This window comes from Dryas octopetala, chromosome 9 (assembly GCF_963921425.1).
Source record: "Dryas octopetala chromosome 9, drDryOcto1.1, whole genome shotgun sequence".
NCBI classification, from domain to species: domain Eukaryota; kingdom Viridiplantae; phylum Streptophyta; class Magnoliopsida; order Rosales; family Rosaceae; genus Dryas; species Dryas octopetala.
In genome coordinates, this window is record NC_141374.1 from 13,658,590 (window position 1) to 13,720,754 (window position 62,165).

A 62,165-nucleotide genomic window follows, 5' to 3' on the forward strand; every position below is an offset into this window, starting at 1 on the left:
ATTTATTGAAGAGTAGGAAATAAGAAAATAAAAAAAATAAAAATCCATGCCTAACTTGAGAAGGTTCCAGGGAGGCAGCTCCTCCTAGTTGTAAGAAAGAAAAATCACACACACACTCATAAACACACAAAGTGGTCACATTATAAAGCTAGCTAGCCCTTAATTTCTCTTTCTTTTCTTTGTTAATATTTTTCTCTCTCTCAAAGCCCAAGGTCAACAATAAGAGGAACTTTGCACTCTTTTGAAACGTCCATGGGGTGGTGGTGTTTGAGTCTGAGTCGTCTGAGTCGTTCGAGTGAGTCATCTTCCTGGTCAAATAAGAATGCACCCACCGTCATTGTATTGAGAGCTACCCTTCTGCCTTGTGCTTCTTAATTTTCAGCTGCTTCCTCACACTCACAGAATTCATTCCCATCACAAAATCTCAACCCTAGAAAAACCCAAAAAGAAAATTTTGCAAAATAATAATAAAAAAAAAAAAAAAAAGAGGAAAGAAGAAGGAAACAAAAGATAGCTAGCACTGCCGTGTTGCTTTTACACCCCAAAGCCACAATTTTTCCACAATTTTTTTTGTTTCCTCAGATCTTGAAGATCCAGCAATCAAGGGTTGCAGCAGGTGAGTTTTGGAGTTTGGATCATGAATTTGGGATCAGCATCTAGAGATATGGGTGGGTTTTCTTCGACTGAGGATGAACAACAGCAACAACAGCAACAACAACAGCAACAACAACAGCAACAACAACAACAACAACAACAACAACAACAACACATGGTGATGATGAGAGGTAAGCATCCTTTCTCCTCTTATTCTTCATCCCCGTCGTCGTCTTCTTCTTCTCCTCAGTACACCAACAGTACGACGGCCTCTCTGGTCCCAAGCGTCGCCGCCACCACAAGCCCCAGCTGGTACCACGACGGCGGCGGCCCAGACACAAGGCTGGAGCTGATGGACTCGTCCCCGCGAAACGCAATCGAAGAAGAGCCGGAGAGTGCTCCGATAGAGAGGGAGCACATGTTCGACAAAGTGGTGACTCCCAGCGACGTGGGGAAGCTGAACCGCCTTGTAATTCCCAAGCAGCACGCCGAGAAGTTCTTCCCGCTCGACTCCTCCGCCAACGAGAAGGGCCTCCTCCTCAATTTCGAGGACCGCAGCGGCAAGCCCTGGCGCTTCCGCTACTCCTACTGGAACAGCAGCCAGAGCTACGTCATGACCAAGGGCTGGAGCCGCTTCGTCAAGGAGAAAAAGCTCGACGCCGGCGACATCGTCTCCTTCCAGCGTGGCCTTGGCGACCTCGGCAAGGACCACCTCTACATTGACTGGCGCCGCCGCCCCGACGCCCCCGAACCCGCAACCCATCACCACCACCCATTTCATCACCACCACCCGAATTTCCCGATTCCTCCGCCGCCGCCGCCGCACCATCATTTGTCATTCCACCCGGCCACCCGGCCTATCAATCCGTGGAGCCCGTTGCTAATGAGGCCGACCGGACTGCCCGGGCGGGACCACTTGCACTTGTCGCAGCACCAGCAGATGAATTACAGCCTGAACATTCACCACCCCTATCGAAATAGCGGTGGTGGAGAGGTTGGGGGCGGTTCTTATGGCTACGGTAATGTGGTGAACCCGGTCTGCTCCGGACCGGTTTATTATCTGAGATCGGGTAGTGGTGCAAGCCCACAATTCCAACACGAACATCCTCAACAAGTACAGGCGGGTCGGGTGGAGCCGATGGTGTTGGAGTCGGTGCCAGTGGTTCAAGGGAAGGCGGCAGCGAAGAGGCTGAGGCTGTTCGGGGTGAACATGGAGTGCCCGATTTCGGAGTCGGACGAGGAGTGTGACATATTGTCGTCAACCACAATAGCTGCAGCCCAACCAGCACTGCAATTAAGGCTCTACGACGGCACGCCACTGCAGCATCAGCAGCAGCAGCAACCCATGAGCAGCAGTAGCAGTAGCACACTCATCACCACCGACTTTCTCAACAGAGGCAAGGCTTCCGCACCCTCCATGTCCTTGGATTTTGACATGTGACAAATTCCATCCATCCATCACATTGCAAATAAAGATCCGCATTAACAAGTGATCGAGCTAGCTAGCAAGACTGCTAAATCAATTACTATTACTATTCGCAATGGCGCCAAAGTTGATTTTCGCCAGTTGGGTCGGTCCATCGATCTTCGGTACACAAGGAGTACACACAAGGAGTACAAGGTTTGGGGTTTTTGAACAACATGATCGATCAAGTAGCTAAAGCTACGCTAAGAGAAAATATTGGCATTTAGCACCATATATTATCCAACTGTCTTCTTCTTCTTCTTCTTCTTCTTCTTCTTGGTCTTCGATCTTTATATTAATAGTTTAACTTTTAATTTGATCATGTGTATAAATTATATTTTAAATTTATATAGAGCTAGATAGAGAGAGATAGATAGTCAAGTGAAGTGAAGTCAGTACTCAGTTATATTCTATGATGAAGAAGAGACATACAGATCCATCATATCATTACCGAAGATTTCATGCTTTCTTTTTGTAGGCTCGCTCTCTGCTTATTAATTTGTATCCAAGCCATGCCTCTGGCTAATTCTCACTGAATTTCTTAATTTCCAATTATCTTTTTATATATTTTTTTTTCTTTGGCCACCGACCTATATATATCTCTCTTCTTCTTCTTCTTCTTCTGATCTCTCTCTCTCTCTCTCTCTCCCCAATATTGTTGTTATTAAGTAATTAATGGCATGGAAACAACAGCTTTGCTGACGGCTCAGGGGCTCTGATGAGTATATGTGAAGTGTGCTATATATATATATATATATATATATATAGCTATCTGATGTAATTGCATTTTTGTATTTTACCTTTGGTACGTTGTTGTTCTTATCGCTGCTAATCCTTGGGCACACCTTCCCTCGCAGGTTTTCCAAGACAGACCTCCAGAGCTGTTTAAATACAAGGTAGGAGGAATATGTACGTATATTATTCCTTAATTTCAACTTAAAATCAATTCATTCCTCTTCATTCTTATTGTTTTCCTCATTAATTCTTGCCACCTTCTTTTGCTTCAATAGTATTTTTTTTCATTCAACTCTATTAAATCCTACAACAAACTACTTGCAGAAATTATTCCCTTTAATTTGTTGGATTAATCACCCTTGTACGTGCACTAGACTGTTGATCTCTTAATTTGTCTATCCAATTGCATCTTCCTTTGCTATTGATTACTTACCCAGATTTAATTTAATGAACAAATTAAATGTATATGTGCATAGTACAAATGTAGTGCATGTCCTATATTCTTTGAATTTATCACTTTCACAACCATATTTTTTTCTTGTAACATCAACAACGTACAATAAGACTAGGAAAGTACTAGCTAAGAGTGTAATGCATGTATTTATGATTGTAAAGTTTTAATGACTGTTATGCATGCTCTAGTTTTCGAGCTTATCATGCATTTAAGATTTGAACAAAACATTATTTCATCGAACTGATCGATCTCTCAAATTTTCCAATTAATTAATCTTTTACATCTAGCTAGCTATATATCGATCATATACAATATATCTTTCATTATGATCATAATGATATTTAAAATATAAATGCATTATGCATATATATATATATATATATTAACCTTGCAAATCCATAATCATGATTAATTGATGATCGAGGTTCTTTCAATTTGCCACCAAAGTTATAATTATGATCACCTCATCTACTGTTGTAATGTGGATGACGATTTTTCCATAGAATCTCATTTTCCATATATATATATATATATATATATGTTAGTAAACCTAATACCTTTTATTTGCTACAACCTGAAGTTATCTAGATCTGCCATTCATGCATCTTAGCATATTTCCCACTAGCTTTGACTGAATTTATGAGTTGAATTTTGCCTTGCATGATTTGTTTCACTATTCTCATCATAACCTATAGGGTTGCACTTGCTTTGGAAAATGCCACTACTTCGTATTAATTTATCTGTTGATCGAAAAACAAAAATCTATTGTACATTGTCCCTATTATGTAGTTTATATAAATGATTTTTTGTTGTTGTTTTGTTTTCGATCAGCTAGAAAAGAGAACCAACCTAGCTACTTCCAAAATGGGGCTCATCCGCTCATATATGTTTGAGACATGCATAACTTCCTTAAAATTTAAGAGGCACAAACATATTCCATAAAGGTGGTAATTTTCCCCTATCTGTCTAGTCTTAATTTTGGGTTGGCTACTTCAAATTAATGTTATGCGCGCGTTTCAAAGCTGTTCTTGTTAATGTCTGACTTATTTCCTTTAATACATCTGGATCAGTACACGTACTATATATTTGTTGTTCTTCTCATCTAATTGCTTCAAGGGATCATATATACGTAATACGTATATAGTGTGTTGATGAATTGTCATATAAGTTTTAGACCTGTCCAAAAGTTTTGTAATTAGTTAAATTTTCTTGTGGTTTTTGGGCCTAACGGCCCCCATTACACAAAATTATCATATAATTTTCAAAATATGATTAAATTGAAGAATGCAACTTCAGGAAAGTAACAAGCCATGTTTGTATGCATACATCAATAATATTAAACCATCGAACAGATTCCACAAGAGTAGATATATTAATTAAAAACTTGGTACATCATATATGTATGCTAATTTTCCATTGCCCAAGATCACAAGATCGAGTTGTGCTCTTACTCTTACAACCAATTATGAGAGCTAGCAGTGACTATGAATTGTGCTCTTACTCTTACCTATTAGCTACATTATAATTTATCGAAAAGAACAAGTGCAGTTAGTGACATATAGTTCAGTCTAGAAAGGGAAACAATTTGACAAAACCCTTAATTTCACTATTTTTTTTTTCCTGAAAAAAGCCTAGAGATTCTTGGTAAGTTGCAGGCTACTATATATATACACAAGTCACAAGTTGTAGTGAAACAAAAGGCATATATATGTAACTCTGAAAATTGAGTTAGTAGGTTTAACATGTCCTTATATAAATTTCAGTGATAACTAATTTGCTCACATGCATATTCTTAATTAATCTTATTTTTCTAGGCTAATAGGCCCTATATCTTCTACCAAATAAGAATGCCCCTTTATATAATTTCGGACCATTGGAATCTGTAGTTAGCACTTGAGCACACATGCAGTAGTATATAGCTAGATTCCTCATTAGGGAAATATAGTTCATTGATCTTAATTATTTCATTCAAAATGTTGATCATCATGACATCCCTTTACAAACAGCCAAAAGCCATTCGTAAACCATGCATGTAATTTTTATGTCATGGATTACTAATAATCTTTAACTTAAATCTATATATGCAAGTCCTTGAAGTTTAATTAAGTGAGTATTAATTAAATATATGGGAATTTTTAATAATTTACTTCTATTAGTTGTCACAATTCCAGCAATAATTCTAGCTACAAAAGGAGTAATGGTAGCTAGAAAGAAACCAGGGTTATTTAAGTTGCAAAAGGAGTAAAGCCAGGGTTGTTGAAGTTGCAAAGGTAGTTGAAAGTGTAATTGAATTTCCTACAAAAGGAATGTGCATATATATTATTCTAGCTAGCTAGAGAGAAAGCAGCACCATTCATTAGATACACTAATTACTGGCCTGAAACATTAATTGGATACAGCTACTAGCTATATATGATATATCATGCATACATATATAGTTAATTAGCTTTATACATGAAATATCATATATATTAACATTCTGTTTTGGATATTCTTGCAATTAAGTATATATAGAAGCTGATCGATATGCATATATATATATATATATATATGTTCCTTCAGTAATTAATGCATGCAGGTGTGTAATTATTAGTGGTTGCTTTTAATTGTTTTGAATGAGTTTTTCCAATAGAAATCCCCTATATTTTGGGAAGTCCGCATGAATTTTGATTTTTGAGTCACCTATATATTGACAAGGAGGTTGGATCTCCTTAATATTCATTTATTTTTATCTGAAACCACGTCGCTTTATCTTTCTATTTAATAATCTTTTTAACATAAGCTCCGTATGTAACAATACCTAATATTAATCCAGAATGCTGAGCTCTAAATTTTAAAATGGTGTTGTTTTGGATGCACACAATATATTACAATATAATGAGAGAATCCTCTTTCGTTCACAAATGCACTTAAAGTTTGCCTAACTAAATATTCTAAGCTAGGTTTTCTAGGATATTTTTGATTACTCAATAATATGCGATTAAGATTGGGATACAGTGGTTCATCCGTCAGAAATAAAAAACAAAAAGGGAGAGAGAGTGCATGCTTGCATGAATCAAGTTCATGGATACTTTTGCACATGATTTTGATAAAATATCGAAAATCTTCGATGAGATTCCATGCTTAATTGCACATATTTAAAGTTTTCGATGAAACTCCATACTTAATTATTGCACATATCCAACTTCACCTCAAGCCACTCCAAAAATATTCTTTGGTGCTTGACACGCACGAGGCCTTCTTAATTTCTTTTTTCAACCCTCTTTTGATTCTTTTTTTCTTTTGGTCCAACTCTTTTGATTCTTGTAATATATTGGAAATTAAATATATAGTTGGTACGTACGTGGCTATAGTTCAATTATGAATATTTTTTTTTTTCTGTTGTGGGGGAATAAATGAATGTACGTTGAATGTGTATACATACCACTATATCAAAACTCTTGATGAGAAGATAAAGAAAGGTTTAAAGGATGACAATCTGATCAGAGAATTTGGAAGTCTCTTTAAAGAAACTAATTAAAGAATATTAGACCGGCCTGTCAACAGTGAAGGTCACAAGGATATTGCTACTCTCTACGTAGATCATGCTGACTTTAACTAAAAGACGACACATATACAACATGGCAATTAGCTACTATTCAATGGAAACGACTTATGGATCGAGAATAAAAAAACAACTCGTGTAAAATTTCTCATATTGAACAAGATTTGAAATAGAAAAAGGGTTTTGTCTATGGTGCCGATGCATACACTCATCTAACTCTTAAATCTTTATAAAAGTACATTTCTCTTTATTAAAATATAATTTTTTATTTTTAGATGATATATGTATTTGGTGCAGTGTCGGTATAGTAGAAAGTCTCTATATATAAAAAGAACCCAATATTGATGAATCCATGAAGTCAATAAGTAGAGATGGGTGTGGGTGTCCTTTTAGGCAATTTTACTAGAGTACTAAGCATATATAACTTATAGGCTCATAGCCGTTGTGTTTTGGGGGTGTGTCATCCTTTACAAGGACACAGGGCCACTGCCAAAGCTTAATTTATATATAATAAGTTGCTAATTAATTAACCTCAATGTCTCAATTAAGTGTGTTATATTCACAGTCATATGTTACGACTCATACATATATAAGTATATATATATTCATACATGTGGATGCATTAAATGGGGCCCCTACCCTGCAAACTTTGGCGTCGAAATATGTAGATCGATATAGGGAGGCAGGCAGGCTTCTTAGGGCACAGACATAATATTGATGATGATGAGTACTACACTGGGATGATCAGATTACTATATATATATATATATATATATATAGCTAGCTAGGCTAGGGCTGCGTAAGTAGGAGGCATGCAGTGCAGCTGCTGCAGCAGACCGGACAAGCATAACGAAATGTTGGACATGTCCCAATTGCATTCTCACATCACCTTAATACACACCACCATCATTTTTTTTTTGTCCATTTGACAATGCACGTACGAATACAATGGGAAATGCCATTATCCTACTAGCTAGGGAGAGCCTATATATATATGGCCCTGTCGAAGTCCAAACCCAGTTGGTGCAATTGGGTCATTCACTATCATCACATTATCATATATGAACCAAACCCCAATAATACTATCCTTTTTTTTAGGCACAATTATTTTGGTAGCTAGGAACCCCAAGCCTAAACCCATTTGGCTTCTACCAAATTGCACATGTATACACCAAAAACAATCTAAATTACATACTTAATTATATCCTTTGTATTAATATCAGAATATATATAATATTATTAATTAAGTAAGGTGGAGATGAGTTTTGAGGATGAGGAAAAAGGAGTGAACCAAAGATGCGCTGAAGTGTGTGAAGTACGTGTAAAATGGAGAAGAGGTGTGTGTATAGACTATACTCTATAGAGCAGTCCCCACACTAGGAAAGAGAGGCATAGTAGGTATTTAGGGTTAATAGGCGTAATCAATGACGCCAATAAAAGAAAAGTAGCAACTAGTACTACTACTCCTCAGCCCTCGATCGTTTTGAATTTCATTTGCCAACAACAAATTCAAGGACGTACGCGTGCATTCTACTACATCTGCATGGCCCACGTTGATTTTTCTTTCTTTCTTCTTTTCTTTATGTTTAATGCACCACATTCCCGTGATATCATATGTTAAATGTATGTGAATGGACTCAAAATGTGAATGTGATACACGATCTCTCTCCATTCTCTCTCTCTCTCTCTCTCTCTCTCTCTCTCTCTCTCTCTCTCTCTCTCTCTCTCTCAAAGACTCAAGACAATGTGTTTGTGTCCATCTAATGGTTTGGCTCGATCTATTGTGGTAGATATTATTTGTCATGGTAAAAATGAGAGAATGCCAAAACAAGAAAATCAAATAATTCCTAGAAAGAGAGTGAGCTAGTGTGAGGTGGCATGGCATGACATGTTTGTCATATGGCATGCTAGCTTTTCTGGCTTTTCTGGCTTTCTTTTAATTCTTTGTTTAATTCCTGATTTCCCCCACTCAACAAGACAACATTCCATGTTCCCAAAGGTTCAATGGACAACATACCCATCTGGGTTCTGCTGATCCTTCTGACTAGTACCCATCAACGATGTCAAAAAATGAACGGCTGTGATGCACTGGCCTGGCTGTTTTCACTTTTGGTTTCGTTATTATCTGGTACTGTCATGCAGCAGAAACTAGAAAGCAAGAGAAAAAGAAAGTATCTTGAAGAAGAAGCACAAGGAAATAAGGATATAGAGAGAGAGAGAGAGAGAGAGAGAGAGAGAGAGAGAGAGAGAGAGAGAGAACAAAAAAGGTTGTGGGGCTGAGTGTCCAGTGTGCAGTATACAGCTGCTGCTACTACTGCTAATAGTGCATACGGTGGCTTTCAAAATGTAGTGAGTTGTGACAGAGGAGCATTAACAGTGACACTGCAAAGGGGTTTGCAGCCGATCCCATAAAACAACCACAACTGCAATTAATTATGGTCTCTGTGTAAATAGAGGAAGAGGAATACAAGGATGGATAGTAATGGGTCATGGGCTAGAGCTCCAAAGCAGCCGTAAACAAGTGCATCAAAACCTTACTATTTTTGTATAATATAGCCTGCTAGCCAATGGGTCATCAGACTCATCAGACTCATCAGACTCATCACTCATGAGAGAGAAACACTGAAACAGGAACAGAAACAGGGTCAGCTAGGGGTGTGGGTGGGCCTGCACTGGACTGCCAATATGTTCTGACCCACCTGGATAGCATGGGATGGGATTGGATTGGATTGGATTGGATTTGTGCTGAGATCTATAGCCCTCTTTTAATGCTGAGTAGCCAGTTTCATGCTAATAAGGTATCCAAACTACACCAAATGCCTGTTGGCCACCCCTATCTCCCAACCTCTCTAAATCCTTTCCCTTTTCATCTCTTCCTTCCTTCCCCTACCTCCTTTTCAACCTTTTCCCACTCTGCTAGCTACCCAGTAACTAGAAACCTTTATAACCAACCCACTCCTTTCACTTTCTAATTTAGGGTTTTTTTTTTTTTTAATAGAAAACAAACCAATTGGATTTTGAAACATCTATTTTATAGACAATCCTGTTTTCATTTAAAACCAGTACATTGTTGAGTCTGTTGAGAAACGAACGGTACAATTTTAATTTGGTAATTAAATAAAGATAAATTGAGAGTGCTAATAGCAGTTTTCGTTATTTTGCAAATAAATAAATGTTTTCCAGTTTTTATCTCAACTTCATCTCAACTTTTGACCAATCAAATCTTCACCAAAATCAACAATCTTATATTCATTTTGAAGCTATGAATCTTCTCTTTATAACCATATAGAAATAATTTAAAAAAGAGATATGCAACACGAGATAAGTAGTCACAAATTAGGTTATCCGAAATTGCCAATTATCTCGGGTTTCATAACTCATTTTTGCATGATTTTTATATGGTTGTAAAGAGGAGATTCATAGCTTCAAAATGAGTATAAGATTGATAATTTTGGTGGAGATTTGATAGTTCTAAAGCTGAGGTAAAGTTGAGATAAAAACTGAAAAACATTTATTTATTTGCAAGTTTTTGAACTTAAGGTATGAACTTGAAAAACATGGTAAAGTTGAGGTACTAAATTGAAATGAAGTATTTTAGTGGTGTGTCACGTCATCAGATAATGGTCTTTTTGACGGCCAGACTAACGGAGGTACCTAACTGACACAGTTTCGTAGTTGGAGTACCTTAATGCAACTTTTTAAACTTGAGATACCAAGTTGAAAAGTGGTGTATAGTTGAGGTATATAATTATAATTAACTCAATTTCTTATACGGTTAATTATATGCTATGTTAAGCTTAAATAATATACATATATAAAATGTCGAGAGCCTCATTTTTATACTTCGCTTCAAGCCTAGAATTTCAGGACCGGTTCTCAATCAATTAGTCAATGTTTTTTTACAAGGTACATTGATTTTAACTACTAAATTTTAATAACTTTTTGGTTTAGGTACCAAAATTAAATAGCATTTTAGATTAGGTACTAGTTGAAAAGTCAAACAAATTAATAAAATAAAAAGTATTAGAATTTACAAATATTATATCACATGCCACTACAATAAAAAAAAATAAAAATAATATTACATCACAAATATTTACATTAATTTATACTATATTGTATTATAAAAAATAAAAAAATCAATCCAGTCACAATTTAATTGTGACTGTCTTGGTAAATTGAAAAAGACAACTCACACCATTATACCATATATTATTTTGAGTAAAAGTATTGTTTTGACCTCTATTTATACTATATTGTAGTATAATTTCTCTAAAAAAATTCAATTAAGTCACAACTTAACTGTGATTGTCTCACAACTTAGATGTGACTGTCGTTTAGTCACAACTAAATTTGAAGTTGTGAGTGTCGTACAGTCACAACTAAATGTGAAGTTGAGATTACATTAGCAAATTTTCAAAATAATATAAAAGCCTCAAGGGCAATTTTGTCAAAACCTTATAAATTTTAACTAACACTCTTCATATGTGGGTCAAAGGATAAAAATGTCAAATGGAAAAGGCTCAAATCAAAGAAGCTAACATATTTGTGACCTAATCTAAAAACTACATTTAAATTTAGTAGTTCAATTAAAATATTATATAGTCTTCATGCTATATCAAAAAATTATTGAGATTTGATATTTAATCTTAATTTTTTATTTTTTACACACAATGTATTGGCTCGAGATTTAAAACAGTCGACGGAAAGGAATCTCAGAAAACAAGACCCTTGAAGGGCTTCCAGAAATGTGAAGAGACACATCACACAAGTCTACCACTTCCATTATTAAATTTTTAACCTGACCCGCATACTTTTGTCCCCTTTTACCATGCTTGCCTGCTTGGATCAGTTTGTTCGTTATTTATGTACCATCACAATTTTGGCTTCACAAAATTATGAAGAGGTGGACCATATGGACCATGTGAAGTTGTGAACCATATGGCGCCAGAGAGTGAAAGAGAGAGCTTGGAGTTAAATCCTGTCTGATTAAAACAATGCTCAAAAATGACAAAACACATACATAATGTTTTGTTTTTCTTTTCATCAATATAAAAAGAAAAAAAAAAAAAAGGTTATATACGATGCAATTCAAACAAATAATATTAATTCATTAATTATTTTAGGGGTTAATATATGTAAATAAATGCATACAAAAGAATTATAGCAAGTAAAAATAGAGGTCCCCACTGGCATGACCTGTCACTTTTGTCTTGGTGGGTGAATGGAAGGGTACAAGGGTTGTCCAATTCCAATGTCCATGTACTCCCCACTTCCCACCGGGTATTCAGCACCAAAAGCCTTAAAGCCTAAGCCAATGTAACTTAATGTTTTCATCATTCCATGTGGTGACCACATGTATCAACAGTAATTCTAAAATACTCAATCATTTAATGATCTTTGTTCATTTTTAAATCTTTTTTTTTTCAGGTGGGACCCTTTTTTTGGCCCATAGGGGATTTGGTTTTCCTATATGATAATGTACCAAGTATTGAAAAATGTATTTGATTTGCCAATGGTGAAGCTAAATCAACTAACTAGCCATTTAAGAGAGAGAGAGAGAGAGAGAGGTCGCCAGTAGTGGGGCTGGCCGCGAGGTGGGTGGCTGTAAAGGGTAGGGCGGTGCGTGGGACGGGGCTCAGGTGCTTTGCCATGGCTTTTCTTTTTTACAACTGATGGTAAAAATGGAAGAAGAAAGGGAAAGATTTTGAGGGGGGGGAGGGGGAATGGGGGATGAAGAAAGGAATTGGGGGTATATTTAGAAGCCCCAACGTATACAGGCTAGTAAAAATGGTCCAGGTCCCACGGGCCAGCCTGATGTAAGGCCTAGACAAATATATGATATATCCATCACTTCTTTGCTGGATGTTAATTTTCAAAAACAAATTGAGAGAAAAGGAATCATCTTACATTAAATGATTTGTCATAATTTAAAACGTTTTACATCAACCATAGTACACCTAATATTACAAGGGACTTGGCCACAATTTCAGTCTAATTTGTTCATGTATATTTTACATGTGACCAAATAGTTAACAAAGTACCTGGACGCACCACTTCATTTCAAGGACATTCCCAAGCAATCAAAATCTATAATTGTAATAATAGAGCAAAACTATGTAGGACAAGGATCATAGGTTAACAAACACCTCGTAGAGTTGCTCCAACTGCAAACAAAAATTAAGCAATGACAAACTTATTTGATAAAAAACATCAGGAAAGCCCGTCACTGAGGTCTCTCTCCCCTATTTAAGTCATACAGCATTTCATGCACCACTGCCATGTCCTAATTACAGTCTCTGATCTTGTCTCTCTCACGAACTTGTCCAGGGGCTTTCACATCTCTATGATCCCGAAGAAACAGATTTTCTCCACCATCCAAGCAAAAGCTGCTTCCACTCATTCAAACACTTGGGATCATCAACCTTACATTTTAAGGACTTGTGTCCTTAGAGTAAGTCACTGTATCAAACAAATATTACTATTCTAAACTGCATATTGAGGACAGTTATACATACACGTAGGTGAAGAGTTTCTACCTTCCAACTCCAGCAGTCCCTTCTAGTAGTATCAGGACAAACATTTACAGCTAGCGTGGTTCTCTATGTTAAAAGCTCAGTTTATTTGACACCTAACAGAGCAGAAAATAGACAAGGTCAAATAAAGGAATAGATAAACTTAGAAATGGAAGGGAAGTAGTTGACCTTATTTTTGTCTAAATTGAGGCCATCCATCTCCAATTTCATGTTTAAGACAGCAGTTTCATACTTCATGGAACATAATGCTGCTTCAGCCTGAAGCCATAATCTTTTATACAATAAAGCTTGCGGGTCTATCTGTTCTTTGGTTGGATGTTTGTCTCTGAAAGCATTCCCCATAACCTGCATCTTATCATTACAAATGTGAAGTTTCAGTTTCCAAGTAGATGACAACAGTAACCACTGATATAAAAATTTCCAGCATCAGATCCACGAATTATACCTGAATGATGTTGTTGCTCTTCTCAGTGCCTACATTACTACATGAAGGAAAGGAATCCAACATTCTCTCAGTGAAAGCATGACTATTAACAATGCGCCCCTCATGGCCATTCTGATCATCAAGCTCGTGTGGAACAGCCAAAGGCCCTGTCCTTGTTACTTGAAACCCCACATTTGAGCACTGCGAGACATTATTCAAGCTCTCAGATCAACATAACATATACAGATGTGCATGTCAGTGTCCATGTACAAGACAGACAAAAGTGCAAAATAACCATTAGCAACCAAAAAACCTTAGTTACAATAAGAAATGATAATGAAATTATTTCTGCCATCTAGCTCCCTGGTGGACACAGATCAAAGCATGGTCATTATTATTAATATCATCGTTATTATGATTATGATTATGATTTACATGCATTTAGAATATATCTAGAAATTAATAATGATAAAGAGGATAAAATTTATTTTAGAAAATGAGTAAATTGCAGAAGTATCCAATAACATGCCCAGAAATTTTAGAATGTGGAGTACCCAAGTGCTTTTTGATTCAAAATTTCAAACATGACAGTAAAGTTGAGTATTATCTTTAAACCAGATTCTCAACATTTAAAAATACATACACATACCCCTACCTTGTGGAGCTCTGTTGACTTATTAGGACAGTATGGAGTGCCAGTAAGAGTTATGTCAGGCATTGGAGTCCTTTGTCCAGCCCTATGTGGGATGCACACACAAAGATTATTGATTATGTGCTGAACCAAGTCATACTTATGTTCATTCAATGAATCTAAATCATTTGAACAGTTTTGTACAAGCCATTCTGACAGATCATGCATCACATTAAGTATTGTGGGAACATCTATTTTTGAATGTGTAGACAACAACTTGGATACACTCTCAGGAAAATTCAGCACAGAGCCACTTTCTGAGTTATTAAGCAGGGCATATTCTCTTTTTGGTTCATGGATGTCATTGGAAGATTGAGTCCCAGTTCCATTAATTGATAAAAAAGACTTTGATCCTGCTTTATCAACAGACCTGTGCCCTCTGGAGAATGAAATAACAGCTGAAGATTCACTCTCTTGGAACGATGAGAAATCATCAACAACATAATTCGCATGGTAATTTACAATTTTTTTAGCATGACGAGGAAAAAATTGAGGCGCCAATGGGTTCAAACTATTATGTGCTTCTTGTTCATTTTCAACAAAGTGTGAACTCAAAGACTTTGAAACTTCAAATGGAGATTGTCTAGAAACTAGCGTTCCTTTCCAACAAGGTGAGTCCAAATCAGAGTCATTCTCGTCCGACTTTGCCGAAAGTGAAGCAGCTGTTTTGGAACCAAGATGTTCCAAACTGAGATCATCAGGAATGTTGGTCAAGGTAATTGCTGGCACAGATTTTTCCATTAGTAATGGATCTAAACCCTCACTAGAGACAGGTTTCCCATCTTTCCTTTCCTTTCGTTTATTGACAGGGTTATCATGGTGAATCTCCTTGCCTTCACCAGATAGCAGATGATGTAGATCCTTCACGCCAGAAGGACTGTATTTAGAAGAATCATCATAATCATTTACTGCACAATTGCTGGTAAAATCCACATTCTGTGACAAAACAGGATTCGAGGGTGCAAAAGTTGTTATGGTATCTGATGATCCAAGTACCACAGCTGGAAAAGCATTATATTTGGGTGAAGGGAAAGCCAAAGGTTTAGCTGTATAAGGGTCAATTTCTGTTAAGCTACTCTTGCACAAAGCAATTTTGGAATTACAATGGCTCCAAGTCACTACTGGTGCAGTACACGGTAGCTCAGTTTGAGAGTAATTTTGAAGCACTGATGAAGAGCACATAACTGACTTCGAAAACTCATTTGGTGTGGCCATAGAATTAACCGCTGAAAAAGAGAAACATCCAGCATCTACTTGGTCTGTAGATCTCGAAATGAATTGATTTTCACTTCCTATGATCAAATCATCACATTTTTCACGAAGACTTTCATAATTTTCACTGCAGGGTTTCAATCCTTTAACACCAGGCTTTCCTGCGCAGAAGCATGTTTATGGATGCAGAGCTTACTGTATTGATGTCACAATAAGTAAAAGCAGTCTGAGAAAATAATTTAAATTTCTTCACACTTTACTGATCATTTTTCCTTCCACACACAGGCACAGGTCCATTCAACTTAATGAAAAAGTAAAGTAGCAATATGAGAGAATTTCTTTTTCCTAAAAAGTTAAATAGTTCTCCAAGCACACAGTAAGAGTTATTTGCCTGAAAAGATAAAATCGTTCTCCATTCACACAGTATGAGGCATATGCAATGCCTTCAATAAGCATGGTTCATAAACAATTTCTTTTGTAGTCTTTAAATTCTCTATAAGGCACATTCTTTATATAGCTATAGAGTACTAGAAGTTACTCGAGCCTAAAAAACAAAAGATTGTGCTAAAATTTTACATTTGTTATCTTTAGTTGATCATAAACATTATACAATAAAAGATTAAAAGAGAAACATCACCATTAGAATTATACCTCCATAAAGTGGGCAAGTACTTTGTGAAAACTATTTGGGAAAATTGTTTACTAATCTATCTTAAGAAGATGCATAACAACGGTGGTTGCTTATTGTCAATAGGAGAAACTGGCTCATTGAATTAAAACAAAGTTAAAGCAGAAACTCAATTTCATAAGCATTATAATTCAGGCAAGTAAATTTACCTTGTTCAAGCAAGGTTTCATAAGCCAATGAAGCATTCTTGTTGCTGGAGAAACTGGCTTGCCCATATGATGAATACTGGGTGTAATTGGGTAGGGACTCATTAGAGGGCAAAAAACCAAAGTCTGAGTCATTCGCAGATGGGTATTGCGTAAAATGAGAATCCACACCAAACTCCGAGGGATTATGGTGAAACACAGATAATTGGTCGCCTTCCAAGTTGATACTAGACAAGGGTTTGACTATAGAAGCACAAGGGTCCAGTGAAGACGATGAAGACCAAGTGGGTTGGGGAGTGAACCGGTTCAATGTAAAGGGCTGAGCTGAAGGTGACAAACGGGATGAGGAGGCTCTATTGCCATGACCATCCTCCTCCATTTTTTTACTATGAAGTTCCAGTCAACCAGATGGTCAAAAAGTCAAAACCCAAACCCAATATCAAAAGCATTGTTGAGCTACGCATGCATGTTTGATAAGCGAAAGAAGTTTAATCTTGGATGAGAATGCGAATTCAGAACATACCTGTTACAGAGATGAAGCAGAATTGCAGAGCAGAGGAGGATGGCCTTTGATTAGGAGTAGAGGTCTAGAAGAAGGGCCGTCTGTCTGTTGGTCTTCCTCTATGGGTATGTATTTGATTGCATTTGCAACAGGAGACTCGGTTTTGGGTTTCTTTGTATTTTGAGTTAATTACAGTTACACCTCTTGAGATTTATCGTCTTTTCACATACACTCTTAGAGTTTCAATAATTACATATATAACCCTTGAGGTTTCAAACTGTTGCATATAACCCCCTATAGTGAGATGAAAAATGATGATAAATTATATAAAAAAGCATGCTAAGGGGTTAAATGATCTAATAAGATTACTCAATATGTAAAATCCAACCTCAATACAAATATTTTTTTATTTATTTATTTATTTTTTTCTCTTGTAGGGGGTTATATGCAATAGTTTTGAAAACTCAGGGGGTATATGTGTAATTATTGAAACTCCGGGGGGTGTATATGAAAAGACGATAAACCTTAAGAGGTGTAAGTATAATTAACTCTTGTATTTTGTACCCTCGACTCTTTTAAGTACCTCAAGCTGTCGTATATCCTCGTGTACTCTTCGTATGTTCATCGACTTCTTTTCTTTGGTCAATGTTCAATTCCTTCCATCTAACCATTGAGAAGTTTACTCTATTTGTGTTATTGTGTGACATGTAAAAACATGTAGCATGGTCTAAGATTTTATCTTTTAGTGTATAGATATTAATAAGTGTAAATGTGTTATAATTTGGGTAGATTCTTATAGTAACATCAAATCATCATGTTGTGTGATATTATTGTTACACAAAAAAAATATATCTTACTTAGTTATATAGATCAACACAAATATTTTCAACGAGATACAAACCCAACACACAATTTTGAAGGACTATTTTAATCTACTCTCTGTATTAAAAGACTGACTTTTTTTAAATTTTGTCAATTAAAATTATTTCGTCAATTTACCCATTTTTTATCGAAATTTAACCATAAAAATAATGCATGAGGGAAAAAGAGTAAGAAGTAAATGGAAGGAATTATTTTGCCCTAAAAAAAGAACCCAGGTGATTGACATATGGTGTTATGCAAAGAAAATTTTGATGGAAAGTGTTTAAATTGACAAAATAATCTCAATTGACATTGAAAAAGTTAGAGTTCTTAATTTGTTAAATTAGAAGTCTGAAACTAAATTGATACAAGTGTAATAATTTAAGTAGCAAAATAATATTAAGGCATAAATTCAATTTAGACATATAATTATATATGTTATTTCAACGAGATACACGAACTTTAAAATATTTCAAATATACACCCAATCTATTATTTAAATTGAAAAATGAACTTCCGTCCATTGATTCGTTGATTCGTTGAGAGATCAGTTAAATGTCAGCTTGGCTTTTGCTGACCAAGATCACTTGGCGACGTGGCGCTATCTCAGCAAACATTTCCCGCCAAATGAGCGACACGGCGACACCTGTCCACCTAACCCCTGACACGAGTCCACAAATCTATCATCTCTTTCTCATTCGTCGAACACAAGTGAGAGATTTATATAATTTAGGAGAAGACGTGATGTTTTTGGGAGACTAAATGGTCAGGAGAGCGTTCGACGAGCGGGAAAGAGGTGATGGGTGTGTGGGCCTGTGTCAGGTGGACATGTGTTGCTCATTTGACGGGAAATGTATACTGAGTTGGAACCACATCGCCAATTAATCTCTGTCAGCAAAAGTCAACAAATCGATCGATCAATGGAAGTTAATTTTTCAATGTAGATAATAAATCGAGTGTATATTTGAAATATTTTAAAATTCGTGGACCTATTAAAATGACATATATAATTATGTGTTTAAATTGAATTTATGTCTAATATTAATCTCTTCCGGTAATCGTTCCCCACTTGTTTTACCGTACTTTGAAGACCGACACGCAGGAGAATCAAAATCAATGTTTAATCAGGTGACAATGAGATATTTTGTGAATAAAAGACATTCCCACTTAACTTTGTTTGTCCCCCCTGTGGGCCCATGCCGTGAATAAGTGGACATCACTAATATTCTTTGCGGACCAAACAGTTTTAAGAGTCTTTAGACCATTATGATTTGACTTCTTGCCTTCCCAACTAAGAAACAAGGTCCCTGTAAGGCATTTGACCAAAAAAAAGGGTCCTGTTAGGCTGTTTCTGTCATGACCAAGTTTAGAGGAAACTTCTAGCAAGTTCCCATGCAGACTATTTACAGGAGTATAAGAGATTTCATATTCATATATGCCTCAATCAACATGTATAATAAGTACTGATGATTACTGATTAATTGCAATCAAGACCTGATAAGATTAAGATTTAGGGGCAACCAATTAAAAAGTCCTTGAAAATGCATACAATTAAGTCCTTGACATTGTTCCATTGAATATATTCCCCACTCCTACAATCAGCATAAAACCAAGCTTTAATTGCATACTGTACAGCACTATATTTATGATAGAGATTGACAGATTTCACTTCTTTTCTCCATCCAAACCACACTAGCTAAGAATGACATATATATGATCATATAAGATGATCATGGTACATGGTACATGGTACACAGTAGAGTTACATGAGGCAGCAAGCATTGACATTATCATCATTGAACATGTTGCTGACTTTGTCATCTCCCCTTTGAGTCACTGGAATGGTGCCATGTCTGTCCCCAACATTGTATCCGTGCCTATAGTAGTTGTAACTCTCTTTGAATTCATTGGTTGTATCCCTGAAATAGTCATTGGCAGATGTAAAGTACAACGGAGGGTTGGGGTAGGGCCAGAACTCGGCCCTCTTCCCAGCCCTCCTCACTGCCTTTAGAACCTTGTTCCGGTCAACGTACCCGACTACTGTCACCTTCTCCAGCTCTAGGTTCACATCCACTGAATCAATCCCTGAGTGTACACAACATATATTAATTTGTACACACATGTTCATTACAAAATTGATTTTAATACTGCAGACTACTTTTACAAATTAATGAGCTATTTATATCACAAATTTTAAACCATAATTTCCTAATTCCCAGATGAAAAAGATTATTAAAAAACACAAAGAATCAATAATTATTAATTAATATGTACCTCTGAGCTTGAATATGGCGTTTTTGACAACTCTCTCACAGCCAGTGCAGCACATCCTGACTTTGAGTTCCACAGTCTGTAAAGAAAACACGGTTTTGATCAGAGTCTGTTCTTGCAAAAGTGTGTTTCGTTTATTCTTCTTTATTTATTAATTGAACTTTCCTTCCTTTCTTTTTGTTCCTTGGTTCCTTTTGCTCTTTCAAACAGCTTTATACTTTAGGTAGTTATTAACTGGAAGCCAAAGGGATTAAGAAAGTCATGTTGGGGGGGCAGATTAAACCTATTGCTCAATGATTATTCTAATAATATACGCCTAGCTAATGTCTTTATGTATTTTTTATAACCAAGTACAAGAAACGTGATTTAAGAGATTAACATGACTAACAAAGATTGTGACATGGTGGAGATTCTTCACCATGGTAGGGGACTTGGTTTTCTGAAAACATGATATTTATCACTCTGCAGAACTACTTTTCCTATCAATCTGCACCACTTTGAACCAGGTTTCTAAGGATGAATTACAAATGGATTTTTCTACTTGATGAGAAAGGTTTATGTTCTTGTGCTTTGTTTTTGCATCTATTTACTTCGCAGTATGAATAAAACAAGAACTCAAGAAGATGCTGCATGCTGCAACTATGACATAGTATTTGATCAACTCTACTACGAGTCTATATTGCTAATCTTGAAATAAAATTTTTTACATCCATTTAATCTCTTATTTTTGTTTCTCTGTATATATATACTTTAAGGGAGCAAGAGAAGCCATGCATATGCATGGTGAAGGATCATGCCACAAATGAGATACCTCAAAAGATTGACACAAAATAACTGAGATGAAAGCGAACCTGCAAGGAAAGGGGTCGGCCTCTTGGCATGTTGTATTTGATTTTGTTGATGTTGCTGATGCTGTTGTGATGGTGTGGATTGCTAAAGTAACAGTAGTATTCAATGGAGGATATGAAAGAGCCAAATGTTCTCTTTAGTATGGTAGCCATGACAATAGGGTTAGTTGTGTATATATATAAAGAAGGAAAAAGATGGAGAACTCAAGACAAACCCAGCCCTAGAAGATATTCCCAAGTGGCCTTGGCATCCCCTTCCTTGAGGTTTGATCTCTTTGTGATATATTCCAAAGTTGTCCAAAACCATTCCAATTTAGCAGTTTTCTTGTGGTGAAATTCAGTGGATTTAGGATGATGGGGTACTCCCAAATTATTAGACTCTTTTAGACAGGGAATGGTATCTAAATCCTCACATTAATGCTTGAAATGTGGGTCAAGCTAACATGGCTGCTGACAATGAGAAGAGAATATCAGATGTTTTGGGATATGGATGAGCTTAAGGAATAGGAAAGATGGGTTTTGATGCAAAGGGAACATTATATTCTAAATATCTTAACTTTTTTAACCATCTTTGAAAATCACCACACACAACATGCACTGTCTATCTAGAAAGTCTTAACAAAGTTATATTCCCACATTTCTATTTAGTTAACCCTTGAAACCTGTAAGTGTTTTACATTTCTTACAAGCCCTGCAGAAAGGGAATCTTTGGGTTCTATACTTTTTAGTTAAAAAATATCAATTGGAAGTTCCACCACTGAACTATATGCTATAAAGAAATGGTACACTAGCATTCAGAGCCACAAAGTGCTGAACAAAATGATGGCATTTTTTCTTCCAGCATTCATACACCAACCAACACAGTACCAGAAACATGTTTTAGGTCCTGTACATATGAGTTCTTTACAGATAAACAATAATCAAAATGGCTAGTTGGTGCACTTTTCTAGACTTCTAGTAGTAGCTTGTTATTATCATTTGTAGTTTTGAATATTATCCATAAATGTATACTACTCCCAAAAGAATGCTGTCCACGTAATCATGGAAATGCCTTCTTACTTCTTACAAAGGAATTAATTCTGGCCTTACCGAATAATTCTGGTTTAATGGAAGGTTGGATATGATTCAATTGTTCTGCCTTTTCCTGCATTTTGAAAACATTTCTTCATTTATTGTACAACAGTACAAAAGAAAGAGCATCACATTTGAATAAATAAATTTGGATACCAACAAGTTCTTAATATCAAACACTTCCTGAACCATTCCTAGTACCATTGGTTTTCAAATGCATTGGGACAGTTGGAAAGGTAGAGAGCAATGCGCAAAATATGCAGACATAAAAGATAGAGGTTCTAATTCCAATAATGTTATGCATCAGATGTTATCATGTTATTCTCCAGAAGAGAATATGGTGATGTAAGTTCAGTGATTGCTTTGCCATACAATGTGCTCATAGATGCCTGGTTTTGGAAATTATAATTTGATGAAATTGGAATGAAATTAAAAAATTAATTTGGACACTTACAGTTTCAACCAGAATTTTTTCTGCCCCATTTCGGAAAATTCCCGAATTAATTAATAAATCTTTCAGTCCACCTGAAGAGCATGCTTCATATGCCATCAAGTACAGAAAAGAGAAGGCTAGTGACAGAGACCTTCCAAAGCAGGAGTGACGAAAATCATGGGCACTGTAACTTTCTAGGAGTAGATACAAAATAATTGTAGTGTAGTAATTTGTATGTGACACGACCACTTTTTTAAGCCTTTAAATTTTTAATAAATTACTACCAAGTCCACCAAATAAAAAATTAAGAAAAAAACTTAATCTATCAGTGTATGCGCACACGGAGGAAAAAAATGCATTACTGAGTGCTCAGCAGGACACCAAGGGCTCGGTAACCTGCCGAGAGTTCGGTGGATGCATCTGCATATGCACATTTTTAGGTTTCAAATGTATTTTTTTAGCTTGGCTGATGTCTTTTTTAGGTTGCAAATACATCTTTTTACGTTGCAGATGATATATTTTAAGTTTTAGATGCAAGTTTTAGGTTGCAGATGCAACTTTCAGATGTAGGATAGGTTGGCGCAGATGTATCTGCCGAGCGCTCGGTAAAAAGTGGACAGTTTAAGTTTCTACTTAATGTTTGGATCGGCTAAAATTTGACTTAATTTTATTTCTTTTGAGTTTCTAATTAAAGCACTCTTAAATTTGACGAGTTATTTAAAACCGTCGGGTTTAGATTTGTAAAACAACAATATGGTATACAAATTCCTTATTATACACAGTCATTGATACAAATGATGTCTTTGACCCCATCACTATTCAATCTATGCACATGAGAAGGATGAATTTCATCTCTTGTCAAAATCCAAAGTTGGTTTACCAGTTTTACTAGAAAAAATATCTTCCTCTATGACAATACAACAATTTAACATCCTTGTGGAAGAAGCTCTCGAGTTCTAAATTGTGCTCACTTATCATTCAATTTCAAGGACAAGCTTGTGGGAAACTTTCAAATAACCCCAAAATGAATTTTTGTTTTACAAATTTGAAATTCCTCAAAAAAAAATTCCTACCAAACAATGGTAAGACATGTTATGTAAAATTTTTCAGAAATTTAAATTATTAACCATAGGTTAATAATATAACATGTCATTTATCTAACAAAAGAAGGGTGCATGAAAACAGACTCCATTGAATCCATAATGGCAACATTTGCTGTAACTGGGGCATATTTCTATTTAGGCAACATAGTAAGATGTTCATTTAGCTGGGCCATATGGTATTTCCAAACAACTGGGAAGTCAAAAAATAGAAACCAATGTGATCATGGTTCGCAAAGACAAAGCTGGGCCGCATTGTACTAAATCAACACCAATAGGCTGATATCAACTATCCATTGGTACTCTCATATTTGGCATATTCTGATTTCTGCAGCACCCACTCCAGTTCTCGTGGCCATGGTACCTTTTGTCCTTTCAACAGGCTTTTTCTTCCATAGTCCATACCCACTCACATGGAGAATACAATATTTCATCATGTGCCATTTTAAGCCCATCATTCTATCACTGTTCTTTTGATGCAATTTTTGTCAAAACAGCATCAGATTCACCCACCCAATAACTTCTCAAAACCCATCACCAACTACAAAACCAACTGCCAATAACATGTTAGTGTAGTATCATTAAACTACTTTGATAACTAAAGTTGAAAATTGTTATCTCCTCTCTTCTTAGATTAACATCAAAGCAGGGTTGCTGACTACTTGGGCCTCCGGCCCAACATCCGGCCCAGTTGGAAAGGAGCTCTAGATGATCTTATGAGTAGTTTGCTGTTGGGCCTCCAGGACCCATTTTCTCATACTAAAGCCCCATCAGCCCATCCAAGCATAAAGAGTTTGTAGTTATTGGCTTATACGTGAATGATTTAATGAAAACAAAACAAAAAGAATAAACTCAATAAAGTAATGAAGCAGCTGATTTCTGCCTATGGTTTAAACTTTAATCTGACTTTATATTTGTGAAGAGGTAAACAGATATCTTGTTCTCATTGAAATCAATGAAAATTAAGCGTAGAAGTTAGCACGTCGATTTCAGGATGATTAATCAAAAGAGACAAGAGGGACCAACTAAATGAGTCTACTGTACATGTAACAACTTTTTCCCAGTAAGAAAGAAAGTAGTCTACTGTTACTACTTTACATGTACCAAATTACAAATGGATCAATGTGTGGAGCCTAATAAAGTAATAAACGAATAGGCAGCATAGTGGAAAACCCAGAAAAGATTTGAAAACAAAGCAATCCAATTCATATCCAAAATTCTTCGGTATGGGGTCTTTCTTTGAATACATCACCCAATCCATCCATATGAACTTGAAAGAATGATGAACAAAAGTAGCCATAGCAATATAGCATCCATCATATCAATCTATCAACTTATTCTAACTTGGGACAAGAAAAAAGCTCCAAATATGTACACAAAATCAGACTTCAGAAAAGAAAAAAAGGAAAAAATTGAACCAAGCTAAACGCTAAAGCGAAGAATGGCAGCAGGCATGCCTTATTCTTTAAATCCTTAAGCGGCTGCCGGGGCTCGAACCAGAGGCGGCGGAGGCGGCGGAGGAGGAGGATGAGAGTGGGAAGAAACGAAGGGAAGACTACGGAGGATGAGAAAACGAACCCGCCTTGGAAACGGTGCAGAGTGGAAGAGATGCTCCAACACCCTCGTCAGCAACACCGTGTACTCCTCCATCAACTCCGCCACTATCGCCACCAGTATCATCTTTTGTCTTATTCTCTCTTGCACTGAAAACCCAACAATCAAATTCTAAGCCCACCCCAAATCAAACACTTATTTGACTATGGATATTTCAGGTCTATATATTTAAACATAAATATTCATACAGACTACAGAGACATGTGAAAGTAGGTGCTGGATCATGTGATCTGGTTATGGGTTTTAGGTAGGTTTTTGGGTTTTTCTTGGGATTGCAATTTACAACGGCGCCCCCACACTATATTATCTAGGAGTTTCCAGTTTCCAGTTTCCAGTGGGCTAGCTTCTAGGTTGCCACGTGTACACTCCCACCAGATCACTCGTTCTGGTTTGGATTTATCTTCCATTTTTTTTCTCTTTTTACCCATTTTTATAAAGGAAAAGGCAGCAACACTGCAAAGTACGGAAAGCTGGTGGTCACTGTGACATTGGCTTTTCCAAATCCTTATCCTCTCCAATCCATCTGTCTTATAATTTATTCATCTATTTTACAATTATTACGTGTATCCGTTTTGACACGTGTGCACATCCTGTTTAGGCTCGTTTGTTCTTCTCTTCTTTATTGTATTGTATATTTGTGTTATTTGTTATTATTTTGTTTCCTATACCGCTTCACCGACACCCACCATCCTGCCGTTACATAAGCCCATTGTTTTTGTTCCACCATTTCAATGGTAGGATGTTAATTACAGTAAATACAACTTTAATAAGATGACTCATTTTGACTTTTGAGTGCATTCATCAAACACTCACATAATAGAAAAACTTACATGCAATAGGTTTATTCACTATTTCTCGAGCTATAGCCTATAGCTCATGCACAGATGTTGTAAGAAAAAGTACATGCACTCGTTACCACTTACCAGTTAGTTTTCTTCTAATTAATTATTTTGAGAGGCTAGAGAATAAATGTTTAGCCATTCATAATATTTTTACTCGTGAATGAGTTTCCATTATGAATTTTTTAAAAAATTTATTTAATGGATATTTTATAAGACTCACTTTATATTGTATTTTAATAATTAAAAAAATAAATGATTATAAAGTCTAATTTTAGGCTTTCACTACTTTTAAGACCCAAGTCTTTTTTCGGTTTTTGAAGGAGGCCTAGTTTATACCAAACCGGTCCTTTCTTCCGTCTTTTATCATTCTCCTCTGCACTCCGTCTCTCTCTATCTCGCCTTCTATGTCTCCCTCCTTCTGTCTCTCACTCTCTGTCTCCCTCCTTCTCTATCTGTCTCTCTCTGCTCGTCTCCATCTCTATCTCTCTCTATTTCTCTCCCGTTCTGCAGCAAATCTACAAAGACCAGAAAGCCAAAACCCATTTCTTAACACCAAGTATGTTGTAGAGACCTCGACGACGCTGCGAGGGCACGGCCATGGGTGCCATCGTGCTTAATTGCTCTCTCCCTTTTTGTTCTCTACTTGACATCGTTGTCATCGGCTTTAAGCAGATCCACTTGGATAACATAGAGCTTTGAATGGTAACCCATGCCACACCTCCAGCGGTTACTCTCTGAATCCCCAAAACCAAATTTCACAAAAACTCATTTTTTTCTTTTCATTTCCTTCACAGCTCCGACAGTGAGAGAGAGAGAGATTGAGAGAGAGAGAGAGAGAGAAAGATTGCGGGTTTTCTGAACTCTCCCCCATCTCCCCCACAATCAAATTTGCTTCGAAATCGCTCCACAACAATCAGTAAGACCGCCATCCATTTCTCCTTCTTTTTTTTTTCGTTTGATTCTTTCACTTTTGTTTTAGATCTTCGGGTTAATTTTACAGACTTGTGCTCAAGATTTCAAAGGCGGGTTAGCTTTTTTCTTCAAAAGTTTAGATCTTTTGTCTAAAGTATGTATAGATTAGGGTGTTTTTTTTTAGGTGACATATGTTATGGTTGAGTTAATGATTGTCTGATTGATTAATTGGCCACTGGAGTTTAATCACTATTTTAATTTAGTTGCATAAGGAATTGAGTAATAACTTTATGACCTTGCAAGTTATACATTTTTTTGTTTCTGTACAGTTATTGTACCTTTTATCATTATCCTTTTATGAGGAAATTTTGAATGTGATTGTATGTTTTATGTTCACTTATATTTATAGTCTATTCACATTATTACTGAGGAGATGCCAAAATATTGTTGAGTTTTTGGTTGATTCCTTATGCATGTGTATATGTGTGGCTTGTCTTGTACATATTCAGCTTGCTATTTGAACACATAGATGCAATTGGTGGATACATTAATGATCTTGAACCTGAGAATCTACTTAGTTTAATTCCAAGTGCAATGGAATTAAACTGTGTGTATTTGCCTACTGAATTTACTATGTTTATTGTTTTTCAGGTTTGAGTTTTAGAAATGCATGCTGTTGGCTGTCATTATTGGCTATAGGACACCTTCAATGCTTCGAAATTGCAGTCACATTGGCCAAAAAGAAAAAAAGAAGAACAAAGATTTTTGTTTAAGTTTTTTTGTTTTTTATGTGTTTATGTTAGAAAAATACATAAGATTTGTATATGTATATTGTTTCTAAGTTTTTTTTTACACAGTGAGAATAGTCATTGTTTGACAGTGACAATAAATAATAACTGCCACTGTGACAGTAGCAATTAGCTGATTGTTACTGTGTGATAGTAGCAAATTAGCAATCACATGATTTGTTACTGTGTGACAGTAGCAATCAGGTAATTGTTACTGTATAACAGTAGCAATCAGGTTATTGTTATTGTGTGACAGTAGCAATCAGGTGATTGTTACTATCTGAATTTTGTAATTTTCTATGGTTTGAATTTTGGTGATTGTTATTGTATGACAGTAATAAAATATGTTAGTTATCTTCAATAGGTGATTGTTACTATCAAATAATAATAATACCTGATTGTCACTGCTACGCAGTAGCAATAAATGATTGTTACTATCAAATAATGATAATACTTGATTGCTACTGCCCGGCAGTAGTAATAGGTGACTGTTACTATCAAATAGTAACAATTATATTTACTATTAAAACGTAAAAGATTATGGATGCCTCATCTTGATTTTTTGTATTTTATATTGGTTATTATTTAACATGTTTATAACATGAAAATACATAAATTATTATTTGTTTTTTTTTTGTAGTTTATGTACCAATTGGTACTGAAATGGGGAAAAAAAAAAAGAAGGGGAAAAATGACATTTTAAAAACATTGTAGCGCGCTACAGTAACGGCGTCACTGTAGCGCTGTTACTGTAGCACTGGTTTTTTAAAAAGTGGGCCGCTACAGTATTTTACTGTAGTGCTTGGGCCAGATGAATAGTAAATTTTAAAAAATGGACTTAAAAAAAAAAAAACCCTAATTAAAATCCATCTTTTAAATTTTCATTAAATGATCATTCTTATAAGATATTAGATAAATCAAAAATCACTTACCTATTTGATTAAATAATCATCATTTTAAATGTTTACAAAAAATATTTTATTTGTGTATTTATTTAATTAAAATTAAATATCTTAATAATTTTTTATTTGTTTAAGTTTTAATAGAGATAATCTTTGAATAAAAACCCAAACCACCACTGAAATATAATATAGATCAAGTCCAATGAAAAATTTCTTAAATAAAATTATTTGAAGAATCTCTTAATAAAAAAAGTATGTTTGACTCATATTCATATATTATTTTAAAAAAGGTCTGTTTAACACTTTAACTCATATTCATATATCTCCATTGAAAACAAAACTAACTCGAGTCTTTACAAAAACAGAGTTATACAGACGAAATCTTGATACACAAATAATATGTTTCTAATCTAGGGTTATATATGCATGCATATGAGAAAGCAATTTACAAGCCTAAACCTGTTTCAAATAAAGTAAACAGACACTGAAACGAACCACCTACGGCTACGGCCTCTTCCTTGCAGCGTCAAGATCTAGATGCTATCAATATCCCACTAAAAGCTATGAACAGGGTTAAAACTAAAGGAATCCCAACTGAAATAACTAAAGACGATCGCAGGCCATGAAGTTTAAATGGTGTCTTTGAAGACACTGATATCCCCATATGGCTGCTGTGTAATGTATTGTCCCTTGAGGCTTCTTCAGCAGTTTTTTTGCTCTCATCAATCAGTCCTGTTGAGGATTCTTCAGCAATTTTCCCGCTCACATCCAACTTCGAAAGATGACACTCAGTGTCCTGCTCAACGGAGTTGGTAACCATCTGAGTGGCTTCTCTGGCCTGCATGGAACAATATCACTCGCCCAAAATTTGATGGAAACATATATGAAGGAACTCTGTATTAGCATCATTAAGAATCCTTACCTCATTAATAGTTGACTGTACTTCATCTTCTTCTCCACCGCCAACTGACCCAGGTGAATTATTCATCAGCAAACGGATTCTTCTAGAAGCAGTGCCCTGAGTTACAGAATTCTCTGAATTTGATCCTGACTGTACTTCATCTTCTTCTCCACCGGCAACTGACCCAGGTGAATTATTCATCAGCAAACGGATTCTTCTAGAAGCAGTGCCCTGAGTTACAGAATTCTCTGAATTTGATCGTTGTTGAGGCTGACGGGTCTTAATCCTGAATCCAGTTCTACCAACAAGATCACAGCCATTGTTAACAGAATTCTTCCTACTGGTTAAATCTTCCTTGTTATTGAACATTGCACGTTCTTCCTCCTGGTCTTCAGAGGTAAGACTCTGGAGTATATCTTCTCTAGCCTGCATGGAACAATCAGGGTAAAATTTTATAAATGCATATGAAAAGAGTTATTAAATTAGCTTCACAAGGAACCTTACCTCAGTAATGGCTGATCGTACTTCATCTTCTTCTTTGCTTTGGTTTTCATCACTCATGTTGCCATTGGTAATTGACCCGGGTGAAGAATCCTTCAGTAAACGGAGTCTTCTTGAAGCAAAGCCCTGATTTACAAAGTTATCTGAATTTGGTCGTTGTTGAGGAGTGCGGGTCCTAATCTTGATTCCAGTTCCACCATTATGATCACCACTGTGGCTATCAAGATTCCTCAAACTGAGAGACCCATCCAGTCTATCCAGATAACTGAAAATATCATTGACTGAACTCACAGCAGACTCCTCAGAAAAACAATAACCGCCAAAGTCACTCATATTTCCCATTTTACGTTTTCGGCAATCAAGGGATGCTTGAGCTTCAGCTGGGTAAGAACCAAGTGAGGCTGTCTGCTGTAGATCCTTGGTCTCAAATTGCCCATTGTACAAGCCATAAGCAGTCATTTCCAGATCATGCTGGTGCACAAGAACAAAGCAACAGGTTACAGTCAGACTTCACCTATACATATACTACCAATCAACTTTATCAGATAAATTCCATATTTTAGAAATTCAATTTAGTGAAGGACAATAATCAGGCTATACAGGAAAACAACCAAAAATTACCAAAATTGTGGGTTACAAGAAACAACAAAATTATTCTTTTGCCCATACCTGGGCCACTTTGGTGTCTGTGTCACCCCATGCACCATTTAACCACGAGTTTCCTGATGGTATAGTTTGTAACATGCCTGCATGACCAGGTAGATGGGTCTCACTTCCAACAACCAAATTCTTGTGACTGGTTGACTCCTCACAAGAGCTCTCATAATGGTTATTGCAGAGCTCATCCAACAGCTCCGAGAGGGATACATCCTGTTCACATGTGCCATCCCGAAAATTGAATCCATTATCATAATTTCCAAAGTCACTCGTAAAAGGTGAACCTACATAAGGTTCAAGCTCTGCGTTAATCTGCGATTGCAATGGTGAGAAGACATTGTAATCAATCATGTCACCAGTAGGCTCATAGTACACAGAATTTTCTTCCATCTGCAGATGCCCCTACAGTTGAGAAGTATGAAATCACAAATTTGGTCACTAGGTTATATTAATATCTGTAAACTTGCGTATAGATATAGGAATAGGTTGATGGACATGACTAAAATACAACGAAGAATTGACATCTTACCTGATTGGCTGTTTCTTCTGCTCCATGATCTTCCAAATCAGAGGGTATATAACTGTCAACAGATAGCGGAAGCAGAACATCAGGGTTCATGCTGTCAGATTTATCAGTCAACCACCTCATGATACCTTCTGATTGCTTTCCACCTTGCACATCCGATGTTTCTGTTTCCTGAACTATATCTGAGGATGTCTCATCAGGAGAAGACTTAGTTGGGGTAGGAGATAAACCAGTCTGTTCTACTTCATCATACTTTAGAACACCAGCCTTCTCTTCTGGCTTATGGAACAAGCGACAGAGAACATAGGCACCCTGCATCAGAGACACATTAAGACATTTTCAGAACAAGTATGAACTAATATCAATTCCAGGGCAGACCGTTTTCATAATGCACACAAATTCCATGTCGTGAAGTAGAGGAAGAGGGATCGAGGGAGTACCTGGCCTGGTGCAGTACCATCGAGTTCCTTCTGGGTGGGACGATACTCGTGCATAATCCAGCTTGTACGCTCGCCCTTGGGTGCACGGCCTCTGTAGAAAACCAAGGTCTTCTTCATCCCAACCAAGCCAGTGTTGTTAGAGGCAGACTTGCAGTGGCGGGACTTGATGGTGCGGTCCTTCCCGGTGGCCTTCCAGTAGCCAGCATCGGTGGCTCTGTTGGAGCGGTGGCCATTCGGGTACTTCCTGTCACGGGGACAGAAGAAGAACCACTCCCGATCATCCGACTTTATCACAGATAGCTCTGCACAAGCAGATCACAAATTAACACTACTACAGCTACAGGCTTAAGGCTTAAGGCTTCAGGCTTCAAGCTTCAGGCTTACTACTATATATGATTTGGACATTAAAAACCCATATTATTTTTATTATTATTATTATTATTGTGAGATGGAATTAAGGAAGGAATCTATGACTTAACAGTGGGGAATTATTCATTATTCATGGTGATGTTTGGAATAAAGGAAAATTCTTTGCCCACCCAATCAAATATTCAGAATTTCCAAACCCCAAATAAACAAGCAAACAAGCAAAGACTATAAATTTCAATTGAAACGCGAGAACAAAGAGAGAGTAAGAGAGAGAGAGAGATGAGTACTTACTGGGCAAATCCCAGGGCTCCCATTTGCAGACGTCGATTTCGGGGATGACTTGGACCTCGGAATGACGGCCGTTGATCTTGAGCTTCAGGTAGTGAGTGATCAACTCTTCGTCCGTTGGCCGGAATCGGAATCCCAAAGGCAACGACTCCATCGACAACACCGCCATCTGATGATGATCACTGATCTCAAGTTTTCAAGAACTCCTTCTCTCCCTCACTTTCCCAATTTCCACAACCACTGTTTAAAACCTAAACACCCAAAAAATAAGATATAAAATAAAGTACAGAGCTTGACAATTTGAGTCTCGGACCTCTCGGTGAATAATTGGTTATTGCCTCTTTCTTCTCTACTTCCTTTTTTATTGGAATCGGAAACAACGTGTATAGCTTCGTCAGAAAGTCATAGACTACAGTCGCTCACTTCTTTTCTTTTTTATTTTGGTGACGGAATTGGAATGGAATTGGTGGACTGGGTTCGACAAGGTCTGACCAGCTTCTTATTGGTTGGATGCACTGGCTGTACGTAAATGGGGTTGTAGAGGATCAGCGCTCGGCTGTACGACTTTGTAGAATGTACTGCGTTTTTAGTTTTTTGACCATGTCGTTTTAGCTTCTAGAGCTAGACACCGCACGTGTCGTTGTACTGTTCTGTGACTTGTGTGCTGTACATGTCAAAGGTTATGTTGCTAATCCCATCGTTCTATGAGCATGTTTCGCATGCAAAGCAAGTGAGAATTTACCAAATCATAAATAATAGGTATACCTTCTCTTTGGTTCTTTGCAGCACGTCTGTTTTTTTTATTAAAAAACAGATAAAAGTCTTTTTATGATATTTTTTTATTTTTAGACTATTTTTAACAGTGTTCAATAATTTAGGGTGTAAAATTATGGTTCGATGTTATATTTTAAGTTTTAACCGAGAAATAGAGCTTAAAACCATAAGAGCTAAATCGAGAAACATGTCTCGATTGATTATTTATACCCTATGCCAAGATTAAGATCAAATGATATAAAGAAAAAACATAAAATATAAGCAATTATATCTTATAAATGAATTATTATTTATTTGTCCTAAGTCATAAGTAATTCGAATTATATCTTTTTTAGGTTTCTTTGAACAATTTCTTTTTTCTTTTTGGCTAATAATATATATTTTTTTGTGTAATAAGGTCATGAACACTTTCTACAAATGTGGCCAAATAAAAAATTTTGTAAAGAAAAATACACCTAAATCCTCACATTTTCATAGCTTAACTTAAAAAGTTTTATATGAAGGAAGTATGAGTATAAAGTTAAAATCATGATCCTATATCTCAACTCACATATTGAAAATTAAATAAGATCTAAAATTTGAGGAGGAATGCTATTTACTTTCTTCAATCTACTTTTTCCACCGACTTTCTTCTTTATTATTTTCATTTCACAACGTATTTTTGTGAGCCGAACCGTTCATTTTTAGATCATTCATTGAAGATCATCTTTAAAAAAATCAACCAAATCATAAATTTTTTGGTTATGCAACTGTGATAAAATAAACAGACGGTTTTAGTAACAGTTTCATTCGCCGTTTGTTTATTTGATAATGATTACATGACCAAACGATTTTCAATGTAATTAATTTTTTATAGAAATGATTTTCAAATAATGATCTAAAAATGAACGGTTTGGATTATGAAAATACACTGCATAATGAAAATAATAAAGAAAAAAGTCGATAAAAAAGATAGATTGAAGAATGTGGATAGTATTTCCCAAATTTTAGAAGAAGATAAATTTTGGTGAATCCATGTAACCAAGTTTTTTTTGTGAAGAAACCCTTTTTTGTTTTGTAATTTTCAGAGCATAATTATTAGCCTAATTATTAATTAGCGCCTAATAGGCTAATATTAGAGGAAGAAAAAGGTCTAATATTTGAATTTTTTGGGTGCGAATTATTTTATTTTGGTCCAAGTCCAACAAACAAGCACCAACTCCGATGCATGGGTCATTGGAGAAAAGCCCGTGAAATGGGTGCACTCTAGCCCCAAGTAATGTGTTGCCACATGCCACCTTTATAAAGTTATATTCTCCGGCGCTGCTGCACATGATTTCATTTTCATACGTAGCAGAAAGCAAGTATTAATGTTCGAAGTCTCGAACCCCAATGGTATATTGGTATCTCACGGCTTTCCATGTACCAGTGTATATATAAACATGGTGAAAAACAGGCATCTGCTTATACACCAATCATAGTTTTGGTCATACGATATAAACTCTCTCCCATTTGCACTTTGAATCACACACACGCATATATTAGGAAAATGTATTTTTAGTTCCTGTATTTTACCTTGTAATCAATTTTGGTCATTGTATTTTTAAAATTATCAATTTGATCCATGTGTATGTTTGCAAGCAATTTTTGTCCACCACCACCAAAAGCATCCTTCTATTCCCTTCCACTACCTACAGCAACACACCACCACCATCCTCACTCTCCCTCCATCCCTCTCTCCTCCATCAGCTTGCTCTCTCTCTCTCTCTCTCTCTCTCTCTCTCTCTCTCTCTCTCTCTCTCTCTCTCTCTCTTGGGCATAATAGGTGAAATCCACCACCAACCCGTTATCATAATTGGTGGTGGACTAAAATTGCTTGCAAACATAAATACAGAGACCAAATTGACAATTTTAAAAACACAAATACCAAAATTGATTGCAAGGTAAAACACATAGACTAAAAATGCATTTTTCCCCTCATATATATGGAAGTATTGGGAGTGTTGTGGGGTAGATGGATTACTTGGGTTCGGAAACAAATTTATACATTGATTTTGGAAATACTTTGCTTCATGGGTTGCTCCCATATTTTCTTCAGGAGGTTTTTGAGAGGTTCTCTGAGATGATTTCTACCACGGGGACTGATTTGAGGAACAATTGCAAGGATGCTCTTAGATATGTTATAGAGAATGCTTGATTTTGGGTATATGTCCTGTTTTCTGTGGAACAATTACAAGGGTGCTTTAGGATAGTCAAGAACAATGCAGTCACTAATTAAGATGTCCTATATTTACTATTGGACTAAATATCTTATTAATTAAAATATTATTCTAGTCATAAGTAATTCTTTTTTTTTTTTTGGGGTCTAAAGTCATAAGTAATTCAAATCATACTTTTTTGAGGTTTATGGTCTTGAAGAATCTGTCTTTTGGTAGATGCATTACCTTTTTCACCCTCATATAGTCATATTCTCCTAACCTAACTAAATTTTGTAGTAACGACAATTTGGAATGTAATTAGCATGTAATATTAGAGGAAGAAAGAGGGTTTAATATTTGCAATCTTTTAGTGCGAATTAATTTGCTTTGGTCCAAGTCCGAAAATAATCATACACTCCATAGCAGGGGTCATTGGAGAAAAGCCCGAAGTTATATTCTCCGGCATTGTAGTTATGTCTTATTAACATGTTTTAGATGATATGGATGTTTTATAAAGTTATAAAGTTATAAAGTTATGTTTATGTTTTATGAAGTTATAAAGTTATGTTTTATAAAGTTATATGGATGTTTTATTAACATGTTTTATAAAGTTATGTCTTATTAACATGTTTTAGATGATATGGATGTGAAGTTGAATACTGTATTCAAAACTGCATGCATTCTGAGAAATTTCCCATGCCCAACTTGAAGGGATACTGCTCATCCTGGGCAAATAAGCGAAAAACAAAAAGAAAACCTGCATGTGTTCAGAACTCCAGATTATGAAATAACAACTTCAGACCAGGACCAAGTCAAGACTCAAAATTAAATTATTATATATGTAACCCAAGTAGAAATTTTATTGCAAATCAACAAACAAATTCATTTAAACTGTTTCCAGTTAATCATTTTTGGTATGACGTATTCAGCCACGGTGCCCTTAAAAAACAAATAAAAAGGTGAACAATATACACACCATACAATATGTTAAGGTCTACATCTTATTATTTACAAGTTTACCTATAAAGCTGGATGGTAATCAAGAGGCACATTTGTGTCCAACCTGGGGTTTACAACTCTCCTCAAACTCCACTCGTGGCAGAACTCCAAGGCAAGTCTCAGTGCAGTTCCAAGTCCAAGAACAACAATAACACCTATATATACAATGTCTCTTACAGTTTAAATTTCAACATCACCAAGCACACTAGTCTTTTAAAACAAATGAGATTCACATATCAACAGGCACAAACATACCAATAATAATGTTAACGGGCAGTGCAGAGACACCGAGGGTAACAGATATTAGCACATCCAACAGCAGACCACCTATGAGGATTGAAAATGCTACCCAAAGTGGGCTAACACAGCCCTGCCACAAAGACCGGAACATGCAAAATCATAGCACCAATAACTAAATTCATAAATCACACTACAATTCTAGTACATTGGTTCTTACCCTGTCACGATTTTGTGATCTATAGGTTGAGTCAATTCTCCAAACCCAGTAATTTGCATGCTGCACAAATACACTGAGATTTAAATTTTTGACATATTTATGAGATGCTTCACTGCCATAAATCTATGCTCAGATGTAATAATTCTCATTCCTGTTTTCAGTCATACTGCTATAGAGCTTAACCATCCTCATGTATCTAAAACAAGAATCCTATTTCCATGGCTGTGGCAATTGGGATCACCACTCTGAAAACCAATGTTTAAAGCTAAGGATAGACTAAACTAAATGGCTAAGTTAGAAAAATGGATAACCAGTAAGAATTTTGGATATTGAAAGACTTTGAAAGAATCCAGATTCAAACTTGAGAATAAACAACCAAATGCTTAGACATATCCACATTGTATAATAAAACTACAAACAAATATAACTTACAATATCCCCGAGTCCCCGTTACAATAGTAGCATACCTTGGTTACATCAATTATTTAGTTCAATTATACAATACTATTCTTTAAAAAACAAAAAATTATATGACTTTTGGCTGGTATAAGATCCCATTGAATAGTGAATATTCTCATTTCATGCACATGTATATTAAGTTATGGCTTGATGAACATGGCAAAGGCTACCCTTTAGGTACAGTCACAGAGTACATACACTTGGTTGTGAGTCTGGAGGTGGCACATTCGCAGCTACCTCTCTGAATAAAAACATCAGATCACATTACAAAGACTGACTTTAGAAGTGATCTAATTCACAAAAATGATGAATAGAAATAGTGATTCGTGAGTGAATTACTGGCATATCTCGCATGTGTTTGATCCTCTGGTACGAAACCAAGTGTCTATACATGATCTGTGGGATTTTGCAAGACCACCTCGACACCGACATCCAAGATCTATCAAAACCTCTTCTTTCTCCTGCTGACACACTCTGAGGAACAAGCACAACATACCCAATATCAGAAATGCAAAAGCAAAAGTCACTGACTGCAGATTGAGAAGTTGGGTTTTCAAAATCACATTGGCATAGCTCAATTCAGCTCCAAAGCTCTGAATTGCAATTGAAAAGTTAGTGATTTTCACTTCACCTGCATTGTTCGTGAGAGCTGGTGGTTCTGGACAGGTGTCCCTTTTTGGGAGAAGGAACGTCCTTTGAGAAATTGGCAGTGGCGGCGGTGGCAGACGCCTCCTCTGAAACGACGATGGTCAGATGCGGCGTCGTTTCGCCGGCGGCGGCGGAATTGGGAAGTGAGCTAGACTCAGTTTCAGTGGCGCTGTTGTCACCCTGCTGCTGCTGCTTCTCCAGGTCAGGTAGCTCGCCATTTTCATTCGCTGGTTCATTCGTCATCTCACTGCTGCTGTAATCCTCACTCACTCAGAACCCTAGAGAGCCCTCGATTGAATCCAAATTCCAATCACGCTAACAATTCGAATCAATTTCAAAACTTGAGAGGGGGAGAGAGAGAGAGAGAGAAGAAAATCTGAAAATCTGAAAAGTAATGAAGGTCTTGTAAGGAGAGTGGTTTACCTTGTTGTCTTCGGATTAGAAATCATAAAGCTCACACGCTCTGGCTATGGCGTAACAAGAAGAAGAAAAAGCAGCAGAAAAGAAGGTGAATTTTGGGGTTTTAGAAGTTTGATAGTGATACTCCTCCGTAAGCTCTGCAACACACCATGTGCTTCAGGAAGACTGCGTGAGGAATAGGGATAGCCCAGCCCAAGTCGATCTCTTTTTAATTAATTTTGTTTGGGCCTTTTGGCTTGTAACCAAAAATATAGAAAAACAAAAATAAAGGAATTTTGGGGTTTTAGTCTTCTATTAGAAGTTGGATTTTGAGGTCTGACTCTGTCTTTTTTATTTTATTTTTATTTTTTATGAACGAGGTCTGACTCTGTCTTTCATTAATGCATTTTAATTTTTATGGTAAAATGATTAGTAATTTAGTATTAACTATTAAGTAGCCAAAATAAGTAAGAAGTAAGGGCCCCTAAAATAAAGGCCCTTAAAGATAAAGATAAAACTTATGTTTACTTAATCCGGGTTTTCTGGTTTTACTAGACACTTGCGATTGATTGTGAGTTTACTTCAGATTAAAATAACCATTAAACGTCCCAAACGTTATCTACTCATCTCTCAAATCAAAACATTTTTGTTGTTTTCTTAAATTACACCATTTTATAATCAATACTACTTTGGCCTAGATTTGATTGATATTAATAGAATGGCAAAAACTCCAGACAAGTTAAAAATTATAATATTAAAACGGTCATTGTCAACGTCACAAAAAGAACACGAATATCACCCGAAGTTTCAAGGTCAAATCTTCCCTGCCTTAATTACGTTTGATAAAACAGAAAAACAACACCATTCATTCATATCGTTTGTAAAAGTAAAACACGAATTAGATCTTGGAGCCAAATTCACTGCTGAGCTTGTGCCGTAACCAGTGTGAGTGGGTCTCAATGGGTTTACGGTTAAAGAGTTCAATGGGCATGGTCCACAATTTCAGAAGCATTTTTCTATTTCAAAAACCATGACAGTAGAAGGAAATCATGGTCAAATCAGCTTTAGCAGTAGTCATGCCAGATATATTTCTAAACTAACCCAACCGCAAAGATTGCTTGTGTCTATTTCAAGCTAACCATACAGTTATGACTTTGTAGATTATGACTTCGATTGAAAATTGTTGTAGATCACCAAAATCTTATAAACCAAAACATAAGATGTAACTCAAAATGCTTTATATATGATTTGTCTGCAAAAGCGGATAAAGGTGAATATGAGTTGTAATTTATGCATCTCATGTTGTAACAAGAAGATAGGCAAGGCCTTTCAGATATTCAACAATTTCAGATCCTCCGAGCTTTGAAATTCCATATACCCTGTCAACGAAAGTGATTGGAACCTGTGGATGGGCACAGAACCGAAAAAACAGGCAAAAGGCCCAAAATCAGTTAACAATGCAATTACTGAAAAGAAAAATGAAGGGTAAGGACCTTGAAAACAAGAAAAATTAAGGAAAAGAACAAATGGACCAATTTCCACTTAACTTTGATCTTGTGTGTATACAAGCCATAGGTATCTTTTATTGTTTCCATACTGTGTGTATTTAAGCATTATATATCGAGTGCAATCATAAAATTCACGGTTTCCAGTTGGACAGAAATAACAGTAAATAGCATGGTAAGCCAGAACAGAATACAAATGGATCAATTTCTAAATTGACCTATGCCTATGCAAGCCATGGGCATCACTTAGATTACATGTTATAATTTTTAAGTTTGCAACACCATTTCATTTCAAAAGGCCTCCAAAAAGACGGAAGCATGTTGTACTTTTCAAGTGCCTATTTAGAAAATCCTTGTGCTGATAGAGCACAACCTAAACAAATTTAAAGCTGATAAAGCACATGGCTTCACTAAAATCTACAATCAACATCCCAGTTGCCACAGAATCTGATATCAGAAAAATAACAAAGAAAAACAAGTCATAGTAGGAGACATGAAGACAGACACAAGAACCGTGCGGTTTGGTATTAAGAGATGGCAAAAACAGAAGGGTGGATGTGAACATCAAAAAAGAAACCAAAGAAGAGACAGGCGATAATTATAATAAATCTGACAACTTTCATTGATATCAATAGCCGTGAATGCAAAACTTACTTGGAGATCATAGAGCTATCAATTTAACCAGAAACCAAAATAAGATAAACATGTATGATATATTGTATTTACCTCTTCAATATGGTAGCCTTTTCTAGAAGCCCGAACTATCATCTCCATCTGAAAGACATATCCCTTACTGACACAAGAACTAATGATATCTTCAAGTGTTGATTTTCTATAAAGCCTATAAAAGAACCAAAACAATATCAGACCTATAATTTTGTTAAGTGTGATGTACTATATAGCTCAATACAATAATTAAATCATTTACCGAAAGGATCCAGTCAAATCAGATACACCAGGCCATAGAAGTGTTTGCGCAAGAACATTGGCTCCCCTGCTTGTTAGTTTGCGCATAAGATTCCACCCATGTACACCCCCACCTTTGACATAACGGGTTCCAGTAACTATACTTGCACCCGTCTCCAACTGTTTCCTGACAAGCATGCCAGAACTAAATTCAGATGGATTCAAGAAATTAGGTGTAGTAGGGAAGCACAAGAAAATAAATTTTTCTTACTTGATGAAGCTTGGCAAATACTTTGGCTGCATCACAAGTAAACAGATCAAATGAATAAAATTGTGAAGCAGGTGACATGGAAGTGCAATGAACATATGAGCAGCCAAAGAAAATAATAGGAAAAAAAAAACAAACATGAAAGCAGTATACTCAATGTAGTGGCAAGAGGAGGGCTCTCTTATTATCAAAGAGAAGAGATTATTCAATTTTTATAATTGACTTCTTTGAAATAGTATGGTTCAAAATAAATTACTCAAGTCATAAATTAATTTCCCCTATACATGACAACCAATATGTACAAGAAGCAAACGATAAGCTTTAACTAAATGGTGCAGTCTATACTTATATAGAAAGGAAACTGCTGAATGGCCTCTCCCTTTTTAAATCTCTAAAAATAGCCCTCACTAAACTTAAAAAGTAGAAAGATGTGAGGACTACATAGTGTTTGATAGAGAAAAGTTTCCAATTTACCCCTGTACTCCAAAATTAACAAACCACCCACTCTCTTCAAAAAATTAGCACATTCACCCTTGAATCTGCAGTTACCAATTCAGAAAACACTGTTGGACACAGTGCAGTTATCAGTTCCAATGAAAAGTAATCATTCTCAAAGCAAACACTTGAATGATGCAGTAAAATAAAAAAGATGAGCATCCTAAAGATACACTATACTTACATGGTGTGATAAATCAGCATCCATGATTACAACAAAATTCCCAGATGCATGCTTCAAACCATGAATGTAAGCAGTCCCTGAAATTAGAGGTGTGTTCATTTAGCATTTCATTTGGTAATTCCACTTTATTCAACTCAAAACAGAAAAAATAAATAAGACATACCCAACCCAAGTTTCTTAGGTCTAGCTCTCAACAGCTGCAACATAATAAATAAATGAGACCCAAAAAAAATTTATAATAAGCCTTGAAAAAAAAAAATTGCTGAAAACAAAGAACCCACAATGCGATCTTGACCATAGAGCTGCTGCAATTGTTTAATAACCTCCTGAGTACCATCTGGGCTTCCATCGTCTACAATGATGATCTCAAATTCAACATCCCTACACCCAGAAAATTAGTTGAATTTGATTGTGAGGTTTTTCTGGGTTTTCAATTTCATATATTCAATTGAAGAGAATTGAGTGAGAGATTACTGGAGATGCTTGAAGACGAGGTAGACGAGGAGGGCGATGTTGAGGCGCTCGTTGTAGGTTGGGACTATGATACTGTACTTGTTCTTCTCCTCCATTCCCAATTTCTCATTCACTCGCTCGAATTCATCAATCTTCTATTCAATCTCGATCAATCCAACAAAATAATTAATTATTCAAAGAAAGAAAAATCAATTTACCAATTACCATGTCCGATGCTAATCATCACCGTTGGGACAATTTGGGCCTGCTTGACCTTTAGGTGGGCTAAGAGCAAACCCACTACGGCCCAACTTTTAGGCCCATCTTGTGTTGGTCAGTCCACATTACTGACGAACTAGGCTGGTATCTGACTAATCTACTCCTCTCTTTGGAGGTTGGACTGACCCCAAAACGATGCGTTTTCAACACAAAATTTATGAATCATGTGAGCTAAGAATAGAATAGGTCTATGCATGGCTTCAAAAGAGAGAGAGAATATTGTCAGTCAGATATTTGTTGTGTTTGTTCACACATTTTAAGTACCAAGTCTTTTATTGAAGGTTGGGAGAAATAATACTGTTTTTTCTTATTATATTACATTTAAGGGAATCAAATTTTTGACCAATTTTAATCATAATTTATTATTTCACGCTTCATCGACACTTCGCCTACAAACGTACTACAACCAAATAAATGCAACTTTAATTAATATTTGACAAAATAAAAAAGCTGATGTATCTAATGCAATTATCACTCATCTCCAAAATGGGGTGGTAAACAAATTTTTGTCAATAGGGATTAGGGGTATTCTTTTTCACTCTTAAACTCCCTATAACTAGAGTGTGAGAGTCACAAAAGCATAAAGTTGAAGAGCATGCATGGTGAACCAAATGTGAAGCAATCCCCTCCCTTTATTTTTTGTTTTCAGCTGTAAATCATTAATATCCTTGAATTGCTAATTAAGGCATTCCATTATTCCTTCACTCTCTCTATATATAACTAACCCAAAACTCTCTAACATATCATCTGCATATATATATATATATCCTCGTAGCCTCTTGATCAAAAACCATGCTGAACGAGTCAATGAAGGCCAGCAGCCACTCCTCCGGCGACGGCGCCAAGCAGCACAAGCAACTCGACCGTGAGCTCCGTGACATGGTCAACGCCCTCACCAGCCGAGTGACCGACTTCCACAAGTCAGGTTCGGTCCACCACGAGGTCCACGAGGACGAGGACGAGCAAGGGGTGAGAATCATCACGCTGGCTGGAACCAACACCGGAGCCACTCTGCGAGGCGAGCTGGACCAAGAGAAATCTGGGCCTCGTGGTGGGCCAGGCCCAAATGACACTGATGGGCTTAACACTTACGTGAACAGCAACTTCCAGGCCATCAACAACTCGCTCATGCTGGGCGGGAGCTACACCACCAACGACCCCGGCGTTCAGGTGGAGATCGAGGACTTTTTCGAACATGCGCATAATAGTAAGAAGCACAAATGGAAGGGGAAGAAGAAAGAGAAGGAGAGCTCCCACAGCGACCACCTTCATCATGAGCATGATGATGAGCATGGTGACCGCTGAGCTTATCAATTATCATCATACTCAAAATGATCATCAATAGAATTTAATAATAATAATAAGCCTTTTTAAGGCTTTATATTGAGTAAGCAAGTAATTAAAGTGATAAAACAAATATAATTGAGTGCTATATATATATATCATAATGAATTAATTACTTTAATCACATCCAAGTTATGCAGCACGTACGTGTATTAGTGTATATGTGTGATATATGTATTGCTTAATTTGCTGGATTTATATTTTTTGGCTAAAAATAAAGTATTGCATGTATCTGACAATCTGTCATGACCATTTTTTTCTAGTATGTATTTGTTTTCTTTTTGATCTGGTAGTATTTATTTGTTCATAGTGTACGTATATGTTTTGTCTGGACTGTTTTTGGCAATAATTAATTAATGGTAAGTATTGTAATATACATAGTTGACATAAAACTACTTCCTGATTACTCTGTTATTGGCAAATCATAGTCAATGTGATAAAAATTTCTATCATAGTAGTACTTTTTGACCATTGAAAGTTAATGAGATTTTTGGCCAGAATTAATGTTACTTAACTAGATTATTTTTTTATTATTATGATATAAATTTTTTATCATTAAATGTGTTTGTATGCCATGTATATAATTAACTACTGTACTAAAAACGAACTCATATGTAAGTGATGGATAGTTGTGAGAGAGGCCCCTCACGAGTGGATGAATCAAGATAATTTTGAATCACAGCCCTAGATTTTTGCCCATCCCTCACTCTAATAATATCTAGAGGTTTGCAGCGATAACTTGATATATCTATTATACAAATTCAAAAATTTTACCCAATTGAGCACATCTAGCATATTTTTTCACCGTCTTATTTTAGAGTTTACATCACCTCAAGGGTCCATTTTCGAAGTGCCTCTTATAATTATGATGCTCTTTGTTGTGTGCTTAATTTAATCATCGAGCAATAGCAATTGTTAGAAACAATATTCATGCAAGTGGATTTAAAAGAACAATGCTTGACTCCTTTCCCTGAAAGAGCATCTCCTCTTCCCCATTCTACAAACCTAGCTATGTCATTTTTTTTCTTTTAAATAAATAAAAAAGTAATTTAAACATGGAATGAAAAAACCAAAAAAGACATGTTTGTAAGATGGGTAGAAGGAGTACCTAAGCTAGAAGGTGCCAGGCATTCTTCTTTTTAAATTTTTTTTAGAATCGTGTATTATATATATATATAATCTAGTTTAAGAATGCACGGATATATTTTTTTTTTTTTGGGGGAAGGAGGATCGAACTTGGGTGTATAGTGAATAATTTCATGACTCTTCTAACTGGATTACCCCAACAACTGATGCACATACATTCAAAATTGAGTTTGAACTTCCCATCGATTATTTTTCTAAGAGAATGCAATCCCTATTAGCTTTGGTCGATGATGCTACTATTGAGCACTAATTTCACATTGGTTGGAATAAGTGCCTAATCATGAATATTTTGTCACACACATAATTTAGACCTAACATGGTGATTCTTTATTAAGTTTGTTTTTGGAACGTGAAATGAAGTTGACCAAATAGTGGTAAGGGAGAGGGACCCTAAATTGTAGGTGGTAGATTCTTTTTGCTCAGTCGACCAAAGAGTGGAAGTGTGCTTTGCTTTAGTTACAAGTTCTTTTTCACAAAATATTTATGACACTAATATCTGGTAAATGTAAGATCGCAGGCATATATAGGAAGATGGAATGTGGATTTTAGAGCAAGGACTAATTATGCTCCAGCTTACACGATCTGGCTCATATGAGATTTAAGTTAAGGGACAAATGAGAGACAACACATCCAATGGTTAGATCTACTTTAATAATTTATTTATTTTACAAATCGTATTAAATCCAACATTTGAATATATTGTTCCTCACTTTTCCCTCGTATAAGCCAAACTAGTGGTACATGTTTAAAATTACAGATTTCTAAAAACACATGCATTATTGTGAACTCTTGCCCTCGTTATCTAATTTGCCAACCTTCCACCAGATTATAATCTGCTATTCTCCAGTTTCCACAAAGAACAACAAACATCTAGAAAATGGTAAAGATTTAAACCACAAAACCAGTATGTTTCCCAAATTTGTGCAACAGATTTCATTACCGTAAGCTTACAAAAAGAGCCTCGGGGAAGTTTTGCAACCATCAGATAAAGAGGGGAGAAACTAATCTTCTTTTATTCTTGTTATGCCAGCTGACTTTTTAACTAGTTTCCTGGCTAGAAGATCATAATAATTCAATTGGGAAGAAAAAAAAATGAATGCCTGTGAATGGGAAAGCATATGCAACTTGGCTTCAAGGACACCGAGAATCGAAGGAGACTGGTAAATGTGGCTGCTGCTCCTTGATCTCTTCAGCTTCTTGGGCTAGTTTTGTCACACAATTCTGCATTTCTTTTTTCTTACCCCAAAGAAGAATGTACAAGCCGATGATTACGATGATAGATCCCAACAAACTGCTCAATGCCAATGTAGCACCAATGAGGAAAGTTAGCACCAAAGGGAGTAATTTTAACTAGGTATCAGAGAGTGTAGAATAGATGGAAAATTCACCTTCCAAGGTGGAGTTGTTCATGAAAAATGGGGATACCAATCATGGCTGCCATTATCTGAACAAGGGGACTAAATGCTGCAGTAAATACAGGACCCCTTTTCTTGACACACCATGACATCCCCACAAAGCCTAAGCCTGATGCTATCATTCCCTGAATACACCAATAGTTCTCTTATGAACTGAGAAGTCACTCAAAGCATAAAATTTAATTTGTTAAGAAACAGTAAGGTAGGTATGTAATTAAAGTTGTATTCTTGGGTTGAAATCATTTGCAATGTGTTAAATGATAAAGTTCACAAAAAAAAACCCCTTTATTTTTCTTAATTTTTTTTTTATAGAAGATTAGGGTATACTTACAGAAAACAGGACAGTTAGGACTTGTGTCTTTCCCCTCAGAACCCACATGGAAAGGTTCTTGCCTGTGCACAAACCCAAGATGGTTGACTGAATGGCACCAAAGAAAGTCATTATGGTAGTGCTAGAATACTGACAGGGATAAAGTTTGCCTATATTTGATTGCACAAGAAACCATGAAGACCATAATAAGGTTCCTACAACCAAAGCTATTGAACCAATGGTCCATCTCTCTTTGTTTCTGGTAGAGCTCAGCGTCATACCATGGTCCAGGGCTTGAGTAATTGTAGTTTCTTTATAATTAAACAAAGGAATTCCTTTGTAGAGAGTCAATATAGCAGCACCACCAATGCACACCAGTGTGCCAAGCACTTTGGCTCTCCCACTGTTGCATTTTAAGTTCACTGTCTCTAATCTGCAGCATGATTGACACCAAAAGGAGAATAAAGTTTTCATGTAGCAGTCAATAAGATTCATGAAATATATAGTTGAGATGTTTATGACTAATCATACCCGAACGGTAATGCCATTATAAATGTGATCATAGGCACCATGTTGATAAAGGCACAGGCAAAAGTAGCAGATGTGTATTGAATCCCAAGAAGAAAGAAGTATTGTGTTATGGATGTCCTGCAAGAAAGCATTACTTGGGTATTCAGTTCAATGAGAATGAAAATAATGTTTACCTAATTAGGAAACTTGACCAAATGGCAATTCCATATAAGCCAGTGTTGAATTGACTAACCCAACAATTGCACTGAGGAAGAGGTAGCATACAATGCGAAGTGTGAGCTTGGGTCTGCTAGTCCTGCAAGCAAGCTTTGTTTATATGAATTAGTAATTGAAAAAAGAAAAGAAAGGAAGGGAAGGGGGTTGAGATTGAATATCATTTCTTTCAGAAAATATAATGTATTTCCTAAAATAGCAATGAAACTGATACTTGCTTGCCTACCTTTCCCAAAAGTAGCTAATCGGAGCCAAGAAAATGGTAGAAATTGTCAATCTATATGTAATGAGAACCAAGTGGTTCATTCCCTCATCAAGCACTTTCTTGAGCAGAATATTCACTATGGCGAAGACGAAATCGATTGCTACCATAGCAATAAAAGGCTTCCATTCATCACAGCCCTTCATCTCTGCCATTCAATTCAGCACACTCTAGGAGTCAAGACTAGAACCTCTCCTATCACTTTCCTGGAAAACAAAATTTCTTGGGCTTAATAACAGCCCGAGACAGCAGCACTCTAGGAGGCAGAGTTAGACCTCTCAATTCTGCCTTTTAGCCAATGATTTTCTTATGCTGAATAACACTCACACCTGAGGTAGACATCTGTTGGTTAGCTAAATAGACAGGTTCCAGAATAAGTGGGAACAAAGCAAGATTAAATTCTTCAAATCACATCAATGCTTTAAGCAACCAGCTTTGACATTTTTTAATATTTGATTCCCTTTCTTTTTGCCTTCTTTTGACTGATCCTTTCCAGTATAGCGAGATTAATTAGGAATCATTTGCAGGGCTCAAATATTTTATCAGGCATCAAATTCAGACCACTGAAAAGTCCCTAGAAGTTGTAGTCTTGCTATATAGGCCATGAGTTTCCCAATTTGCACATTTTGCATACTGTACTGGGTGGTGTTCTTCATGGCAGTGAAGCTTTTTTGGTCAACAATTTTTCTATATATAGTTTATCTTAGGCATCTTTTTGATTGGTGGTGTAGGAAATAAATACCCTGACCTAGTTTCTTCTGTAAATGGCATCTAATACTTCATCTTTGAAACATAATGAACAGCATCAATATATCAACCATGTGGTCTAGAACAACATGTCAGGTCTTCCCAGCCATCAAAAATTTTAAAACATAAAAGAAAATAGACAAAAGAAACATAATGTTTAAAAGTTGGTTTTATGCTCAATTAACTTGTTTTGATAACTTATAAGTCAATTGAGCATATAGAAAGGCTCTTATTTAAATACAACAATCAATAAGTACTCCTTGGTTGACATCATTTGTATATGGGCCTTAATTAAGTATTTTAGATCTCTCTACTACAAAGTCGATATGGAACTCAGAAGTATTAATACAGGTGCTGCTCAACAAGTTATATATGTGAATTATGCACTCAATTATTTTGCTTATTATCTCATGTCAGCTATTTTTTGTTGGTGCATGTTCATATATATAGTGAGTTATATAGACTGATATATGAATGTAGCTGATCTTAATGTTTGAAGCACCAATTATGAAGGTTGACATGGAGAGAGATAAACTAAAATTGGATTATGTTACCATGCTAAAATAAGTAACAACTAACACACTGCCATGAGTTGAGCAATTTTGTTTATTCAATATTACAGGCATATAAATGAATAGTGTTTCAATAAATACGAGGTAAATGTGATTAGGATAACACTATTGAATCATCTATCATTATATATCTTTAAGCTATCTTTTTGGTCGAGAAAGGTTTTTCTCCTTTTTCTCCAATTATGGAGCTACCAGTATATATTGGTTACTGGGTACCAAATCACGAATCTATGTGTCACAAATAGCTTCTTTCTGGCATGACCAGGACCATCAAACAGTTACTTTTGTGGGGTGACCATGAGTCCATGACCACTCTTTATTTTCATGTCCATATATACTACCTTTTCTTCATGAATTACAGCTCTCACGCTACTCCCACTTGGACTTCACCACATGCAGACTTGCAGCTCTTACACTAGCTACTCCCACTTGAGCTTCACCACATGCTTTGCATCTCTAAATGAGTTAAAAACTTAGGGCCGATTTGGTATCCTACTCAGATTTTTTTTTTTAATGTGAGTTTTTAAAATTTGAAAACGTGTTTGGTATGAAATTTGAAAACAATTTTTAAATTTAAAAAAAGAAGTATAAAAAAAAAAAAAAAACACGATGTTTTATCATTTTTAAAAGAGACATGTTTTAAAATTTTTTTTCTAAAAACTGTTTTTAAAAATGGTCTACCAAACACATTTTCTTGACTAAAACTTGTTTAAAATGTGAGATTTTTAAACATGAGATTTTTTAAACATGAGATTTTTTTTTTTAAATGTGAGTTTTCAAAATCAATTTTTAAAATTTGAAAACTTGTTTGGTATGAAATTTGAAAACAATTTTTAAATTTAAAAAAAAGATGACAACTAAAAAAGAAGAAAGTATAAAAAAAAAAATTGAGAAAAATGATGTTTTATCATTTTTAAAAAGAGGCATGTTTTTGAATTTTTTTTTTTCTAAAAACTGTTTTTGAAAATGGTCTACCAAACACATTTTCTTGACTAAAATATATTTTTGAAAAAAAAAGATAGTTTTTGAATAAAATACCAAACAGACCCTTAGTGACCAATAATTTTGTTGAAAAGCTTAGTCAATCTATTTCCCATCATCTCAAAAACAATCTTTCTCAACTGAGTTAGTGCCTATCTACTCTAGTGCATGCAGATATTTGGGAGACGCATCCCAAGTGCAGAGCTTCATCATTTGCTAATCAAGTCATGGTATAACCCTCTTTAATTATGCCTTTTCAAAAATGTATCTTTTTGGTGTTTATCTTTAGATTATGTCTAAAATTAAATGCTCAACATTAAAACACAAAACGTGCAGCATCACTTTGAACACAAACACAAAATCTGCATCACAAACGTAAAACGGAGGACCATGTTTCCACACAAAACGTGGGGCATATTATAAATTAGAAATAAAAATATAGAGAACTGAAGTAGTAAAGAGTATATATCAATTACTTTGCCTATTCTATCTTTATAGCTAGAGATGCGTATTTATAGGCTTACAATGATAAAATTCTAAACATAAATTATTAACCACCCATAATTTGTATGTTACAAACTACTAATTATTATCATTGATTTATTATGATATAGATTACAAAACCATCATTAAGGTATAAGTTATAGAATATTCAAAGGTAGAATCATGATGGTCATCCACGTACTAATCCTTATAATTCACAACACGACATTACTTTTTGGTTTTGGTTTTGCTTTTAGATATATTTGCAATGCTAATATATGCGCAACAGAGCAAATATCTTCACATGCGGTTGCCGAGGAGCTAGTGGAAAAGAAAAAAAGTTCTTAATTGTAACCAAGGAAAAATATATATTATGTTAAAAATCTACTAGAACATACATAAATATACATTACACTAATTAACTACATCTTGATGAGTAAGTAAGCACATCTGCGCTTCTTCCTTTAAGAAGATGATCAATCACTAAACTTCAGCACACAAATAATTAACAAGGGGGGTATTTATTTGGAGCACACATATTAAAGAATGAGTAGCCTGCGAAGAGCTATAGCTTAGTTTGTAAGGTTAAAAAATGTAAAATCAAAACAATGAATCGCGCACACATCACCCCAGTACTGAGGACGCATAGAAGAGGGGATCCCAAGAAACATTAGCAGCTGCCCCCCAGTTGTTGTCACAGTGCAAAATTTGTTGCTGATTATCTGATGAAGACCAATGGGCACCGCCTTGATCCAACGGTCCATGATCAATCTGTGACATCTGCTGCGTGCTGACCGCTGTCACTTTACCATGATCCAAAGAGGACTGATCTATATACGACGTCGTCATAGGCACAATTGACTGATCCGTTGCTGCTGGCCATGTATGCATAGATATTGTGTTGTTATCGGGGAGTACACGGTTCATCTGTGTGGACCAAGGCACTTGATCATATGTAGCTGGAGATAATTCAGGGGTCCACATCAAAGGTTGATGATGAGGCCACTGGACCCCACACTGATCATCCTGAATATTATTATCCAATACGAGCTCAGGATCCTTCTGCATAGGAGGGTTGACAAATCCAACCCCGCCGCCACGTGGCTGAACAACAACCGTCGATGACATCTCTGATCTGTTCACACTACTACTATTAATGTTAATGGGCCTTGCTTGTGGGTCAAGCACCCGAAGCCCCTTGCCGTCGAGCAACTTGGCCCGGAGTGCACCGAGCAGCCCATCTGTTTCGGCCCCATTTTCGCCGCACATTTCCTCAAACGAAAACGGCTCCGCATAATTATCAGCAGCGCAGCCACTGGCACTGCCGACGTGGCCCGCACCATTATTCGACTGAGGCATCTCAAAGTTGGTGCGGGCATTGACACCGCGCAGCGCTCGAGCAGCATCATCGTATGCTCGAGCGGCGTCTTCTGCAGTGTCAAAAGTTCCGAGCCAAAGCCTGACCTTTTGCAACGAGTCCTTGATCTCCGCAACCCATCTTCCGGATGGTCTTTGTCGTACTCCCACGAACCTGTGGTGACCCCTCGATGATGATTTCCTTTTGCCCCGAATGCCGTCGTTTGGTAGACGTAAACCCATTCTATTCTAGGATTGCTAACTTGATCGGTCTTTAAGGAACCTTGTGAGCATCAAGTGGTGGGTGCTTTATAATGGTGGTAGGAATAAGGATCTGCGAGTCCAAACAATGAGAAATGGCCAAAATGTCGCCGTCCTAGCCTTGCAGGCTCGATTGTTTTTAACGACGATATGAATTAAAATACCACAAAGAAATTGTCAGCAATATATGGTTCAGTATCCTGTCTTTGTAATTTGCATTACATCATTGCATACGATATGTCACTGGCTCACTGCCTAGACTATGCATATGTCTCTCCACTGAGGAAGAAGGGGGAAATACCCAAAATCCCCGACAGTAACACCTATCGATATATATATATATATAAAAGAAACAAAATATGTAACATTATTTCTAGAGGTTTAAGAAATTTTCTCTAACGCAGGATATGAGTGTTAAGCGTTCTGTTTGTGGGAAAATCCACATCGATCCGAACAGCCAATCACAGCTCGACACGTAGCTGGTCAATATCCACCTCGGAGTTGACTCTCGGTGGTCAAACTTTGACCTCCACGTCATCGCCACTTAGCACTGCCTCCGCTAGCTCGGACCGGATCTCCATGCCAGGTCCTCCATGTTCGGTCCGAGCCGAACCAATGATCTTCCAAAGGATTGAGTGTCCATTTTTCCACGGTCATCCTGGTTCGGCTCAGCTCGGCACCGAAGTGACCTCCTTTCGAGTTCTGACGTCAGCCAGTTAGAGCTCGGAGGAACCCCTGTCTCTATGTTCGGCTCGGTCCGGGATCCCATTCCCGATCCGATCACACATAGACTTCATGCACACGCATAAGGTTAGATGTTCGGTTCGGCTCGGCTCTCCGCCGCCATTCCCGGGAAGATCACGCTGGGACGAACCGCCACACTTAAATGTATCTGACACAATCTTCTGACAGATGGAATATCCAGTCTGCATTCATGACTACTGGGGGCAGTTTGCCTGAACCTTCCAACCTTGCATTTAATGGAGCATTCAATGCAACATTGAATGCTGAGGAAGTAAGCAGCTGAACATGCAACCAGGTCTGGCCAGATGCGTGGGTCTCTGGCAACCACCCATTCACATGCAGGTAACTTATTCATTAAGTCTTCCTTTGCCTATATAAAGCACCATATATGCACAAAATGAGGTATCTACAAATCTACCTACAAAACACTTACACAAAAATTCCTACTCTCCCAAGAGCATACCCAACTTGCTGAGAATAACCCAGAACATTTGCCTTGTTCTTCCCATTCTCCCAAGTTCTTCCTTTGTTCTTCCTCATCCACCATCAAACACCATCACTGACTTCATCATCGGAGCGTGTTTGGCTGGTACCACACCGGTCCATCTCCCTTGATCTTGTTTCTCTTGCAGGAAGATCCCAATCAGCATCCACTTCACCATCCAGCAAAACATCTGATCAGCCAGATCAGCTTTCCTAAGTTGTTGCATCTACCTTACGAGAATTTGCATCAACAGATTGGCACCGTCTGTGGGAAGATCGACTTCAGCCGTTGTGTTCATCACTGCAGGTGCTAAGCTCTTCCTTCAAGCAAGTCATCATGGCTACCGTCTATCGGGACAGCGGTTCTTCTTCAGGAGCGTCTCAGAATGATGAACAACATCAGCCTGAGACACCTGAGAAAACGAGGGGAGCACAACTCCCCAGGACGCCAAAGTCCAAAGGTTCCTCCAAAATCCGAGCTGCTCACAAACTCCTTAAGGAGAGCCAGCGACACCTAGCCGCTGAGAATGCACTCCTGAAGCAGAATAATGAGCTGCTTGCGAAGCAGGCCGAGCTGGCCGGTGAACTTGCACGCCATCGTGCTCGGCTCGAGAACAGTGGGGGATCGGGTTTTCAATCGCGTCAGACCCGAGCCGAGCAGGAGGTTCTTTCACCGTCTCCTTCTCGGCAAAGCACTCCTGCCGAGCCGAACGACCAGACCGATCGGCAAAATGCTGACTACGCCTTCCCGGGCTTCGAGGACATGCCCCCGGCCGAACAGACCGAGTTCCTAAACGCCCACCGTCTTCTTCAGCAAAAGCAGGCGGCTTTCGGGAAGCGTCTCCCCGGGAGTTCGGGGGGAGACCGAGTCGATCCGAATACAAACCAGCGACCGCCGGTCCGAACCAGATTGGGGGCCAACAGTCCAACCAATTCGGCCGAAACCAGGGGCCCGATTCGGAATAGACTCGGCCCTATCACCAGCCGGGATCCTTCCCCATCAGGAGCTCATTCGGGGAGGCGATCAGTGAGCGACCGACTGGGATCTACTATGATCATGTCAGATCGACAACCGGCGAGCGAGAGGCTCACTCGTCAGCCGATGAGTGAGAGACTCGGCAACCAGGCCGAGTGCTCAGGGGAAAATGTGGCCGAGCCGACCCCGCCCAATGTGGAAAATCTTGTTCGGACTTTGGTCCAGGACCAAATCCGAAGCGTCCACGATCGGCTCGGCCATGTCGAGGCCTCCAGGGGGTACACCGGTAGAGCCGATCACGGAGAGGAACTCCCCCTCCCGTATACCGGCAGGATCATGGATGCTGAGGTCTCCCGGGACACGAAGCCCCCCAAGATGGATCAGTACGACGGGACCAAGGATCCCTACGATCATCTTGACAGCTTCAGATACGCCATGGAGGCCCGCCAGGCATCTGAAGCCACGAAGTGCAGAATCTTCCCTTCGACCTTGAAGGGCTCAGCTCGGGGTTGGTTCCGAACCCTCCAGCCCAACTCCATCGACTCCTTCTCCGACCTCCGGAGGGCCTTCCTGGCGAGATATCGGGTTGTATCCGAACGACTCTACAACTTGAACGATATGTCGCTCATCAAACAGCAGGAAGGGGAGAGCCTCAAGGCCTATCTGATCCGCTTCAACATCGAGTATACGAAGTGCGACGATTGCGACGACAGATCAGCTAAGAATGCTCTTATGCAGGGTCTGCTCGCCGGAGGACTCCGCTCCCACCTAATGAGGAACCCCCCGTCTACTTATGATGAGCTTTCTGCCGAAGCCACCAAGTGGGCGCGGGCTGAGGAATGGGATGCTCAGGTGGAGGCCCTGAATCCCAGGCCGACCCCAGCCAAGAGGAAGGAGGGAGAGGTTGCGAGTCCCAAACCCCAGGTCCAATCCAAGAAGACTAGGACCGAGGAGCCACGCCAACTTCTGGGCAAGGGGCCCAAGTTCGTCCAATACACGGAGTACACTCCTCTCAACGCCGGTCTGGAGACGATCTTCTCCAAGATCAAAGACCAACTCCCAGCTGCCAGGGAGATCAAGGGACCTCCCCCAGACAAAATCAAGGAGGGCGTCTTCTGCAAATACCACTCCAATCACGGCCATGTCACGGGTGATTGCTACGCCCTCCGCGACGGGATTGAGACTCTTGCCCGGGCAGGTAAGATCAATCAATTCCTGGCCGGCGGGCCTAGGGTACCCAAGGCTGCACTGAAGAAGCCCACCAACACGATCGAGGTCCAGGATGCTGCCATCGGATCGATCGGAGGGGGACCAACCTTCGTGGGGAGCTCGAACCGATCCCAGAAGGAGTATGTCAGACAAGAGGCTCAAGCTCACGAGTCCCTGTCAATCCAGGCAGGTCAGCCCAGCACTTCCAAAAGACAGCGGAAGGACTGGGCACCGGTCACCTTTGAGCCAAACGAAGCAAATGAGATCATCTTCCCCCACTATGATCCGGTCGTCATAGTGGCTGAGGTGGCCGGGACAACCATCGCGCGCTCCTTCGTCGATGGCGGGAGCTCAGTCAACATCCTCTACCACTCTGCGTTCGCGCAGATGGGCATCGGCGAGGATAAGCTGGAGACCGATACACCTGCCTTGGTCGGGTTCGGGGGAGAAGTGGTTCAGCCCCTCGGACACATTTACCTTCCCCTTTCGCTCGGGAAGGGACCGATCAAGAAGACCTGCATGACGTACTTCATTGTCGTCAAGCGGCCATCAGCCTACAACATCATTCTGGGCAGACCGGCTCTGGTCGACCTTGACTGCATCGTCCATTACGCCAACCTCCTCATCAAGTGTCCGGTGGGCGACGACTGCATCGTCATTCAGGGCGACCAGTGCTCGGCTCGGTCTTGCTACGCCGCCTCCATCAGGCAAAAGGGTCAGCTGCCGAACTCGCAGGAACTTGACTCCATCGCTGATTCGGGCAGGTGGCCGAGGGCGGAGACGTTTGACTTCTCTTCCGAGCCGAACCCAGAATCTCGGCCCCTCCCCGCCGAGGCCTGGGAGGAAGTGCCGATCTCGGACGACACCCCGGATCGGCTCGTCCGAGTGGGGACTCAGATCAGCCCCGAGCAATGTTCCGCCATCATCGACTTCCTCCGTGCCAATGCGGAAGTGTTCGCCTGGTCTTACGATGACATGCCAGGCATATCGTCTGACGTGATCACCCACAGGCTGAACACTGATCCGGGATGCAAACCGGTCCGTCAGAAGAGGAGGTCATACGATCCGGTCCGATACGCCGCCATGGCTGAAGAGGTAACCAAGTTGCAAAATAACGGATTCATCCGGGAGGTCAATTATCCCGACTGGCTTGCCAACGTGGTCATGGTGAAAAAGAACAACGGGAAGTGGAGGATGTGCGTGGACTTCACCGACCTGAACAGGGCTTGTCCCAAGGACAGCTTTCCCTTGCCCAGAATAGATCAGCTCCTCGACGCAACAGCTGGACATCAGCTCCTCAGCTTCATGGACGCCTATTCTGGGTATAACCAGATCCTCATGCACAAGTCCGACCAGGAGGGCACATCTTTCATAACAGATCGCGGCATGTACTGCTACAAGGTCATGCCCTTCGGCCTTAAAAACGCCGGAGCCACCTACCAAAGGCTGGTCAACCACATGTTCAGATCCTCCATCGGCAAATCCGTAGAGGTTTACGTGGATGACATGCTGGTCAAAAGCATCAAGGCGGACGATCACGTCAGGGACCTCTCAGACATGTTCGGAGTCCTGAAGGAGTATCAGATGCGGCTGAACCCAGCCAAATGTGTCTTTGGGGTTCGGTCCGGAAAGTTCCTTGGCTACCTGGTCAGCCAACGGGGGATCGAGGCCAATCCAGAGAAGATCCAGTCCTTGATCAACATGAAGTCCCCAAGGACACGCAAGGAAATCCAGAGTCTGACTGGAAGAGTCGCCGCCCTGAACCGGTTCATCTCAAAGTCCACGGACCGGTGTCTCCCTTTCTTCAAAGCTCTAAGGGGAGCAGGGAAGGGCATAGAATGGACCCCCCAATGCGAGCAGGCCTTTCAAGATCTGAAAAGGCATATGGGGGAACCTCCCATCTTATCCAAACCAGAGGAAGGTGAAGAACTTTTTCTCTACCTCTCTGTTTCAGACTCAGCTCTCAGCTCGGTTCTAGTGAGAGAGATCGGCGGTGTACAACACCCCGTCTTCTACACGAGCCGAGCCCTCGCCGATGCCGAGACCAGATATCCAAAATTCGAGAAGATGGCTCTCGCTCTGGTCAGCTCGGCTCGGAAATTGAGGCCCTACTTCCAGGCTCATTCAATCGTTGTCTTGACGGATCAGCCGCTCAGACAAATCCTAGCAAAACCCGAGACTTCGGGTCGGCTCATCAAGTGGTCAATCGAGCTCGGCGAGTTTGACATCATCTACCGTCCCAGGACGGCCATCAAAGGTCAAGCCATGTCGGACTTCATTTGTGAGTCGACCACCTCGGCGGAAAACCCACCGCGCGCCGACGCTACGCCAACCGCGTCTGATCCGAACACAAGTGGCGATCATGTCCAGGCTGATTTTCTCACCTGGACCCTCTATGTGGACGGATCATCCAATGCTATGGGAAGCGGAGCCGGGCTTGTCCTGATCTCCCCCGAACAAGTTGTGATGGAGTATGCTCTTCGCTTCAGATTTCAAGCATCCAACAATGAAGCAGAGTATGAGGCACTCATCGCCGGACTCAGACTGGCAAAAGAGCTCGGCGCGACCAAACTGAACATCTTCAGCGACTCCCAATTAATCGTCAATCAGATTTTGGGAGAGTATGAGACTCGAGAGCCTAGCATGGCGGCTTATCTCGAGAAGACCTGTTTGCTGCTCGGGAACTTCCACGAATACAAAATATCCCAAATCCCGAGGGCAGAGAACTGCAGAGCCGACGCCTTGGCACGCCTGGCTTCGGCCACAGACACCGGATCCGCTAGGCACGTTCCAGTTGAAATCCTGGACAGACCTAGCACCGCCGAAAACGAAGTCACCGTCATGCAGACCGAGGCCGAGCCGAACTGGATGACGCCGATCATCAACTACTTGGTCTCCGGGATCCTCCCCCCAGAGAGGGACAAGGCACGTCTCATCAAAACGAGGTCGGCTCGGTTCAGCATGATCAACGGTCAGCTCTACAAAAGGAGTTTCTCCCTGCCCTACTTGCGGTGCGTCACTCCCCAAGAAGGTCAGGATGTGCTGAGAGAAATTCACGAGGGGATATGCGGAAACCACTCTGGAGGAAGAGCCCTTGCCTACAAGACAATCAGACAGGGTTACTTCTGGCCGACGCTGAACAAAGACGCAGATCATCTCTCTCGCGCTTGTGTCAGATGCCAGCAATTTGCCGCGGTCCCCCATCAACCTCCCCAGTTGCTGACCTCCATATCCAGTCCTTGGCCGTTCGCGCAATGGGGACTCGATCTGATCGGGCCTATGCCGAAGGCGAAAGGGCAAGTCACTATGGCCGTAGTAGCAGTCGACTACTTCACCAAGTGGGCCGAGGCCGAGCCCCTAGCCACAACCACAGCCGAACGGATGGAGACCTTCGTCTGGAAGAACATCATTTGCCGGTTCGGCATGCCGCACACCATCATTGCGGACAATGGCAAACAGTTCGACTGCAAGAAATTCAGGAGTTTTTGTTCACGACTGAACATCAACTTACGCTTCACCGCGCCTTACCACCCGCAGTCGAACGGACAGGTCGAGGCCATCAACAAGATCATCAAGAAGACCCTCAAGACTAAACTGGACAATGCTAAGGGAAATTGGCCTGAACTCTTGCCAGAGGTGCTTTGGTCCTACCGAACTTCCTATCGCAACTCCACGAAGGAAACACCCTATGCATTGGCGTTCGGAACTGACGCTGTCGTCCCGGTCGAAATGGGGACTCCTTCATTCCGGACCGGCACATACAATCCCGAGACCAATGACACCGGACTTCGGCTCGGCCTGGACATGATCGAGGAGAGGCGGACCGACGCTAACCTCTGCCGAGCCGCTTATCAAGAAAGGGTAGCCAAATACTACAACCAAAGGGTCAGGCCCCGGAGCTTCGGATTGGGCAGTCTCGTCATGAAGAAGAATCCTCTTGCCGTCAAGGAAAGCTCATTCGATCCGAACTGGACCGGACCATATAGAATCACGGGCATAGTCAAGCCCGACACTTACAACTTGGCCACTCTGGCTGGGAAGCCTCTCAAGCATAGCTGGAACGCTGAACACTTGAAGACTTATTATCAGTAAACATGTAGTTAGGATCGGGGACTGTCCGACCTAACACTCATTCCAATCAATGAAAAGATGAACACATTTTTTGACTCATCTTCTTCGTATTTTTTCGAAGCGAACACTGGGGACTCTACTCCTATACACTTTCAACAAAGAGGAAAGATCTAAGTGTTCCCTCCGAAAAAATAACAAACCCATGTGCCGAGCCGAAGTGCCATTTTCGGCCCGACGCTCGGTACATTACAGACTCATCAGGTCTATAAACTCATGTGTCGAGCTGGCGCGCCACTTTCGGCCCGATGCTCGGCATATTACAGACTCATCAGGTCTATAAACTCATGTGTCGAGCTGGCGCGCCACTTTCGGCCCGATGCTCGGCATATTACAGACTCATCAGGTCTATAAACTCCTGTGCCGAGCTGGCGCGCCACTTCCGGCCCGATGCTCGACATAGTACAGACTTATCAGGTCTATAAAAATCCCTGTCCGATCCGAAGCGACTTTCTACAGCCCTAACGCTCAACAGGATATTTCAAAAGGAAAAAATATACACTCCAACCAAAACTTTCATCGTGCATGCCGAGCCGATCTGAAAGTAGGTTTGAATATTTTTTCCCAAAAAACAAAATCCCTAAATATCTCAATGGGTATCCCGAGCCCATCCGGGATCACCAGGGTTTTAAATTCTTACTTATCTTGGGTATGCTTATCAAGCTGACCCTAAGACAAGTTCTAGTTTATCATTACCACTCATTTTCATTGCGATCGGCATGTCGAGCCGATCTCAGAATGCCTTGGTATTTATTTTTGTCACTTTTATCACTTTCTTATTCATGTGTTATTGGTTATGTCTTTAGCTTAATTTCCGAGCTGAACTGATAATAACTCGACTCATAAAGAAAATACTGATAAAATAAATAACATAAAACCAAATACAAATTGTTCCAAAAACAACTAAACCCGAGCCACACTTCGGCTCGGGAACAAAAAACAAAAACAAAACAACATGAAAGTTAAACAAAATCAGCTATCATGTAGATCGCTCGGCAGGGCCCTCCTGGATCGGCTCGGTAGACTCCTCAGGCGTCTCCTCGCCGAGCTGCACCACCTCAACCCCGCCGATCTGCATCTCATCATTAGGATCGGATTCGGGGACTGGGGGAATCGGGGTCGGCTCGTATGCAGGCAGTGGAGGATCTTCCGGAGTCGGCTCGGCTTCGACGCGGACTTGGCGATCGGGAGGAGGAAGCTCATCCTGTTGACTTCCCTGGGTGTCTTCATCACCGTCGGACTTGCCGAGGAACGAGACATCCCAGTCCGGCCTCTTCGACTTGATCTCATCCAGAAGCTCCTTATACCCCTCGAAGTGGGCATTGGCAAGTGCCTGGGCGCTCGGCACTTCAGATCGACGTCGGAGCTCGGCATTTTCGACCCTCCGTTCGGCAGCCTCGACGTCTCGCTGGAGATCGCCGACATAGTGCCTCAAGTCAGCCACATTTTGCTCCGAGGACGCAAGCTCCTTGCCGAGCCGAGCGACCTCCTCCTCCTTCCCGGCCAGCCTGGACTGCAGACCCTCCGACCGTTCGCGCTCGGCATTGACCGTCCGCTCGGCCTCGGCCAGCTTCTCTTTGAGCTCCAGGATTCGCACCCGAAACCTCTCCAGTTTCGCCTCGGCCTCGACGGCGGCCTTGGCAGCTTCGAACTGCCTCATGGCGAGCTGCAAAAGAAACATATTTATTACTAATCCGAACCGAGCGGATAGACGAAATCCGAAGTAAAAGAGACTTACAACATGGCCTGACGGGATGTGCTCAGAGCCTGGTGGCTGAAGCTCGGCTGGTCCTGACCGGCCCAGAGCCCCTCCCGCGCCTTCGCTGTCATCACACGCTTGAAGCCCGAGACGAACGGCTCGATGCAGGGGTCGACTTCCACCGTCTTCGGGGGCACCGAGCCAGAGGCTTCGGCATCCCCACCACCTGGTTCAGCCCGGGCTCTCTTCTCCGGAAGAACCTCGGTCGCCGGGCCCTTCCTTTTCTCTCCCTGCCGAGCCGGCCTCGTCACGGAAGGCCCGGGTCGGGCTGCGGCGGCGGTAGGCGCTGGTATTGGGGTCGGCTCGGCGGGCACCCGACCTCCAGCTCTCCTCTGGACGCTCCTCTCCGCCTTCCTCCTGAGTCGAGCCTCAAGATCTGCCGAACTCATGCCTCTCTCCGCTCTCGGATTCCACCTGGGTACAAACCAGGAGATCCCGCTCAACCTGATCTGAGTCGGTCCAAGCAAGAACTTGGTGGACAGGTACTCGGCCGGTGAGTCTCTGATCACGGCGATCTGATCCTTCAGCTCGCCTCGGAGTTTATATTTGCCCCAACTGACTGCAAGGATGAAACAGAAAGGAGTTAGCCACAAAGTACATATATACAATCATTACAAAACATGCACAGATTGCCCTCGGATCGGCCCCAGTCTTCCAATGCCCACCTGGGTTCCTAAAGGCTCTGGGGACCCGAGCCCGGGTGGGTCTGCTCGGATCGGCGAATTCCCAATCCCCAGAGACGAAGAAGTATCTCCTCTTCCAAGTCTTCTGAGAGGAGGGATTGCCCGAGAACAGTGGCCCCGAGTAGGCCTGCAGGTTGTAGAAGCCGAGCTCGGTGTTCTTCGACCTCAGTGCGTAGGAGCAGAACAGGACATCCTTGTGTGGCACACACTTGTGCACTTTGTGCCACAGAATGTGCATAGACAG

The 62,165-nt window shown here is 39.1% G+C and overlaps 9 protein-coding genes and 1 pseudogene across 11 annotated transcripts; 2 read left to right on the forward strand and 8 right to left on the reverse strand.

Moving 5' to 3' along the window:
• Positions 1-168: 168 nt before the first annotated feature.
• On the forward strand, positions 169-2,625 carry LOC147274397 (B3 domain-containing transcription factor NGA3-like). The gene has a single exon (XM_086228433.1). The coding sequence runs from the start codon at positions 638-640 to the stop codon at positions 2,033-2,035; it is 1,398 nt and encodes a 465-aa protein (XP_086084559.1). The 5' UTR covers positions 169-637; the 3' UTR covers positions 2,036-2,625.
• A 10,059-nt stretch (positions 2,626-12,684) lies between these two features.
• On the reverse strand, positions 12,685-17,127 carry LOC147274398 (uncharacterized; annotated as a pseudogene). The gene is made up of 5 exons (XR_015119762.1): positions 17,013-17,127; positions 16,493-16,875; positions 14,402-15,816; positions 13,774-13,953; positions 12,685-13,679 (listed from the first exon to the last, which is right to left on the reverse strand). The product of XR_015119762.1 is annotated as an uncharacterized LOC147274398 (transcript).
• A 2,243-nt stretch (positions 17,128-19,370) lies between these two features.
• LOC147274399 (heavy metal-associated isoprenylated plant protein 30-like) lies at positions 19,371-21,244 on the reverse strand. Its single transcript, XM_086227537.1, has 3 exons — positions 20,975-21,244; positions 20,127-20,202; positions 19,371-19,937 (listed from the first exon to the last, which is right to left on the reverse strand). The coding sequence occupies exons 1-3, from the start codon at positions 21,122-21,124 to the stop codon at positions 19,615-19,617; spliced, it is 549 nt and encodes a 182-aa protein (XP_086083663.1). The 5' UTR covers positions 21,125-21,244; the 3' UTR covers positions 19,371-19,614.
• A 3,647-nt stretch (positions 21,245-24,891) lies between these two features.
• Positions 24,892-25,687, reverse strand: LOC147274400 (uncharacterized). The gene has a single exon (XM_086227947.1). It carries the CDS (start codon positions 25,253-25,255, stop codon positions 25,049-25,051), a length of 207 nt encoding a protein of 68 aa, XP_086084073.1. The 5' UTR covers positions 25,256-25,687; the 3' UTR covers positions 24,892-25,048.
• Positions 25,688-28,928: 3,241 nt separating this feature from the next.
• LOC147274401 (protein NTM1-like 9) lies at positions 28,929-32,700 on the reverse strand. The gene is made up of 7 exons (XM_086257538.1): positions 32,319-32,700; positions 31,659-31,960; positions 31,222-31,530; positions 30,705-31,094; positions 30,039-30,506; positions 29,556-29,960; positions 28,929-29,471 (listed from the first exon to the last, which is right to left on the reverse strand). The coding sequence occupies exons 1-7, from the start codon at positions 32,482-32,484 to the stop codon at positions 29,160-29,162; spliced, it is 2,352 nt and encodes a 783-aa protein (XP_086113664.1). The 5' UTR covers positions 32,485-32,700; the 3' UTR covers positions 28,929-29,159.
• Positions 32,701-36,085: 3,385 nt separating this feature from the next.
• Positions 36,086-38,424, reverse strand: LOC147274402 (RING/U-box superfamily protein). Of its 2 annotated transcripts, none has more exons than XM_086227635.1 (7): positions 38,253-38,424; positions 37,813-38,107; positions 37,521-37,655; positions 37,380-37,422; positions 36,723-36,782; positions 36,521-36,635; positions 36,086-36,420 (listed from the first exon to the last, which is right to left on the reverse strand). In XM_086227635.1, exons 2-7 carry the CDS (start codon positions 38,070-38,072, stop codon positions 36,287-36,289), a joined length of 747 nt encoding a protein of 248 aa, XP_086083761.1. In that variant the 5' UTR covers positions 38,073-38,107; positions 38,253-38,424; the 3' UTR covers positions 36,086-36,286. The 2 variants fall into 2 exon arrangements, with proteins under 2 accessions (XP_086083761.1, XP_086083759.1); XM_086227633.1 differs by having other exon boundaries at positions 37,813-38,144; positions 38,253-38,423.
• Positions 38,425-39,374: 950 nt separating this feature from the next.
• DPMS1 (Nucleotide-diphospho-sugar transferases superfamily protein) lies at positions 39,375-42,219 on the reverse strand. Its single transcript, XM_086257324.1, has 8 exons — positions 42,061-42,219; positions 41,868-41,967; positions 41,750-41,783; positions 41,587-41,663; positions 40,911-40,936; positions 40,662-40,826; positions 40,460-40,574; positions 39,375-39,630 (listed from the first exon to the last, which is right to left on the reverse strand). Exons 1-8 carry the CDS (start codon positions 42,153-42,155, stop codon positions 39,526-39,528), a joined length of 717 nt encoding a protein of 238 aa, XP_086113450.1. The 5' UTR covers positions 42,156-42,219; the 3' UTR covers positions 39,375-39,525.
• Positions 42,220-43,089: 870 nt separating this feature from the next.
• Positions 43,090-43,870, forward strand: LOC147274404 (uncharacterized). Its single transcript, XM_086228039.1, has one exon. It carries the CDS (start codon positions 43,111-43,113, stop codon positions 43,621-43,623), a length of 513 nt encoding a protein of 170 aa, XP_086084165.1. The 5' UTR covers positions 43,090-43,110; the 3' UTR covers positions 43,624-43,870.
• A 2,069-nt stretch (positions 43,871-45,939) lies between these two features.
• Positions 45,940-47,739, reverse strand: LOC147274405 (WAT1-related protein At3g30340-like). The gene is made up of 6 exons (XM_086227975.1): positions 47,504-47,739; positions 47,297-47,359; positions 47,065-47,181; positions 46,555-46,966; positions 46,197-46,348; positions 45,940-46,099 (listed from the first exon to the last, which is right to left on the reverse strand). Exons 1-6 carry the CDS (start codon positions 47,692-47,694, stop codon positions 45,940-45,942), a joined length of 1,095 nt encoding a protein of 364 aa, XP_086084101.1. The 5' UTR covers positions 47,695-47,739.
• A 3,029-nt stretch (positions 47,740-50,768) lies between these two features.
• LOC147274406 (ethylene-responsive transcription factor 4-like) lies at positions 50,769-52,017 on the reverse strand. The gene has a single exon (XM_086227856.1). The coding sequence runs from the start codon at positions 51,919-51,921 to the stop codon at positions 50,947-50,949; it is 975 nt and encodes a 324-aa protein (XP_086083982.1). The 5' UTR covers positions 51,922-52,017; the 3' UTR covers positions 50,769-50,946.
• Positions 52,018-62,165: the final 10,148 nt, after the last annotated feature.

Bases quoted from the DNA above. Each gene is read 5' to 3' on its own strand.
- LOC147274397 (XM_086228433.1), top strand. From the start codon at position 638: ATGAATTTGGGATCAGCATCTAGAGATATGGGTGGGTTTTCTTCGACT.
- LOC147274399 (XM_086227537.1), bottom strand. From the start codon at position 21,124: ATGGCTACCATACTAAAGAGAACATTTGGCTCTTTCATATCCTCCATT. The intron at 20,203-20,974 runs GTTCGCTTTCAT...TTTTCTTTACAG, and splicing joins GCCGACCCCTTTCCTTGCAG to ACTGTGGAACTCAAAGTCAG. The intron at 19,938-20,126 runs GTACATATTAAT...GTGTACACTCAG, and splicing joins CGCCATATTCAAGCTCAGAG to GGATTGATTCAGTGGATGTG.
- LOC147274400 (XM_086227947.1), bottom strand. From the start codon at position 25,255: ATGATACTGGTGGCGATAGTGGCGGAGTTGATGGAGGAGTACACGGTG.
- LOC147274401 (XM_086257538.1), bottom strand. From the start codon at position 32,484: ATGGCGGTGTTGTCGATGGAGTCGTTGCCTTTGGGATTCCGATTCCGG. The intron at 31,531-31,658 runs GTACTCCCTCGA...TCTCTGATGCAG, and splicing joins ATGGTACTGCACCAGGCCAG to GGTGCCTATGTTCTCTGTCG. The intron at 29,472-29,555 runs GTAAGGATTCTT...TGTTCCATGCAG, and splicing joins TACAGTCAACTATTAATGAG to GCCAGAGAAGCCACTCAGAT.
- LOC147274402 (XM_086227635.1), bottom strand. From the start codon at position 38,072: ATGACGAATGAACCAGCGAATGAAAATGGCGAGCTACCTGACCTGGAG. The intron at 37,656-37,812 runs GTGAAGTGAAAA...CTTGTTCCTCAG, and splicing joins AGCTCTCACGAACAATGCAG to AGTGTGTCAGCAGGAGAAAG. The intron at 36,783-37,379 runs GTATGTACTCTG...GTATTTGTGCAG, and splicing joins CTCCAGACTCACAACCAAGT to CATGCAAATTACTGGGTTTG.
- DPMS1 (XM_086257324.1), bottom strand. From the start codon at position 42,155: ATGGAGGAGAAGAACAAGTACAGTATCATAGTCCCAACCTACAACGAG. The intron at 41,968-42,060 runs GTAATCTCTCAC...TTCTGGGTGTAG, and splicing joins CTCGTCTTCAAGCATCTCCA to GGATGTTGAATTTGAGATCA. The intron at 41,664-41,749 runs GTATGTCTTATT...CTCTAATTTCAG, and splicing joins ACCTAAGAAACTTGGGTTGG to GGACTGCTTACATTCATGGT.
- LOC147274404 (XM_086228039.1), top strand. From the start codon at position 43,111: ATGCTGAACGAGTCAATGAAGGCCAGCAGCCACTCCTCCGGCGACGGC.
- LOC147274405 (XM_086227975.1), bottom strand. From the start codon at position 47,694: ATGGCAGAGATGAAGGGCTGTGATGAATGGAAGCCTTTTATTGCTATG. The intron at 46,967-47,064 runs GTATGATTAGTC...ATCATGCTGCAG, and splicing joins ATAATGGCATTACCGTTCGG to ATTAGAGACAGTGAACTTAA. The intron at 46,349-46,554 runs GTAAGTATACCC...TGGTGTATTCAG, and splicing joins TCCTAACTGTCCTGTTTTCT to GGAATGATAGCATCAGGCTT.
- LOC147274406 (XM_086227856.1), bottom strand. From the start codon at position 51,921: ATGGGTTTACGTCTACCAAACGACGGCATTCGGGGCAAAAGGAAATCA.